The 72,089-nt window shown below is 44.7% G+C and overlaps 1 protein-coding gene across 1 annotated transcript; it reads left to right on the top strand.

The window, feature by feature from the left end:
- Window positions 1-16,846: 16,846 nt before the first annotated feature.
- KPNA6 (karyopherin subunit alpha 6) lies at window positions 16,847-51,431 on the top strand. Its single transcript, XM_069757016.1, has 14 exons — window positions 16,847-16,949; window positions 24,607-24,740; window positions 32,890-32,985; window positions 33,146-33,245; window positions 33,421-33,515; window positions 33,595-33,726; window positions 33,831-33,919; window positions 34,036-34,135; window positions 34,254-34,417; window positions 35,076-35,154; window positions 44,311-44,436; window positions 44,874-45,001; window positions 45,102-45,280; window positions 50,160-51,431. Exons 1-14 carry the CDS (start codon window positions 16,946-16,948, stop codon window positions 50,345-50,347), a joined length of 1,614 nt encoding a protein of 537 aa, XP_069613117.1. The 5' UTR covers window positions 16,847-16,945; the 3' UTR covers window positions 50,348-51,431.
- The last annotated feature ends 20,658 nt before the right edge of the window (window positions 51,432-72,089 follow it).

Genomic DNA, 72,089 nt, shown 5'->3' with positions numbered 1-72,089 from the left:
AAAATACCATTACAAAGCAGCAATCAGTTATTTGAAGCTGCTGGTGCCTCTGGAGTCCCTCAAACCTCAAGGTGTAGGATCCTTCAAAGGCTTGCTGTGGTGCATAAAACTAATATTCAGCCACCCTTAAACAGTGTTCACAAGCAGAAATGGTTAAAGTGGGCATAAAAGGAGATAAACTCATGGCGTGGCCACCATCTTCCCCTGACCTCAACCCTATAGAAAACCTTTGGAGTATCATCCAGAACAAGATCTAGGAGGGTGGGAGGCAGTTCACATCAAAACTGCAGCTCTGGGAGGCTATTCTGACTTCACGCAAAGAAATACAAGCAGAAACTCTCCAAAAACTCACAAGTTCAATGGATGCAAGAATCGGGAAGGTGATATCAAAAAAGGAGTCCTATGCTAACATGTAACTTGGCCTGTTAGGAGGTTTTGGAGTTAAATAGCTTTTTTGTTCAGTGAATGTGACCTCCTAATGCTGCAAATTCCACAAATGAGCATTTTCAGTTCTTTAAAACATATCAAATGTTTAGAAATTCTACTGTGCCTAATAATTTGGAACAGTGCATTTTGAGTTTTTATTTATTTTGGAGATTATACTGATATCATTGGGAGGTCTCTTCAATAAAATTTGATGTATAATCTAATGGGTGATGACTTTTATTAGACTGACTGTCATTTGCACCGACCATTTAGGAAAATCTGAGAAAAATATCATTTGCATAATAATTTGGAACACAGTGTACTACGTGACTGGGCAATATACTACGTGGGCTGTGCAATATACTATGTGGACATGCATATTCTAGAACACCCGATGCGTTAGAATTGGGCCACCATCTAGTATATATATATGTGTACATACAGTTATATGAAAAAGTTTGGGCACCCCTATTAATCTTAAGCTTAATGTTTTATAAAAAAAAAAAAATTTTTTCAACAGCTATTTCAGTTTCATATATCTAATAACTGTTGGACACAGTAATGTTTCTGCCTTGAAATGAGGTTTATTGTACTAACAGAAAATGTGCAATCTGCATTCAAACAAAATTTGCATAGCAAAGTGCCTAGCCAACAGCCTATCACAAGGCCATATTGTTAGATCAGGCGGGCTGCCTCGCACTCTGTAAGTGCATCACAGAGTGACAAGTCCCTAGTTTACAAGGTCACCATTGAAGGACCTAGCTGCACCCTGTAAAAACGGAAATGTGCAGAAAAACCTAATATATACATGAGGTATTTGTATATATTTTGGTCAAAATATGCAAGCTCGCAAGCCACGTCAAGGGTCCTTACTCTCTTGTAAGTCCTTACACTAAAGTAAAATGAAAAGAATAGCCAATCTATGAGTGAAAAGTGTTGTTCCCGTTTGTAATTTTATATACATAAATTTAAACAAAGGGGTTGTCTACTACTAGGACAACCCCTTCTAGAGCTAAATGTTTGGCTCAGATTATATGAAGAAAAAAAACGCTTATACCTGCCTCCTGTGCGGGGGTCGTTTTAGCGGCATCAACACTCGCGTTCCCGGGGCTCTAGTGTTGTTGTTATGACATGTGCTCCCAAACTGCGCTGGTGTTACTGTCCCCATCTTCGTATGAATTAAATATGACGAGGAAGTCAGTGCTGCGACTACTCTCTCACTTCCTCTTCATGTTCAATTTGGACAAAGGCGTAGACAGTGATGCCAGCGCTGATTGGGGGTTGGGCTCACATGTCATAACAACCGCTCCGGAGCATCAGGACTGCGAGTGCCGACGCCACAAGAACTGCATCGGCACAGGATGCGAGTATAGAATGAATATATATATATACTAGATGGTGGCCCGATTCTAATGCATCGGGTATTCTAGAATATGTATTTATGTATGTATATAGCAGCCACATAGTATATAGCACAGGCCACATAGTATATAGGAACCATGTAGTATATAGCAGACAAATACTACGTGGCCTGTGCTATATACTATGTGGCTGCTATATACATACATATTGTAGAATACCCAATGCGTTAATACAGGCCACACAATATATAACAGTGGCCACGCAGTATATAACACAGCCACGTACTATATAACACAGCCCACGCAGTATATAACACAGGCGACATAGTATATAACAGTGGCCACGTAATATATAGCACAGCCCATGCAGTATATAGCACAGCCCACGGAGTATATAGCACAGCCCACGCGGCATATAGCACAGCCCACGGAGTATATCACACAGCCCACATAGTATATAACACTGCCTATGTAGTATATAGCAGCCACGTGGTATCTAACACAGCGGGGAGTAAGGAGCGGCCATTTTCTACCGGACGGTGCCCGTTGCTGATTGGTCGCGGCAAAACAGCCACGACCAATCAGTGACTTGGATTTCCATGACAGACAGAGGCCACGACCAATGAATATCCATGACAGACAGAAAGAGAAACAGACAGACAGAAAGACGGAAGTGACCCTTAGACAATTATATAGTAGATATAAAATCGGGGCTAAGCATGAGGTATCAGAAGGGGTTGTCCAAGTAATGGACAACGTTTTAAAATCTCAACTGTTTTTTACTCATTTACATATTGCTTGTATGCTGGTGAAACATAGGGGTTTACACATGAAATGACTGTCTCCATTGTTCTTTGGTCTTCATGGCTCAACTGTGTAGTACAAAAATACAGCCACAAGACACAATAAAGATGGACTGATAAATCAATGTACAGGTTTTCACCTTCCTGACCAGGCCAAATTTTACAATTCGGACCAGTGTCAATTGATGTGGCAATAACTCTGGAACGATTCAACGGATCTTACTGATTCTGAGAATATTTTTTTGGGACATATTGTACTTCATGATAGTGGTAAAAAAAAATTGCTATTGCATTTAATTGTGGAAAAAAATGTAAATTTGGTGAAATTTCTCAATTTTCAAACTTTAAATTTTTTGGCCCTTAAACCTGAGAGCTATATCACACAATAGTTAATAAATGATATTTCCCACATGTCTTCTTTACATCAGCATAATTTTTGAAACATCATTTTTTTTTGTTAGGAAGTTGTGTGTTAAATTTGATCAGCGATTTCTCATTTTTCCAACAAAATTTGTGAAAACTTTTTTAGGGTCCACATCAGATTTTGAAGTGATACCCAAATGTGACACCATTCTAAAAAAAACTGCATCTCTCAAAACAACATTCAAGAAGTTTCAATATTCAAAGAAAAAATGCGCCACTCACCACATCGACTGTGATTTTTCAAAGTCCTTTATTTTCATTGAAGCGATCACACGCGAAACGGCCGTAGTCCACTTCTCTCTCCGCATGCCTCCTTGAATTACACGTCCTATTCATTACACTGGTCTACAAAAAAAAAAAAACTGGACTTTAAGATGAGTTTTAGACTAATTTGAGGGTGCTGAATTCAAATCTGATCTTATAATTTCTCCATCACATCACGTTTTTGCGCTATAGGTATATAGCCCATTTTCATGAATTCCATGATAAATATAAGTAGTGTATGAAAAGTGCCGGTTTATACGATTCACTAAGGTAAATTTAGTTTTCATTTAGTCTCCCAATAAATGTGAGAATATCTTTGTTTGAACATGCATAATACCCATTTGTTATGATAACACCCTTGTTTTCTGTGCTACTGGGACAGAAGAGCTACAGCAGAGCATTGGGTGAAAACTGAATGGCCTCAGCGACAAAGTTTTGCATCTGGCGATAAGAATGTCATCCATGATCCTCTAGTGGATAGGAAGGACATTGTCTTTCCTCCCTTATACATAAAACTTGGATTGATGAAGCAGTTCGTCAAAGCTCTCAATCACAGTGGAGAATGCTTTAACTATACATGTTCAACTTTTCCTGGTCTTAGTGAAGAGAAGAAAAAGGCTGGAAAATATTCCTGGTGGACCTCAAATAAGAACACTTATGAGAGACCCAAATTTTATTACATCGATGAATGAGACAGAAGAAAGAGCTTGGAATGCATTTTGTAACGTGGTGCAGAATTTTCTAGGGAATAAGAAAGCAGACAACTATGAAGAGATTGTGGAAGAGCTACTAATGAGTCTGCGAAATCTTGGATGTAGAATGAGTATCAAGATTCACTATTTACACAGCCATTTGGACTTTTTTCCAGAGAACCTTGGGGATGTGAGCGAGGAACAAGGGGAGCGTTTTCATCAGGACATTAAAACAATGGGAGAACGGTATCAAGGCCGGTAGGACTCACATATGATGGCTGACTATTGCTGGAGCTTGATGAGAGACAACCCAGAAGCTGTACATCACAGATCAGCCAAGAAAAGAAAGTTCAAATAACCGCCATTTGCCATTCATCTGTGTGCCATATATATGTTTTTATATTTTGTAGTTTAATTCTGTAAGTATATTTGATTTGCTGTACATAGACTTTGTAATCTTTGTTATTCCTTGATTAAAAATATACAAAATGTAGTACCGAAAATCATGTGTTATTATCATAAAACATTAGGAGTAATTTTCATCAAAAATTGAAAATATCTTGAAATCCTGATGTGATAGCCAAAAACGGAGTTCATATTCGTAATCAGCAGCAAAAATTGACTTAAAATGTTTTAAAACCTTTTGCCAGAAAAAATTGCGTTGACCAATGTTATCGAAGTCACAAAAGGTGAAATAAAGGACTTTGTGATTTTTCAATGTGGCGAGTGCTGCATTTTTTCTTTAAATATGGAGTCTACATGTGGATGATTCCATGCAGAGCATCGCAAACCGGTTGAACATTCTGTTGCACACCAGTAAATAAGGGAACATTCATCTCCAAGTGTGATACAAGTGCCACACAAACTATTTTCTTTAGTATGGACATTTCATTCAAGAAGTTTATTAACTATTCCGGTGCTTCACAGGAGTTAATGCGAAAGAATGTACATTTTACTTTTTTTCACATAAATTTTGCTTTAGGCTCAATTTTTTTTTTTTTTTGGGGGGGGGTTCACAAAAGATAACAGGCGCCATCTTGGAGGAGGGATTTTTTCTCTAGGAAGATGACGCCGTCTGCATAGTAGCAGTTATCGGATCAACGATAGCTGCTACGGCGTAGGTGCTGCCGGCACCAATTTCAAACAGATTTTTTAGACTATCAGAAGAACAGCAAACAAACTATACACCCAGTACATATGCGATCAGGCTGCAGCGCAGGCGCCACCACTGGTGCCTGCCTCAGGAAGGGTTGTTTCCCCCCCACCCCCATGATATATAGAATATTCATTATGTAAACTAGGGATCAGTGACCTGTCAGCAGTCTTCACTAGCTAAGCAGAGCACCACATGAAGCCCCCACGAGCATATCATTAACTCAAAACTGAAAATAAAGATTAAACAACAACCACAAGACGGATTTAATCATCCAAGGTATCATTGTAATCAGTATAACGGTGCCGACCTGACACTGTCTGTAGGTTACTGTGCACAATCCTGCTGACAGGTTTTGTATGGGAAAAACAGGGATAATTTGATAAGTATGTTGAGGTGATAGGCCAGTCTAATGAAATTCATTTTTAGGGCATTATTAGAACTGTGGGTAGTGGGGATTAATCAAAGTGTCCTGAGTAATGTATTCCAAAGAATTGGCACAACTTGCGAGAAGTCTTGGAGACGCGATTAGGAGGTTCTGATTACTGAGGATGTGAATCTTAGATCTTTAGCAGAACGGAGGGCACGGGTAGGGTGGTAGACGAGGAGTTGTAGGGTGGTGCTGAAGTGTGGAGCGCTTTGTGGGTGAGACTTCTAAGTTTATACAGGGTAAAGTGTTATGAAAGGCAATTCAGTACTACAATGGACATAGCGGTCAGAGCACATACAGTGATCTGACAATAACCCAAAATCATAGAACGAGCTCTGAGACGTGGGAACTCTGCAGACCGCAATCCCTAATCCTCTCCAAACAACACTAGAGGCAGCCGTGGATTGCGCCTAACTCTGCCTATGCAACTCGGCACAGCCTGAGAAACTAACTAGCCTGAAGATAGAAAATAAGCCTACCTTGCCTCAGAGAAATACCCCAAAGGAAAAGGCAGCCCCCCACATATAATGACTGTGAGTTAAGATGAAAAGACAAACGTAGAGATGAAATAGATTCAGCAAAGTGAGGCCCGACTTTCTTAACAGATCGAGGATAGAAAAGGTAACTTTGCGGTCTACACAAAACCCTAAAGAAAACCACGCAAAGGGGGCAAAAAGACCCTCCGTACCGAACTAACGGCACGGAGGTACACCCTTTGCGTCCCAGAGCTTCCAGCAACAAATTAGACAAGCTGGACAGAAAAAATAGCAAACAAATAGCAAAGAAGAACTTAGCTATGCAGAGCAGCAGGCCACAGGAATGATCCAGGGAAAAGCAAGTCCAACACTGGAACATTGACAGGAAGCCAGGATCAAAGCATTAGGTGGAGTTAAGTAGAGAAGCACCTAACGACCTCACCAGATCACCTGAGGGAGGAAACTCAGAAGCCGCAGTACCACTTCCCTCCACCAACAGAAGCTCACAGAGAGAATCAGCCGAAGTACCACTTGTGACCACAGGAGGGAGCTCTGCCACAGAATTCACAACAGTATAGGCATTGGTGTAACGGTTGGAAAGGAATATGATACTGGCAGCTGCATTCAGGATGGATTGGGGAGTGGAGACTTTAGTAAGAGGAAGACCGATTAGTAGAGAGTTGCAGTAGTCCAGGCAAGGATGAATAAGAGCAACAGTAAGAGGTTTTATGGAGTAATAGGTAAGAACAGGTCTCATTCTAGAAATGTTTATGAGGTGTAGATGACATGAGCGGGCGAGGGATCGGATGTGGAGAGTAAAGTAAAGAACAAGTATGACCCCAAGACAGAGGGCGTATTGTTGGGGAGTAATTGTGGAGCCACACACGGAAATTGCATTGTCAGGCATAGGTACATTAGTAGAGGGAGGAATTCCAAGGAGTTCAGTTTCAGATAGATGGAGGACATGATACTAGCGGAAAGACGATCACTGGTGATTTGTAATAATGCAGGACTGATGTAAGGAGACGAGGTATATAACTGGGTGTCATCAGCATAGTGATGGTACTTGTAACCAAATCTACTGATTGTCCAATAGGGGCAGTGTACAAGGAGAAAAGTAGGAGGTCTAGGACTTTGATGAACCCCAAATGTAAGGGGAAGAGGAGAAGAAGAGGAGCCAGTGTTAGGTTGAACAATTTAATAAAATGTTCACTTAAGTTGCCTACTCCTGGCCTAATGGATATTGATCAGGTGCGCACCAAAGAAATAAACATATAACAACACACAGTCATATGTAAACTCTCCATGATCAATCTATGGCTCAGCTGCAAGGGAAAAGAGACTTTATTCAGTCAGAACACATGGTTACATATCCCCTGTAAGGGGGCTCGGTTAGCTCTAAAATGGGAGTGATCGGATGCATTCCATTGGTTAGTGGGTTGGGCAATGAGCAAGTCCATGGGAGGATCCATGAGGTCATCAGGGTGGGTTGGTCCATGAGGTCATCAAGGTGGGCGTCACTGTGGGTGGATCCATGAGGTCATCAGGGTGGGCGTCATCTTGGATACCAGCCAGGCAGCCACATGGCTCTCTGATACAGGAAATGGCAGCCATCTTTAGTGTCTTACTTTCATCTAAAAAACTTATGTAAGATCAAACAATACACGTTATGGGTCATTTCTCTCAATCTCTTATGGCTTGGGGTTAATTAAGTATTTGATCTTATGGCTCTCCTCAACAGTCCCCCCTAAATACTTTATTAACCCTTTTTTTATCTTGATCCCACCGTGGTTCCCTAACCCACCAGTGTTAAGTGTCACTATGACATCAGAGGCTTCATGACAATACAGATGCTATAGACACCAGAGAATGTGTGACCAATCATGGATATATCAGGAGGTATCTCGGAGCGCGCTACCAGCGTCCTCGGGACTTTTCTACCTGCTGGATCTATTACTCTCCAATCTCCATGGTTACATAAAATACATATGTCACTCACCCTGATGTAACACATCCTATATCTGACCGTCTCGCCCGGGAGGGGGGAATTGGAGTTTTCACCAGTTTGAGACAAGTTTTCCCTTGTGGAAAACCTCCCTTTGTAGCTGGACTTTGACAAGCAGGTCAGATCCTACTCTGTCCCTAACTGTCTAACAAGTTTATAATGTGAGAGATGGATTAAATGGCGCTATAACAATTAATAATAATAATAATAATATGAATCCAGAAGACGCTCAGCAATCCTGACTGAAGTAGGAGTAGTCAGGAGCACTTGGTAGGAACCCTCAAATCTCGACTCCAGGGATGTCTTTCTGATGAACTTCTTTACCAGCATGTAGTCACCAGGTTGGAAATCATGGGTACCTTCACTGGAATCTGGATCTGGAATGGATGATAAAACTTGTACATGTGTTACTGACAGTTCTTTTAGTAAGGACAATTACATAATTTACAAGAGTATCACTTCCTAAAGCTAGTTGTTGTGGAAAATATTGACCCAACCTTGGAGGCTCCCCCAAAAAGAATCTCGTGTGGTGTGAGTTTGGTGGGACCCCTTGGGAGTGTTTCTGACTGAGTATAAGGCAATGGGCAAAATGTCTGTCCAAGTCTGACCTCCTAACTGGCTTTCAGTATTTTATTTTTCAAGGTGCCATTCAGTGTTTCTACTTTCGCACTGCTCTGTGGGTGATATGGAGTATGTAAACCCAAATCAGCTCCCACCAATGTCCATAGTTCCTTAGTCAGTGCTGCAGTGAACGCAGGTCCTTGGTCACTCTCAATTACCTCTGGGACCCCATATCTGCATACTACTTCAGTCATCAGTCTCTTAACAGCCACTCTGGCAGTCATGTTTATTACTGGATAGGCTTCGGGCCATCCTGAGAACATGTCAGTCACTACCAGTACATACTCGTACTTCCCTACTTTTGGCATTTGATTGTGATCAATCTGAATCCTCCGAAAGGGATAGAGTGGTTTAGCCAATGTTTCTGAGTAACTTTCTGGGGCGGTGCTGGATTGCATGTTGCACACACAAGGCAGGAATTGCAGTATTTTTGGGTGACAGTAGAGATCCCAAGTGCCATGTAAGTCTTCCAAATCAGGTCAATCATCTGATTCCGGCCTCTGGGCGATACCGTGCGCCCATTCTGTCTCCGAGGAATACAGATTACGGGGTAGACAGAACTTTTTGTTCACCCTCCAGACTCCATCTTCATCCTTTTTTAGCTCCTCCTTCTTGTCATGGCTTCTTTTCATCATCCAATGTCTTGATGTAGATGGATAATCCTCATAAGAGAGCCTTTAGTCCCTTCTTCAGTGTTTTGTGACACGTACACCGCTGCTTTCTCTTTCCCAAATGGATCAGCAGCATAGGTTTTTACTGTTTTGTCAGCAAAGAAGTTCCTCCTTGCTTCTGGAGAATCCAATCTTCCGTGAGCTTTGATCTTGATCACTGCAACCTCCGAACGTAGATCAAGAGCGGCCACAAGTTAGTTAGGTATCCTCTGGCTGCCCAGATACTGCCGAAGTCATGAGCCACTCCGAAAGCATATCTTGAATCCGTGTAGAGGTTGACCACCTTCTCCGTTGCTTCCTGACAAGCCAACGTCAAAGCTTTAAGTTCCGCTTCTTGTGCAGACATGTGCGGTGGTAGTGATCCAGCTGAGATGACCTGGTCATGTGTAACCACGGCATATCCCGTATGGAACCTTCCCGTTTCATCTGCAAATCTGGAACCATCAGTGAGGAACGTCAGGTCAGCATGTGGGAATGGGTCTTCAGACACGTTTTTCTTGGAGGCTACTTCTTTCTGTATTTGTTCAAGACAGTCATGATCCTCCTTTGAGTGTGTAGAGGCATCTTCTCCGAGAGCATGAGCATCATCATCCACATCCCCCCTGGAAAGAGGAAGCAGCATGGACAGTTTGAAGATGCTGCAGTGGACAAGAGTGACATTATCCGGAACCAACAGCGAATATTGTAGTCTCATATGACGCTGCACCAACAGATGTTTAGGGTTGCAGGAATAGCAATTATGTCGTGTGGAGCCATTAAGAGAACTGGATGTCCTCAGATGATAACAGAATTTGGGATTCCAAAAGCTGGTGCAGACTGTATGGCCTGTTTAAGAGCGTAGAAAGCTTCCACGGATTTGGTACATAGTGGAAACGCTGATGTCTTGAGGTCTTCGTACAATGGCTGCATCAGCTTTGAGGCATCTGGAATCCTTTGGCGACAATAAGTGATAGGTCAGCCAGCTCATCCGAGGCCCATGTCTTGGGTTCTTGGCAGAACTCAACACCAGAGTCCCATGTCTTGTCACTGGCAAGTGAGTCATCATTGAACACGATATCCATAACAGGCCAATATGCATCGACTGCTTTAAGATTTGCCAGGGAAATTAGATCTTGCCACGTAGCTGGGTAAGTACTTTGGATTTGAAGCATGCTTCTGTAGAAAGGCATCGGCTGTTTTTCTGGATCTGGAGCTTGGTACAACAGAGTAGCAGCTTGCTGGGGTGTAAACTTGACGTAGAGGGTGGGCTCCTCAGACATGAGCATTGGCACTGTTGGTGGTGACACCTGAGGCGGGAGTAGAGATGGCACCGGAATTGTCAAGGTCTCAATTTGCTCACTAATATTCGCATACTCTAAAATGCGAGTTATTGCTGCATGAAGTTGTTGAGCACTAACGTCTGGATGAATAGGGTCAAAAGTAGGGGTCACAGCGTGTATGATCATTCTACATGGAAGATTGCCAGCTTTAGTCACCACTATGTCCCCAACAGCTATCTGACCATGTGACTCAACAATGATTTGACTGTCAGCTTGAATAGTCGCCCCTCCTGCTTACACTATAGCTCTAGCTACACCTCCATTATGCTCTAACCGAGAATTGGCAGCTTTAACAATAGCGTCTGTTTCCATTGTCGTTATGTCACCCTTTCCCACCACTAACAAGGGTCCCTCAGGAAGTTCTTTTTGAAAACAGGTTGTCAACATTCCCTCCCCTTTGTGCTTCCTGTGCTATTGACATCCCCCTCCCAGATTGAGCCCCCCCCTTGATACAGTTGCCACCGTCCCATACAGGTGTGCACTTGGCTGCAAGAGAGCCTGTGAGGTACCGGGTATAGGGTTAGGTAGACTGTGTGAGAGTGCTATTGTAGTGGAAGCGTTGGGAGGAGAGGCCATTGCTTGGAGCATCTTGTGTGGGTTGTTGTGAACAGGTAATTCAGAACCACAATGGACATTGAAGTTCAGAGCACACAAAGTGACCTGACAATTACCAAAAACATAGGACGAGCTCTGAGACGTGGGAACTCCGCTGACCGCAATCCCCAATCCTATCACACAACACCAGAGGTAGCCGTGGATTGCGCCTAATGCTCCCTATGCAACTCGGCACAGCCTGAGAAACTAACCAGCCCTGAAGATAGAAAAATAAGCCTACCTTGCCTCAGAGAAACTCCCCAAAGGAAAAGGCAGCCCCCCACATATAATGACTGTGAGTAAAGATGAAAACACAAACACAGAGATGAAATAGATTTAGCAAAGTGAGGCCCGACTTACTGAATAGACCGAGGATAGGAAAGATAGCTTTGCGGTCAACACAAAAACCTACAAACAACCACGCAGAGGGGCAAAAAGACCCTCCGCACCGACTAACGGTACGGAGGTGCTCCCTCTGCGTCTGAGCTTCCAGCAAGCAAGAAAAACCAACAAAGCAAGCTGGACAGAAAAAATAGCAAACAAAAATAACACAAGCAAAACTTAGCTTACGCAGGACAGACTGGCCACAGGAACGATCCAGGAGGAAGCAAGACCAATACTAGAGCATTGACTGGAGGCCAGGATAAAAGCACTAGGTGGAGTTAAATAGAGCAGCACCTAACGACTTAACCTCATCACCTGAGGAAGGAAACTCAGAAGCTGCAGTACCACTCTCATCCACCAAAGGAAGCTCATAGACAGAACCAGCCGAAGTACCACTCACGACCACAGGAGGGAGCTTGGCCACAGAATTCACAACAGTGGGTGTGCGGCTAAATTGGCAGTGGAAGTGACAGTAGAAAGTGTTGGTGCCGAGGACGATCCAGGCGGGAGCATTGCTAGATAGGGGAAAGGTTCGGTGCCCCATTGGAAACCACTGAGACAGGATACATGGGTAAAGCTTGTTCACTTCCCAAAGGAAAATAGTATTGGCCGTTAGTGGTCATTACTGGGTAACAAGGATTTGGTGATGTGGTGTATAGCCTTAGTCTAAGATGTTCACCACCAGGAGCAGCACATTTGCCATCCAGAAAATGGCTACCGTCAGAATTACATGTTATCCACAAAATGGCCACCATTAGAATTAACACATTTGCCATCCACAGAATGGCCGCCGCCAGCATGAACACATTTGCCATCCATAAAATGGCTGCTACCAGCATTAACAAATTTACCATCCACAAAATGGATGCTACCAGCATTAACAAATTTACCATCCACAAAATGGATGCTACCAGCATTAGCAAATTTACCATCCATAAAATGGCTGCTACCAGCATTAACAAATTTACCATCTACAAAATGGCTACTACCAGCATTAACAAATTTACCATCCATAAAATGGATGCTACCAGCATTAGCAAATTTACCATCCATAAAATGGCTGCTACCAGGGTTAGCACATGGCTCTGGGCCACCATTATAAGGTGGTGGCCGCTCACGGGATATATTTTTGTAATACACATAATTCAAAACTCTGCCCTTTTTATTCCTTTCCTCTTCTACCCAATTTTCTCTATACAGACTTTCAGAGACTCTCTCCCATGCCCTAGCAGTAGACAAAAATCCATTATCTTTTAGGATACCCTTTCTTTCTTTCAAGACAATCTTCCACTCCAGGGGCTGTAACCTCCCCCCTTCTGGCATTCCACACAACTTCATAAGCTTTTTACATTGTTTAACATGACTCTTCCCTTCACGAGTCATTACTAATGTGCACGGGTCTAACTTGCCATCTGAATTTGGCTTAGTGCCAATACGGCAGAACTGCATTAATTTCTCCATCTTTCTATAGATATCTATATCCCTATCAAGATAACAAGCACCAAACAAACAATAAGACGGGGGAGATGACTCAACCCTGAGATTCTAAAGGGAACTGAGTCTGCAGTACTCAGTTCCTATTCTTCCTTGTCACGTGGTCCCTGTCTGACTTCCGTATTCTGTACTTTACAAACCAATTATTCCCTACTTAGTCAAATTGCTCCCTAACTTACCAGTCCCCGTGCAGAGTCAACTCACTCGATGCCACGGGGCAAAAAAAAACTATAAATTTATTTATTTGGCTCGAACTGAGTCATCTCACTCCAAGTTTTAATGAGCCGCTACACAATTTATTAGGAGCCGAACTGAGTCATCTCACTCCAAGTTTTACCGGGCCCCCCTAGGCCGAGTCAATCACTCAAGGTCCTAGTCTCTCTTATACAGAACTGAAAATCTTATCACAGGCGACAACCATGTACTGTACCACAGACAAAATAATTTTTTTTTTTTTTTTCTTACACTTGCTTGCTTTTCTTTTCTAAAAACTTGCTTTTCCTGTTCTAACACTTGCTTTTCCTTCACTAAAAAAAAACAACTTGCTTTTCCTGTTCTAACTACCAGTCATCTCCCCTCCTCACAACACATAACAGGCAGTAGGCAACTAAAACATGTGACGGTTCTTGCAATTAAATGACCAGCAGCGGAGAGACCCTTCTGCCGTCTTACAGATACCACGAAGACCGGACACGGTCAGGCAATCTGCACAGGATACCCCGAAGGACACAGGTAAAGACTACAGATTATAAAAATCAGCAGACTTACCGTGTTCTGATAAGGAGGTGATCAGTCTCCACGTTCGGGGTATTCAGCGCGTTCTGCCATTCCAGTCGCCGGTCCTCAGGGTTCAGGGCTCTTCCTCTGCTGGCCCCACGTTGGGCGCCAAATTGTTAGGTTGAACAATTTAATAAAATGTTCACTTAAGTTGCCTACTCCTGGCCTAATGGATATTGATCAGGTGCGCACCAAAGAAATAAACATATAACAACACACAGTCATATGTAAACTCTCCATGATCAATCTATGGCTCAGCTGCAAGGGAAAAGAGACTTTATTCAGTCAGAACACATGGTTACATATCCCCTGTAAGGGGGCTCGGTTAGCTCTAAAATGGGAGTGATCGGATGCATTCCATTGGTTAGTGGGTTGGGCAATGAGCAAGTCCATGGGAGGATCCATGAGGTCATCAGGGTGGGTTGGTCCATGAGGTCATCAAGGTGGGCGTCACTGTGGGTGGATCCATGAGGTCATCAGGGTGGGCGTCATCTTGGATACCAGCCAGGCAGCCACATGGCTCTCTGATACAGGAAATGGCAGCCATCTTTAGTGTCTTACTTTCATCTAAAAAACTTATGTAAGATCAAACAATACACGTTATGGGTCATTTCTCTCAATCTCTTATGGCTTGGGGTTAATTAAGTATTTGATCTTATGGCTCTCCTCAACACCAGCATAAGAGACAATGAAGGAGCGGTCAGAGAGGTAGAAGGAGAACCAGGAGAGAACGGTGTCCTTGAGGCCGATGGAGCGGAGCATAGTGAGGAGGAGCTGATGATCCACAGTGTCGAATGCTGCAGAGAGATCCAAGAGAATTAGCATGGAGTAGTGACTATTAGATTTAGCTGTTAGTAGGTCATTAGAGACTTTAGTGAGGGCAGTGTCCGTAAAGTGTGAAGAGCAGAAACTGGATTGTAGAGGGTCGAGAAGAGAGTTATCTGAGAGATAGCGGGTAAGACAGGAGTGGACCAGGCGTTATAGGAGTTTATAGATGAAGGTAAGATTAGAGACAGGTCTATAGTTAACACAAGCAGTTCTGGTTGAAGAATTTTTTTTTTAAGTAATGGATGTATACTGACATGTTTAAAAGAAGAGGGAAAGATACCAGATGAGAGAGATTAAATATTTTAGTTAGGTGAGTGGTGACAGCCAGGGAAATGGACTGGAGGAGATGTGAAGGAATAGGGTCACTGGTGCAAGTGGTAGGAAGATGCAAGGAGTTGGATGACTTCTTCCCTTACTGGTTCAAAGACAGAGAGTGAGCAAGATGCAGTGGGGGAGGAGGGAGGACCGGGCATGGTATGAGGGGGTTAGGAGAAAATTTCCTGTTGGATATGGTAATTTTTTTATTTGAAATAATTGCCCTGATCGTCAGTGCTGAGTGAAATAATTGGCCAGCTTGACAGTGCTGAGATCTGTGGTTGGGGCCTTCACTCTCGCATTGAGGAGGGAATGAAAACTGTCAAAGAGATGCTTAGGATTGTTGGATAGCGAGGTGATGAGGGTGTTGAAATAGGTTTGTTTGGAGAGGTGAAGGGCAGTGGTGTATGTTTTAAGCATAAACTTACAGTGGATGAAATCTTCAGCCAGACTGGATTTTCTCCACAGACATTCGGCGCACCTGGAGCACCGCTGGAGGAAACGTGTTTGCAGCATGTGCCAGGGTTGTCGCTGTCTGCCGATATAATCTGAGCACATTATAATATCGGGCAAAAGAGCCGGATTCCAGGGATGTATCACTTACTAGGCTGCTTGGTGTAGTTTTGATAGAATTCTTGTTTGCTGTAAATGTAGGAGAGCTAAGACTTCTGGACTCTATATAACCCCATCCACAACTCTGATTGGCAGCTTCCTGTGTACATTGTCAGCAATCTGCCAATCAGTGGTGGCGCGGGGTTACACAGATTAACCTGACTGGTCTGTGCGTGAGATGTAGTCACTGGGCTCATGCACACCGCTAATGTTCTCTTACAACTGCCAGCTGTAGTTTTCATGGATAGCACTTGTACCTTTTGATATTCTATGGGAATGTGCAAATGTCCTTTTTTTTTCTTTGGACCGAGTGGTCTGTGGGAAAAAAGTGTAGACATGTATGATTTTGACCTGAGTATTGGATCACAATCAGCAATACAAGTCTGTGGATCATTTAATAATATCATATTGCACTCGGATGACATCTGAGTGCAGACCGATGTTCACAGACTGATAAACTGAGAAGGTGGTAAAACCTTTATTTCTTTTCTCTTCACATCTGAGAAAAACTGATGTCACTCTGATCAGAACAAACAGAACGTTTTTCTTGGATGTGGAGGAATTGCTTGTGCGAACCTACCCATATAGTGATCATCTCCGGCAGATAAAACACTGATTGTATTGAAACTACAGCACGCAGCTTAATAAGTGACACATCCCTGTAATCAGGCTCTGGTGCCCTATATTAGATTAGCAAATATGCCTGGAGGGCACAGTGCTGCCGCATCCAGCAGAGCCGTGAGACCTCAAGCGTCAGGGCGCAGAGGACGCTGCATGATGCATTTTTTTTCTGCGCCAAAAATCATGCAAAAATGAACGAATGTCACAAAAAGCTGCGTTTTGCATGCGTTGTGCGCACCGCACAACGCAAATGTGAACTTAGCCTTAGCATGATTCTGGCGATGAGCCCTGATGCTATCTGCCGGATGATCACATGTAGAAAGTGACAGTGAAGATGGCAGTTTCCGGGTTGTACACTGTGATGGCGCCCTCTACTGGCTGACTGACGATGAATACAGCACAGAATGAGAGGTCTTCCGTCTTCCTTGCGAAAGGGTTAATAGCTAGGCTCTTTACGTGTGTAACAGCGCTAGACTGAATAAGTCCTAAATAGAACCCTATCGCTTTAAGCGGTGGAACGCACGTACCAGCCCTCGTGACACGCACGTACAAGGAATTTCTTGACGTTCACTTACGCAAAATCGCCCTGCGCCTTAGATTGTCATTCAGAGGCTTCCGTTAGTCAGACATATTGTCCCAGAGGAGCCGGGAGAGGCCCTGACAGACCGGGGGCAGCATGGGTGAGATTTGGGGGGTGAGAGTGAAGGGGGGATCCAAGGATCACGGTCATATGCGGGTACTTGGCGCGGTACTGCCCTTCCTACGTGCCTGTCCCCGGAGGGGCCCAGTCTCACCACCCTGGTGCCTCACTCGCCGCTGTGGGGAGTTGTACTCGGTCTCGCACACAAGTTTAGTCCATGTGCTGAGCCCTGGGGTCCTCCCTGTAAGAATGGCGCGGAGTTCTGTCACCAGCGTTCTGTGTGTATGTCCTAGTGAGACTCGCCCCCCATATACCCCACGGAAAGCCTGGACTAATGCTTTTCTCCAAAACCAGCGCCCCCCCTGCACTCAGGTTGTGCCTGCTACTGCAGCTCCCCTCCAGCACAGACTGTGGCACATCTGCACTACCACAAGCAGCCGGTGCATTGGTGGGGCGCTGTTCTTGGTCGATCCCTTGAAAGTGTCTGTAAATGTCTTCTAGAGTGGTTTTCCACTACTATAAAGCTGCTGGTCTGCAGCCCCTAAACAGTGTGATGGGGGGCAGAACTATACCACTCGGTCCACCACAATACATGGCTTACATCCAACGCTGACCGTTGGAGGCGCCGGACCCCCACCGTTATGATCCTGATATCCGATCATCAGCTCACCAATATCGTAGCAGTGCTACCCCATTATTACACGTATATAGCTACATTGTCTTGTGCACCGCATGGCGTCACAAATGTAGCTAGGAGAGACGGTGCGTGACCAGTAGACAACGTCTGGGCACTAAATGCTGCCTGCGAGAAAGCGACCAACTGCACAGCTACATTGTACTGATGGCGTATAGTAGTGTACAGGGCTCCGCACAGTATGAATTTCTGGGCGGTTGGTATGACCCAGCATCGTGCTGATTTCCTATGGCCTGCAAGCTTCAGATTTCACCTTCTTTCTCACTAAGGTGGTGTGACTGCGGCCACGGGACCTCTGAGCCAGTGAGCGGACTAGCTAGCATCAGTGTACACGCTGTTGTGACAACCTGGCTGCATGAACAACAGATGTCTCAGGGTAGATTATTATTATTATTATTATACATTTTTATAGCGCCATTTATTCCATGGCGCTTTACATGTGAATACGGGGCAAATATAGACAAATACATTAAACATGAGCAGATAACAAGGCACACGAGTACATAAGGAGGGAGGACCCTGCCCGCGAGGGCTCACAGTCTGCAGGGGATGGGTGAGGATACACTAGGAGAGGGAAGAGCTGGCTGTGCGGCTGTTCAGTAGGTTGAGGATCACTGCAGGCTGTAGGCTTGTCGGAAGAGATGAGTCTTCAGGTTCTTTTTGAAGGTTTCTATGGTAGGCGCAAGTCTGATGTGTTGGGGTAGAGAGTTCCAGAGTATGGGGGAAGCACGGGAGAAGTCTTGGATGCGGTTATGGGAAGAAGAGATGAGAGGGGAGTAGAGAAGGAGGTCTTGGGAGGATCGGAGGTTGCGTGTAGGTAGGTACCGGGAGACCATGTCACAGATGTATGGAGGAGACAGGTTGTGGATGGCTTTGTATGTCAGTGTGAGGGTTTTGAACTGGAGTCTCTGGGCGATAGGAAGCCAGTGAAGGGCTTGACACAGGGGAGAGGCTGGGGAATAGCGGGGGGACAGGTGGATTAGTCGGGCAGCAGAGTGTAGGATGGGTTGGAGTGGTGCCAGAGTGCTAGAGGGGAGTCCAGAGAGTAGGAGGTTGCAGTAGTCGAGGCGGGAGATGATAAGGGCATGCACTAGCGTTTTTGCAGTGTTGCGGTCAAGGAAAGCACGGATCCGGGAAATATTTTTGAGTTTGAGACGACAGGATGCCCCTCTTAGCTGTAGAATGGGGGTCTGTTGAAAGCCATATCAGCTGGCATCAGCCGCCTCCAGGCCTTTTAAAATGAGAGGTTGTGTTTGTTCCCAATTGAACCCTTAGCATTAAGTTAAAATTATACGGTGGGAAAACGATTAAATTATTTGATTTCTTTCAATCTGACATGCTGAGAAGCAGAAAATGAACAATTGTTTAAAGGGAACCTGTAATCTGAACCAGAGCCTGGCCCCACAATTGCAGCCACGTGTGTTTTTTTTTCTCTGAAATCCAGTGCTGCCCCTTGCCGACTTCTCCCAGAGCTGCTGCTTGTGATTGACAGGTCTCTCCCACAAAGATCTTTAAAGTATATTTTGCCAGATTCATGCTGCCCGTGGTTTGGGAGCATGAATTAGGTGACTGGTTCCCTTTAAATTAAACCTGACATTTGATTCATGCTGCCTGAACATCAGGCAGCATGTATCAGGCGCTGGCTCTATTATTTCTGCCAGGTATATTTTACCCTGACTATTTGATTTGATTAAAAAAACAACATTTAAAAGCCACTTGGGGACCATGTCGCTCAGGCGACTACACCAATGACGCCCCATAGAAGCTTAAGTGAAAAAATGCCGCATTTAGCAGTGTCTTTAGCCGCCATACAGTGGGCATGAGTTTTCATTAAATCACATCTATTTTGGATAGTTAGAATGCAGCAGATCTATGGCTAAATAAAACCGCAACAGAAAAAATGCAGCATTTCTGCGCTGTTCTATCCCTTGATTGGCGCGCTCCCTCGATGTGATCACGGGATGCCGATGTGTTGCCATGACAGCCAATGCTGTGGCATTGCTGTATATAGCAGAAGTGATCAGATCACTGCAGATTCAAGTTCCCTTAGGGGACTAACATGCTGTGAAAAGTTAAAAAAAAAAAAGTTTTAAACAATATGAAAAAAATAAAAGTTCAAATCACCCTCCTTTTTTCTTCGTTAAAAATTAAGAATAAAAAAATACACACATTTGGTATCACTGCGTTTGTAGGAGTGCTGCCTATCAAAATATAAAATAAATTAAACCGGTAAACAGCGTAATGAGATAAAACAAAACTCCAGAATTGGCAGTTTCTCAGCCTCTGCCACAACCGAAACAAATGTAATAACAGGCGATCAAAACATCGTATCGACCTCAAAATTAGATCAGTAAAAACATTGTCTCGGAAAAATTGAAACGTTATGGCTTTTGGAATGTGGCGACACAAGCTAGTTTTGTTTTTCCAAATTTCTGAATTTGTTTCGCCACTTAAACAAAACCAAAATTGTGCATGTTTGATATCTGCGTAATTGTACTGACCCGGAGAATCATATTGCCTGGTCAGTATTACCGTAAAATTTACGCTGTAAATAAAAACCCCAAAAATCTACTGTAGAATAGCAAGTTTGCCTCACTTTTAATTTTTTTTCCTCACTTTCCAGTACAGAATATAATAAAATGAGTGCTGTCAATTGAAAGTACAACTCGTCCCGGAAAAAACAAGCCATGACATGGCCATATTTATGGAAAAGTGAAAACGTTATGGCTCTTGGAATAAAGGGGAGAAGAAAACGAAAAATAAAAAAGGAACATGTAGTCTCTTGTTAAAATGAGTCAATAGTAAAGAAATAGTTAAAAGAGTTTCCCCTTTATAAGAAAATTCCTATACTTACCGTAGTTTGTTTCAAGAAGACAAACTGCTTTATTCATCAGATTTATTAGTGGGTCTCCACTGCTGTTCCAAGGGTCTAAGGTTCGGAGGTCTTCACTGCAGCGCTGTTGTCATATTGGCAGTGCGGCAGCCAATCGGTACCCTCTGTGGCTCTGAGTGGGCATTGGTTTACTCGTTTTGTTTTTCTCTGTCGACATTACACTTACCAGGGCTGTGGAGTCGGTAACCCAAGACTCAGACTCCAACTTCTCAAATTCCATGACCCCGACTCCACCAAAATGGGCTGCAACTCCAACTCCACAGCCCTGCCGGGGCTGTGGAGTCGGTAAGCCAAACCTCCAACTCCTCAATTTCCATGACTCTGACTCCACGACTACAATTCCGACTCTACAGCCCTGAGACTTACATAGCGCTTAGACCAGTGGTCCCCAACCTTTCTGACCTAGACAGCCACATTCCGCTCTGAGAGGGCGTCGCGAGCCACATATTGCTTCCTCACAGTAGTGGCAACCAGAGCCCCCATTATGGGTATAATGATAACCAAAGCTTTTCCACAGATACTACCCCGAAGCAGTATAACAAGATCCAGCGGTCCCCACAATACTCCCATTCAGTATTCTCCCATCAAGCACTCTCAACATACTGTCACATTTAGCTTCAGGCACCTTATCTGACAGGTGGTATCATCCTGTCTCCAGCATCCCATACTTAAATTATCTCTAAAACCCCTATAACCAGTATATGTGCATCAGATCAGCTCTTCTGTTCAGGGCTACACATAAAATTAATCATTTTTAGATTTTCTCCTCATACCTGTTTGCTATAACTGCAGCTAATGCACCAAGCTGGCAGAGAGCTGCGAGCCACAATTCATGGGACCGCAAGCCACATGTGGCTCCCGAGCTACAGGTTGGGGACCCCTGGCTTAGACATTGGTAACTCTTAAGGTACCGTCACATTTAGCAACGCTGCAGCGATCTAGACAACGATGCCGATCGCTGCAGCGTCGCTGGAGAGCTGTCACACAGACAGCTCTCCAGTGACCAACGATGCCGAAGTCCCCGGGTAACCAGGGTAAACATCGGGTTACTAAGCGCAGGGCCGCGCTTAGTAACCCGATGTTTACCCTGGTTACCAGTGTAAATGTAAAAAAAACAGTACATACTTACATTCCGGTGTCTGTCGCGCCCCCCGGCGTTCTGCTTCCCTGCACTGTGAGCGCCGGCCGTAAAGCAGAGCGGTGACGTCACCGCTGTGCTTTACGGCCAGCTGGCGCTGACACAGTGCAGGGAAGCTGACGCCGGGGGACGCGACAGACACTGGAATGTAAGTATGTAGTGTTTTTTTTTTTTTTTACATTTACACTGGTTACCAGTGAAGACATCGCTGAATCGGCATCACACACGCCGATTCAGCGATGTCTGCGGGAGATCCAGCGACGAAATAAAGTTCTGGCCTTTCTGCTCCGACCAACGATGGCACAGCAGGATCCAGATCGCTGCTGCGTGTCAAACAACGATATCGCTATCCAGGACTCTGCAACGTCACGGATCGCTAGCGATACCGTTGTTAAGTTGTTCAATGTGAAGGTACCTTAAAGGGAACCTGTCACCCCGTTTTTTCAAGAAGAGCTAAAAATAGCGTTAAATAGGGGCAGAGCTGGGCTTTACATTAGTGTATTTTGGAGCCTTTATTCCCCACCTATGCTGCCGAAATACCTTTGTAAAGTCGCCGTTTTGGGCTGTCACTCACGCTGGTCAGGTCATATGGGCGTGGTGACAGCGCTGTTTCTCCCCCAGATCTCCGTTGGTGGCGTAGTGGTGTGCGCATGTCCAAGTGGCGAATCCACTGCGCAGCTTCAAGGACAATAGCGCGATCTGAGCTATTCAGCCGTTTATCGGTGGGCACAGCCATCTTTGTGAGGCCGCGCGTGCGCAGATGGTTCTTCTCGGCTTCCCGGGGCTTCAGGAAAATGGCCGCGGGATGCCGCGCGTGCGCAGATGGAGATCGCGGCGGCCATTTTCCTGCAGCCGAGATGCGAACTTGGCTTCAGGAAAATGGCCGTCGAGATCGCCATCTGCGCACGCGCGGCATCTCGCGGCCATTTTCCTGAAGCCCCGGGAAGCCGAGAAGAACCATCTGCGCACGCGCTGCCTCACAAAGATGGCCGCGCCCACCGATAAACGGCTGAATAGCGCAGATCGCGCTATTTTCCTTGAAGCTGCGCAGTGGATTCGCCACTTGGACGTGCACACACCACTACGCCACCAACGGAGATCTGGGGGAGAAACAGCGCTGTCACCACGCCCATATGACCTGACCAGCGTGAGTGACAGCCCAAAACGGCGACTTTACAAAGGTGTTTCGGCAGCATAGGTGGGGAATAAAGGCTCCAAAATATACTAATGTAAAGCCCAGCTCTGCCCCTATTTAACGCTATTTTTAGCTCTTCTTGAAAAAAACGGGGTGACAGGTGTCCTTTAAGAAGATGATTGAGAGACCTGGCAGTTACAGGGAGGCTGTTCTGTATATAGGAACAGGCAAGCATCATTAAAAATGGATCCCTTGTATTACCGATACATACAGAAGCAGAAGGACCTCTTTGAGTATCATGGGTTCCATTACGTGTCCGTTTTTAGAAGAAAAAGCACAATATGCTGAATTTAATCTTCCATTCTAAAAACTGACAAGTAACAGAATCGGGAAGGACCCCACATATTAATCATTGGGACCCCAGTACTTCCATTTGTATCAGTTGTACAAAGAATCTGATTTTCAAATTACCGTAATTTTGTTGGTCTCTTTCTCAAAACTGAGAAGACAAACTAAATTTTGAAACACTAGCCTTAAATAAAAATAAATATGAATATGCAGCTAAAACTGGAATTGCCACAACTGTAAAGCATGATTGATCTTGCACAGGGAACAATGTTTATAGACTTTTCACCAGTTTTAGAATGTTAAATTGGCCACATTATGGAATCCTGACTGTTGAGCTGAACAAAGTGTTTTTCTTATCTCCATTACCAAGATATTGGCTTGTCAAGTTTAGATTCTAATTTTTTTCTAAGACCAAGGCGGCATTAAGAGATTCTTCTCTGGGGCAGTTACATTGGGAAAAGTATAACTCTACCCAGTTATAAACTGGGGGCATCTGTACGATGTGTGGTAAGATTCATGTCTAACCAGAGCTAACTACCAGGAGAGCAGAGCTGTGTGTCATTACCTACACCTCTGCAGGGCTCTCATTGCAGTCAGTGTGTGAGGAAGGGGAGTAGAGGAGAGCGACAAGAGATGTAGGGACACACAGCTCTGCTCTCTTCTCCCGGCACAGTAATTACGGTCAGTGAGGTCGATGAGGAGAGCAGAGCCGTGTGTTTTTACATGTCTTTCCATATTGCACAGAGAAAGCAGACCTTCTCTGGGGATGTGTTCTTATACCTACTGCTTATGATTGGTAAACATCATAAAGGGGAATAAGAACATCACCCCAGTGAAGAGTCTTTGTAACACCCCCTTGGTCTTGGCTTGCATAGTTTACATTGTAATTTTCACTAATATCTCACAGATGAGAAAATAAAACCTGTTCAGAGATAGTCTTTAAAAAAAAAAAAAAAACAACTAGTAAATGTTACCAGGATTTCTGTATTATAATTTATTGACATCTGTCAGAATGATAGGCTTATACAGGAACACTCTATGGGGGAGAAAGCGCCAATAGGGTCTTATCCGATGACAATACAAAATTCACACTTTAGTTTGCACTCACCTAGTTTTCGTAGTGTTAGCGCATATATGACTCGTCAGAGTCCACAGCTGCCGCGGATCCACAGGCCAGTAAACTGACAGATTCAGAACATCATCATGGAGAAAAAAATGTGGCTATTACCTGCGCTGCTGTGCCAATAACGATCCAAGCATTGGATGATGAGAAGATAGTATTTTTATTATCTATTCTCAACGCGTTTCGAAGTCCGTATGACTTCTTCCTCAGGAGAAGCATAGATCTACTGTATGTTTTGTGGCTTGTAAGCTCACTACTGTTGTGGACTGTTGGTATCTGTGACAAAGGAGATTGTCATAAACAGTATAATTTTTTTTTAAGCTTAATTGTGCAGTGGTGAACAATAAGGCTTTTTTTTCCTTCTAGACTCCCTAGCGAGCCCTGGGAAGGACAACAGTCGCATGAAGAGCTACAAGAACAAGGCTCTAAACCCTGAGGAGATGCGCAGGCGGCGTGAAGAAGAAGGAATCCAGCTCAGAAAACAGAAGCGTGAAGAACAGGCTAGAATTTTTATCCTTAATTTCATTGTTCTAAGCGGTGTAATATAATTGACTGTTTTCGTACCTTCCATAGAAGGTACAGTATGTATGGCATTGGCAACTACAATTCTGTTGTGAAGGCATGGGAGTTCTTCATTCTAGACATTGGTGGTTGCAAACTAAACTCTGGGCCCAAAGCAAAAGAAAAAAAGTGGTTAGCACTCACCAAACCCGATGCTATAAAAAGTCTTTATTTTGACATGGACATGGACAGGGAGAACATGATGTCTGAAGGATGACAGCTGTTTCGCGCTACATGCGCTTCCACAGATCTGCATCGGGTTTGGTGAGTGCTAACCACTTTTTTTCTTTTGCTTTTGAATTATATATCTTTTTGGTTGAGCACCCCTTATGCCCATGCATTGAGTAGGAGGTATAGGGGCTGGTACAGCATATTGTAGCACGCCGATAGGTGATCGCGTATGACAGCAGTGCGGGTATACTTTGTTTCTTCTTTTTTTCGATTTGATAAACTCTGGGCCCGCTAGCACCTATAATCTACATGATGGATAGGATCTATGAAGTCCACGTCTTAAAGGGCACCTGTCACCCCCAAAATCGACTATGAGCTAAGCCCACTAGCATCAGGGGCTTATCTACAGCATTCTGTAATGCTGTAGATAAGCCCCCGATGTATCCTGAAGGATGATAAAAAGAGGTTAGATTGTACTCACCCAGGGGTGTTCCCGCTGCGGTCCGGTCCGATGGGTGTCGCAGTCCGGGGCCTCCCATCTTCTTACGATGACGTCCTCTTCTTGTCTTCACGCTCCGGCGCAGGTGTACTTTGTCCTGTTGAGGGCAGAGCAAAGTACTGTAGTGCGCAGGAGCTGGGAAAGGCCAGAGAGGCCCGGCGCCTGCACACTGCAGTACTTTGCTCTGCCCTCAACAGGGAGATAAAGTACGCCTGCGCCGGAGCCGCAGTGTGAAGACAAGAAAAAGGACTTCATCCTATGAAGATGGGAGGCCCCGGACCGCGACACCCACCGCAGCGGGACCGCCCCTGGGTGAGTATAATCTAACCTCTTTCTCCTTCGCCTCATTGGGGTACACAAACCGTGGGTGTATGCTGCTGCTGCCACTAAGGAGGCTGACACTAAGTGATACAAAGAAAGTTCGCTCCTCCCCTGCAGTATACACCCTCCTGCTGGCTCTCAGCTAACCAGTTCTTGCTTGGTGTCCGTAGGAGGCACACGGACGGGCCTGCTATTAAGACCCAAAACTCTTTATTATTTTATTTTTTACATTTCTGATTTTACCTCTTACAACGAACGAAGGGGCGACGGATCCTTCCCCAAACCATCAACAAGCGAGCATGGAGAGTGTCACCTCTCCGTATCCTCTCCTGCGACTTGCCACGCCTGGGCTGATTTTTAAGGGCGACAGGTCCCTTCAAGGGCACCAATCTCCCCACACCCTGAACGGACAAGCACATGGAGTGTCACCTCCACGTACCCTCTTCCCCAGCCAGGCCTAATGCCGGATCCCACCCTAAAGGATTAATCCTTTGGCACCTCGTGGCATCCGAGCAGCCCCCACTGTACCACCACTGTTGAAAGCGGATGGTACAAGGAGGCAGACGGTCCCTCTCCACCTCCCTACTAAAGGGATGATGGATTGAGGGCTTCTCTTTATCACCACACCGTCCAAACAGCAGCGACAGCAGAGGATCTCTGACCTGCCGAATAGAGCTGTGTACTCTGCCTTCCAGCGGCTTCTTGGGTAAGTGCCTGGACTGGAGCGTCTGGAGGACTCTGCGCAGCCGCCTTTTTTTTTACAGCCGGGGGTCGCCTTCGTTTTTTCCTGCTCGGCACCGGCCGGCACCAAAAATTTAGCCCCCGGCTTCGGGTTTGTGTAGGCCGCAAACCCAGAGACTCCTCCCACTCTAGGCCGCACTTTTTGGCTCTGCCCCCCCTTCCCCCCCAACCCCCCCCCCCCCCATCCAGGCACTTTTCTTTCAGGATGAGAGCACTCGCAATTCTTGGCGGCCATCTTTGTTCTCCTGCCGCCCAGGACACCAACGCCACCCGGAAGCAGCTCCTCCATAGAACCTGGCGGCTTTCAGCGCCGAAGACAGCGCTAATTAAACGTGGACTCGGGACTCAGGATACGGGTAAGGAGACACCGCTCCCTTCCCCCCGCTCCACACTACAGCATAAAGGAATGAATCCCTCCGTTAACCACGGCCAGACCAGTAGTACCTGGTCTTAAAGGCGCATGACCAGCAGTCCCTGGTCTTGAAGGCGCATGACCAGCAGTCCCTGGTCTTGAAGGCGCATGACCAGCAGTCCCTGGTCTTGAAGGCGCATGACCAGCAGTCCCTGGTCTTGAAGGCGCATGACCAGCAGTCCCTGGTCTTGAAGGCGCATGACCAGCAGTCCCTGGTCTTGAAGGCGCATGACCAGCAGTCCCTGGTCTTGAAGGCGCATGACCAGCAGTCCCTGGTCTTGAAGGCGCATGACCAGCAGTCCCTGGTCTTGAAGGCGCATGACCAGCAGTCCCCGGTCTTGAAGGCGCATGACCAGCAGTCCCTGGTCTTGAAGGCGCATGACCAGCAGTCCCTGGTCTTGAAGGCGCATGACCAGTCTGAAGCCAGTCACTCCAAATGAGCTCAGGAGTTCCCTGCCGCCGACCCCAGCTTTTCCCAGAGTACCTAGTTCCCCTTATTGGGCTTAGTCTCTGCCGCAATCGATGGCTTCTCTGACCAACAGATTGAATCCCTCCGTTAACCCTCTGTGGTTATAAGTGCTTGCAGGACCAATATAGATGGATCCTCTCCTACATGGCAGCCGTCGGCTAGCAGGGGCCGCGAGTATTTTACAAACGTACAGGCATCTAGAAACGCTCAGGCGTCTAGAAAACGGGGGAGCTTCATTTCTTGATCTCCCTCACCAATGATTTGCTGAGAACAAGCCTTTGCATATGGATTAGATGTTGCCTTGGATCTGGACTCGCCAGAGCTTCAGAACATGATGGATTAGCCTATTTAGGCCATCAACCAATCTCAGTAGATTAACGAGGTCTCCGGTTCTGCTCTAGATCACTCAGTGTCCCTCAAAACCGAGACCACACTCCCTATAGTGCATTTGCCATTCACCAGGACAGCGAGGGTCCAGATAAGCGATTCACTGGCGAGCACTACAGTTGCCCAGTGGAAAGCACTGGTGCTTCGCAGCATGGGAGGCCAGGGTTCTAGCCCCACCATGACAAATTGCAAATGGTTTTGCTCTAGAAACAGAAACCTCTTCAAGCGCGGTATCCTTTTTCAGCAATATGCAAACATGTTGAATGCCTCTCCTGGCATACCCTCCAACATAGGATGCCATGCCTGGTCTGATTTTTAAGGGTGACGAGTCCTTTAAAAGACACCGATCTCCCCATACCATTAACAGGAGCACATGGAGTGTCGCCTCCATGTATCCTCTTCTTCACCTAGGCCTAAGGGCCAGACAACCAGCCCTGTCCACCCAGGGACCTGAACTCGTGGATGTAAAGAGACACCATCCTTTTGGTGTCCGATCATCCCTACTCTGCACCGCCACTATTTAGAGGATGATACAAGTTTGGCGGACTATCCCTCCCCACTTCCCTGTTAAGAGGACAGTGGATCGAGGGTTCATCCTTTTAACTCTGCACCGTCCGAAGACTGCAGCAATAGCAAGAGATGGTTTTTGGGTTGTTTTTTTTCTCCTCACCTACTGGATGCAGCCGCTATTTTGCCACCTAGCAGCTTAACCGAGTAGAGCCTCCGATGGTATACCTAAGCATCTCTGCCCGACTGGTCCTCAATTAGAAAATCTGACTCATTCCGTATTGCGGCCTCTGGTCCAGTGCTCTACCTTCCCTTAGCCGCCACATGGGTCACTAGAGCAATGGTCTCCTAGTTGGGAGACCTTTACTACTTTAATTTAGATCTGTAACCTTTCCCCTGTGACAATACAGCTGGCTATTCAAATCTTTTCAGCGGGAGATTATGTAGTTCACGCCTCTTTGGATGCGGCTAGTTGCGTGGTGCTGTCAGCAGCAAATACCATTTAATACAGAAGGGCATTACGACTCCGATTAAGTGTACCCCCCGTTCAAAAAACCTCCAACATCACTCTTGCCAGAGTGATCGGTTATTCTGTGAGAAGTTGGGAGCGTTCCCCACACAGGACCTAAGGATCGCAGGTGTCATATAGACCCAACCAGCAGTGGAAGGGTTGTACAGGACAGCCTAGATCTAAGGGATCTCGTTTCCAAAAAGGGGAGCAAAAAGTAAGACTGATCCTAGACCTCAAACTTCTAATAAGCTTGACAAGGTCCTCCTTCTGTTGGAGTTCCTCCACTCGCCCATTACTTCCTTGGAAAAAGGTAGAGTTCCTAGCATCCATCAACATTTGGGATGCTTACCTTTTCATTCCTATTTTCTCACCTCTTCAAAAGTCCCTTCGCTCCCATTCGCGGACCGCATTTTCCGGTCATGACCTTGCCCTTTGGCCTTGCTACCGCACCCAAAGTGTTCGCAAGGGTCATGGCGGCTGTCATGTCCCTCTTACACTCTAGGGGCGTGGTCGTACTGCCCTATCTGGTTTACCTTCTAGCCATTCCTCCTGGACTGCGCTGAGTCCCTTATATCCCTTACGATACCCTTTCTCATCTGGGCTGGCCTGGCAGCTAAACTTAGACAAGTCTTCCTCATTTCCAGCCCAGCAGCTATCCTTTTTCAGGATGATCCTGGACACCTCCAGAGGGTCGGTAATTCTCCCTGGAGACTAGGTCATGGCCCTACAACAGGGAGCTTGTGCACTTGATCACTCATCCCCTCATTCCATTCAATTTGCTAGGAGGGTGATAGCAATGGAAGCAGATCCTTCGCTCCACTCTTTTTTTTTTTCTGCAGGTCAAACAAGTTTCCAGAGGTTAGTCTCTGAGCTCCTTCCTCATCCAGGGGAGATACTTTTTCCCGGTTCAATGGTTATTAGTGACTACCGATGCCAGTCTTCTGGACTGGGGAGCGTCACCTCTCTGCTCACGGCCGCCTGTCATCTCGGGAATCCAGTCTCCCAATCATTGTTCTGAAGATCCAAATGGTATGGCTAGTCCTGCAGCAGGTCTACTGCCTTCTGGCTGGTCACCCCATCCAAATTCAATCGAATAATGCCACAGCTGTGCCATACGTCGATCATCTATCAGTTACCCACGGTCAGGCGCCATGGCTGAGGTACCTCACATTCTCTCATGGGCCGAGATCTATCATTCGGCTATCTCGGCAGTACACATCCCAGGAGTACAACTCTGGGTGGCAGACTTCTTCCGCCATCGGGGTCTCACCTCAAGTGAGTGTGAACTTCATCCGTAAGTCTTCCATCAGATCTGCCTTCACTGGAGTACTCCAGATGTAGATCGGATGACGTCCAGACTGAATGCCATTGTACTCTAGTCTATGGTTTGGTCCCGAGATCCAAATGCCATCGCAGTGCATGCTCTGGTTCTTCCATGGTACCAGGTTCCAGAACCCCTCTTCCACTACCTCAGTTAGCCTTTCGTAAGCAGGAAGGGCCCCAGTGATCCTGGGAGATCTGCACTGACCACGGCAGGTTTTTCATCTCCGGAACCGGCATTTTTCCGTCTTATTTTATTATTATTATTATTATTATTATTATTATTATGCATTTTTATAGCGCCATTTATTCCATGGCGCTTTACATGTGAATACGGGGCAGATATAGACAAATACATTAAACATGAGCAGATAACAAGGCACACGAGTACATAAGGAGGGAGGACCCTGCCCGCGAGGGCTCACAGTCTGCAGGGGGTGGGTGAGGATACACTATGAGACTTATTGCAACAAAGACTGCAAGTAGGGTCTTCCCTATCGCATACCATTATATCTTTGGAACCTTAATGGTCCTGGGAGTCTTACAGTAGACTCCTTTTGTTGCGGACCGACTTTACTATCAAGGAAGGTCGCCCCTTTTTTCTCTATCTTGTCACCCTGATGAGTCTTCGGGGCTAGCCATTCTGTCCTTTCAGACTTCTTTCCCTTATTGCCATCAAGGCAAGGTTGTCGTTAGGCCATCCCCATCCCTTGTTACCAAGGTGGTATTGTATTCCCACTTTTATGAGGGCATCGTCCTTCCCTCGTCTCTCTCGGCACCAGTCCACAAAACGGAATGGGTTCCCCATATTCTGGACAAAGTGAGTGCTCTGAGTAGGTACGTCTCGAGGACGGCGTCCTTCCGAAGGTTGGACACTTTATTTGGGCTACCTCACGGTAAGGCTTCTTTCACACTTCTGTCTTCCAAATCTGCACAGGATCCGTCAAGACGTTGAAATGACTGATCTTGTGCAGATTGTGAAAAACGTGTGCACTGGGCCCGTCTTTCTGACGGACCCATTGAGGCTATGTGCACCTGTTGTGTATGCGTCTTCGCAGTGGTTTTCCGCTGCGAAAACGCATACACAACACAAACTAGGTTAAAAAAAAAATTAAAAATCGCAGTATTCTCACCTACTGGCGTTCCCGCGCAGCGATGCTCCCAGCAGCTAGCGTTCCTAGTAATACATTGCGAAATCTCGCGAGAAGTCGCGAGACCACGACTTCTTGCGAGATTTTGCAATGTATTACTAGGAAGTAACGCTAGATGCCAGGAGCATCGGTGACGCTGCGCGGGAACGCCGGTAGGTGAGAATATTGCGATATTTTATTTCTTTTTTGTTATTTTTAACATTATATCTTGTTACTATTGATGCTGCATAGGCAGAATCAATAGTAAAAAGAGAAAGAGAGAGAGAATTTCCATGACGGGAAATTCTTCCACGCATGCTCAGTTTGAAAAGACGGGACCGGTTGCTGGATTCCTGCTTTTCACAGTCATTGATGCATCTGATTTTCCGACGTGCAGAAAAAACGTTCCTCTGAATGTTTTCTTTATCGCCTCTCATTGGGGGACACAGGAACCATGGGGACACAGGAACCATGGGGACACAGGAACCATGCCTGTGTCCCCATGGTTCCTGTGTCCCCCAATGGAGGCTTCAAGAAACAGATTTTACGGTAAGCAACCAAAAATCCTGTTTTCTCTGCCCGACGGACCGTTTTTTTTTACGCAGGATCCAGTGCACGACGGATAAAACGGATGGCCATCCGTCACAATACAAGTCTATGAGAAAATGCAGGGTCCTGCATTCTCAAAAATCGACAGATTGTGATGGGAGCTGAAAGACGGAAATGTGATGGAGGCCTTAGAGGACAGCTTCCTGACGGTTACAGAAAGGGTTTAGCCGTTTCATCGGCCATGTCAGCTTGGTGGATTTGTTGCACCATCCAGGAGTCCTTCCGTGTTAGATGTCAGCCTGTCAGCCTATCTCCCTGTCTATCGAGGTTTCTTGGGTTCTAGGTACCAGGTGTCGGCAAAGCAAGGCCTGCAAGCTTGCGGGTTCGTCCAGTCCGCATGCATTCTTGAAGCACTATAATTCCCAGACTTTCACAGATGTGAGTCTGGGCAGGTGGACTCTGCAGGCTGCGGTGTCGCACTTGTAAGTAGCGGTTGCACAAGGCCTGATCTGATGTAATCCCCACCCAGGGACTGCACAACAAAGTACTGCAGTGCGCAGGCGCCGGAAAGGTCAGAGAGGCCCGGCGCCTGCGCACTGCAGTACTTTGCTCTGCCCTCAACAGGGCAGACAAAGTACGCCTGCGCCGGAGCCGTGGCTGAAGATCAGAAGAGGACGTCATGGAAAGAAGATGGGAGGCGCCGCAGCGGACCAGAGACACCCATCCGACCTGACCAGCAGCGGGACCGCCCCTGGCTAAGTATAATATAACATCTTTTTCTCCTCTTTCAGGTAACATCGGGGGCTTATCTACAGCATTACAGAATGCTGTAGATAAGCCCCTGATGCTGGTGGGCTTACCTCACCCGCGATTTTCGGGGTGACAGGTTCCCTTTAAGGGAGAAAAAAACAAATCTGAATGTTCAGATTCTGTCAAGTTTCTTAGTATGTACAATATGTGAAGTTCATTATTTTGGACAGAAAAAATTGTTCGGTTCTCCAACAATGTCAAGTATAATTATATTCTTATCTGACCTGAAAATGTCTTCATTTTTTTTTTCCTTCTATGCAGCTTTTTAAGCGTCGCAATGTGGAACTGGTTTCTGAAGATGCATCCATGTTTGATGGGCCTTTGATGGACTCTTATGTCAGCTCTACAACTTCTGGGGTGTGTTTAGAACTAGAGATGAAATATACTGATTATCTTGATCCTATCACATTAACCAACTTTTTTTTTTATTTTTCTATAAATCCAGAATATTTTCATACTTCCTGATTTTTGTTCTTTAGTACAATAGTGAAGTGCTTTTCCTTTTGTCTACTGTTAGGATGGAGTGATCACCCGGGAAATGGTTGGACTACTACTATCTGATGATCCTGACTTGCAGTTGGCTACAACACAGAAATTTCGAAAGCTGCTATCGAAGGGTGTGTATGCTGTCATTGAGAGACGGGTATTATCTAGTCATTATGTAAATGTTGGTATAGTATTTGCCCATCCTATCTATATAGAGCTCTATACCTATAGAATAATTCAGTGTAAAATGATGATCATGGAGGCTCACCTATTTACTTTTTTTTTCTTTTAATCGCTTTGTTTTAGAGCCAAACCCCCCAATAGATGAAGTAATCAATGCTCCTGGTGTAGTAGAGCGGTTTGTGGATTTTCTTAAAAGGAGTGATAACTATACACTACAGGTGCGTGCACTAAAGTAGAGAAAGCAGATTGTTATGTAGAGGGATGCACAGAATTCTTGATTGTTATTGTTTGTCACAGTTTGAAGCCGCCTGGGCCTTGACAAACATTGCTTCGGGCACTTCACAACAAACAAAGATTGTGATAGAAGCAGGAGCTGTGCCAATCTTTATCCAGTTGCTAAACTCGGAGTATGAAGATGTTCAGGAGCAGGTTTGAATATCCTCTTTGTTTGCCCTGTGTTTTTCTGCTTCTCATTCTGTGTTTTGCTGGTCTGTTTTCTGAGCGTAAGTGTAATATACTATGGGTTCCTGCAGGCGGTGTGGGCCTTGGGCAATATTGCCGGTGACAGCTCAGTGTGCCGTGACTATGTGCTGAGTTGTGAGATCCTTCTTCCCCTTCTTAAGTAAGTATATTATGCAGATCAGTCGAGTGTAACATTGTGTGTAACTGTTGCAGCTAATTTTTATAGTGATGCCTGTACTGCAATATTTTACAATTTTTTAATTTTTTTCCCTTCAGTCTTCTTACGAAGTCATGCCGTCTTACCATGACCAGAAATGGTGTATGGGCTTTGTCTAACCTATGCCGTGGAAAGAACCCACCTCCGGACTTTGACAAAGTTTGTATTTTTTATTTTTATTTTAAAATTTTGCTTTCTGCAAAGAACACTTTTTTTGACAATATTTCTTAAGAATAATAATGATAGAATATTAAAGCAATCGTTTTGCTTTTTTTAGGTATCGCAGTGTCTTCCTGTGTTATCACGTCTCCTGTTCACCAGTGACTCTGACTTGTTGGCAGATGCTTGCTGGGCACTGTCATACCTTTCTGATGGGCCCAATGAAAAGATCCAAGCAGTGATTGATTCAGGGGTCTGCCGTAGGCTGGTGGAACTCTTAATGTTAGTGTCAAATACTCTGTAGTTTTCTGTGGGTGAGGAGTAATTTGCTACATTTGAGAAATTGCAGATGAAACATTAATTGGCTTTTGATTACAGATTTGTAACATTTACACATTTTTTTTCATGCTGGTATTGATGAGAATGTAGCACATCTGAAAAGTTGCGTGTGCATCTCGTTACTAACCTTACTCCAGCATGGAGTAAGATTAATATGAAAGACCGCAGCACATGATGAATATGACAAGCAGGGGGTGCCACCCCAGCTCTGCTCAGTTTGTCCGAGCTAGGAGAAAATGGTAGGAGACCGCCAAAGGTCACAAAATTTTAGCGCAGCTTTATGTTCTTCCAAAATCTTGCAAATTTTCAAAACTTTTTATGACCGGACTCTGTCATAAAAGCAATTATGTAACAGGCTTAGGTTTGTAATACTGCATTTTCTAAAAATAAAAAAAACTGAACCTGTCAGCAGGATTGTGCACAGTAAACTACACCACACACTTGGGTGATGAAATCTGTCTTGTGGTTGTTGTTTAATCTTTATTTGTAGTTTTCAACTAAAGTCTTTTTTTTTTTTTTTTTTATAAAGCTTATAGCGAATCAATGACTACTTGTTTCTCTTTTTATAATTAACATTTCCTTTCTATTTTTCTACACTAAGGCACAACGATTACAAAGTGGCCTCGCCTGCCTTGAGAGCCGTAGGGAACATAGTGACAGGAGATGACATTCAGACACAGGTGAAAACTTATGTTGTCAATTGTGACCTAAGAAAATTGCACCAGATTTATTAACCCTACCTACCACATGGGAATCTTGAATTAACCCCTTAGTGACAGAGCCAATTTTTGTCCTTAATGACCAGGCCAATTTTTACAATTCTGACCACTGTCACTTTATGGTGTTATAGCTCTGGAACGCTTTAACGTATCCCAGTGATTGAGTTTGTTTTTTCGTGACATATTGTACTTCATGTTAGTGGTAAAATTTCTTCAATATAACTTGCGTTTATGAAAAAAATCTAAATTTGGCAAAAATGTAGACCATTTTGCAATTTTCAAACTTTTAATTTTTGTACCCTTAAATCAGAGAGTGCTGTCACATAAAATAGTTAATACATAACATTTCCCACATGTCAACTTTTTATCAGCACAATTTTGGAAACATAATTTTTTTTTTGTTAGGACGTTATAAGGTTTAAAAGTTGACCAGCGATTTCTCATTTGTCCAACAAAATTTTCAAAACCATTTTTTTAGGGACCACCTCAGATTTGAAGCGAGTTTGGGTGTTCAATATAAACGAAAATACCCAAAAGTGACACCATTCTAAAAACTGCACCCCTCAATGTGCGCAAAACCATGTTCCAGAAGTTTATTAACCTTCCATGTGCGTTACCAGAACTAAAGCAATGTGGAAGGAAAAATGAACATTTCTCCTACGCCTCATTGGGGGACACAGGACTATGGGTGTTATGCTGCTGCCACTAGGAGGACACTAAGTTAACACATAAAGAATAGCTCCTCTCCTGCAGTATACACCCTCCTGCTGGCTCTAAGTGAACCAGTTCTTGCTTATTGTCTGTAGGAGGCACTTGGGTCTGCTTTCAGACCCCACCGTTTTTATTTTTATTCTATTTTTTCCCTTAACGGAGCGAATGGGGGACGACGGACCCTTTCTAGGTTCCGATCTCCCCCGAACCATCAACAGGCAAGTACGTGGAGCGTTCCTCCCGTATCCTTTCATGCAACATTGGATACCAGCCCTGAGCTCACCTTACGGGTGACAGTTCCTTCGCGTTCCGATCTCCCCCTCCGTAGCAGGCGACCATATGTAGTAGCCCTCCATCTACCTCTCCTGGAGCCAGGTGCATAGCCGGACATTAATATGTATGGCGTCTGACTGATACCGAACCTAGTGAGCCTGGTCCCCCTGAGTGGGCTACCTCTCTTACCCGGTCTATGGCATCCCTGGCAAAAGCGTTAGAATCGTTCCGAGACCCCTCCTCTAACCAGGGCACTCTTAAGGATGACTCTTCCGATCCTCAAAACCCCTGGTACTCTAGGGGTCGTACATTGCCAAGGAGCTCTCGCTCTTCCAGGAAAAGGACTCATGCCATATTCCCAGACCATCACCGGGTTTCGGGTTCTTAGAGCTCCATTTCTCGCTCCCCTTCCATTGGGGCTAGTAGAGAGCCTGTGTCAGAGGACGATTCTAACTCGTCCCTAGATCAGGAATTTCATCACGATCAGGAGACTCTCGACTCTGAGTCAGTGAATAAGGCTTTGAAACTTGAGGAGCAACCTTTATCTAAAACTGAACATGCCGTGACCTTTAAGAGGACCAAGCGAGCTCACAGAGTGTTTGCCACTCATCCCGAATTTAAGGAAATCGTTGAATCTCACAGGATCCGTCCTGATAAACGATTCACAGGGCAGAAGCCCATGGAATCAAAATATCCCTTTGCCCAGGATCTAAGAAAAGATTGGTCTCAATCTCCCCCAGTAGATCCTCCGGTATCACGCCTGGCTACTAAATCTAGTTTATCCTCTTCGGAGGGCGCCTCTGTTAAAAACCCAACCGATCGTCAGATCGACAATATGGCGCGTTCAGCCTTTGAAGTCTCAGCAGCCGCACTCTTCCCATCCTTTGCTGCTAAGGCTATGACCCACTGGGCTGTGGTCTTGTCTGTAGCGGTGCGGGATACCGATCTCCCTCCTCCCCCCCCCCAATTCCCCTGGGATAGCAGACCTCGCTACTCAGATAGCCAGAGTTGGAGACTTTGTAGTTACCGCGTCCCTGGACGCTGCTAACTGTGCTTCGCAAGCAGCAGCTAACGCCATCACTATCCGGAGGTCATTATGGCTCAGGGACTGGCGTCCAATTCGGCTTCCAAAAGTCATTGACTTCTCTTCCATATCAGAGCGGTCGCCTTTTTGGCGAAAAGCTTGACCAATTAATTTCCGACGCCACTGCAGGAAAGACTAAATTTCTTCCACAACAGAGACTCTTTCGGCCCTTTCGGAACCAGCAACAGCAAGCTTGGTCCCGATTTTTTTCGCTTCAACTCAAATTGGTCCTCTACTTCCACATCTTCCGAACCTTGCCGGGCACAACATAGGGATAGAGGTCCTCAGACCTCTTACAAACCTTCCCCTTCTTGGAGTGGCAGGCCTAGGCAGTCAGGGTCCAGAGGGTCCAGACCGGGCAGGTCTCCCAAACAATGACTCCCTGCGGTATCCGGAGGGCACCCTCAAAGTAGGCGGCCGCCTGCTTTCCTTCAGCGACGCGTGGCTCTCGGTCGTTCACGACGAATGGGTCCGTGACCTAGTGTCCTCCGGATACAAGATAGAATAGAATTCTCCTCTCTTCCACCAAATCGCTTTTTCCTGTCTTCTCCTCCCAGGGCAAAGGCATCAGAGTTCTTCCAGGTCATAAGCTCTCTAAAAGAAGACAGGGTTATTATCCCGGTTCCTCAAAGCGAAAGGTTTCAAGGTTTTTATTCAAACCTGTTTATTGTTCCAAAGAAGGACGGCACAGTACGGCCCATACTGGACCTAAAACCGCTGAACAAATTTGTCAGGGTGTGACTGTTCCGGATGGAATCGCTTCGTTCTGTCATCACCTCCATGGAGAAAGGCGAGTTCCTGGCGTCCATAGACATCCAGGACGCGAACCTTCACATTCCTATTTTACCTTCTCACCAAAGGTTTCTTCGCTTCGCAGTTCAGGAAGACCACTTTCAGTTTGCTGCTCTGCCTTTCGGCCTCGCCACCACTCCCAGGGTATTCACCAAGGTCATGGCGGCCGCCGTGGCAATCCTCCATACCCGAGGAGTGGTGGTGTTACCGTATATAGACGATATCCTCATCAAAGGCCCCTCTTTCCGCACCTGCAAGGAGGCAGTGACCATCACAATAGATACTCTTTCTTGCCTGGGTTGGAAGATAAACTTCCAAAAATCTTCCCCAGTACCGCTGTTCAGCGAATTTCCTTTCTAGGAATGATACTGGACTCGTCCCAGGGGTTGGAACTTCTTCCCCCGGAAAAGATCTGTCTTACAGCGGGAAGCTCAGAAGCTCTCTCAACCTCATACTCACTCTCTGTGTTTCAGTATGAGAGTCCTCGGCAGGATGGTAGATATGGAGGCGGTCCCATTCGCTCAACTAAACCTCCGCCCCTTACAGCATGCTCTCCTGGCTGTGTGGGACAGGAACCCGTCCTCTCTCGATCGTCGTTTCCTCCTTCCCCAGCGAGTCACAGTCTCAGGTGGTGGACTTTGAAGTCCTCCCTGAATCAAGGGAAGTCTTTTCTCCCAGTACATTGGCTAGTCGTGACAACAGATGCCAGTCTTCTGGGCTGGGGAGCATTGTTCAACCATCACACTGCTCAGGGCCGCTGGTCTCTTCAGGAAGCACACCTGCCCATCAACATCCTGGAAATACAGGCAATCAGGTTGGCTCTTCTCCAATTCCATCCCTTCCTGGCGGGTCGACCCATCAGGATTCACGGCAGTGGCATACATCAACCGGCAGGGGGGAACACGCAGCAAGGCAGCCATGACCGAGGTAGGCCATATTCTCCGCTGGGCCGAGGAAAACCGCTCAATGATCTCAGCAGTTCATATCCCGGGAGTGGAAAATTGGGAAGCAGACTTCCTCAGGCGTCAAGGTCTCGACTCCAGAGAGTGTTCTCTCCATCCGTAGATCTTCCACCAGATCTGCTGTCGTTGGGGAACCCGGACGTGGATCTGATGGCCTCACAGCTAAATTCCAAGGTTCCCAACTTGATAGCTCGGTCCCATGATCCGGCAGCCATTGGGGCAGATGCACTCGTTCACTCGTGGCATCAGTTGCAGCATCCGTACATATTTCCTCCGCTTCGTTTACTGCCGAGAGTCATCAAGAAGATCAGAGCGGAGGGGATATCAGTAATCCTGATTGATCCAGATTGGCGCGCAGGGCCTAGTACGCCGAACTAGTTCAACTTGTCGCCGATGTCCCCTGGCGATTACCGAATCGAGCAGACCAGTTGGTCCAGGACCCCATTTACCACGAGAACTCCGAATCCCTGTGTTTGACGGCATGACCGTTGAGGCCTGGGTGCTAACACAGGCAGGCTTCTCTCAGAAAGTCATTTCTACCATGATCAGTGCTAGAAAGCCTACGTCTGTGCGTATATATCATCGCATTTGGAAGACCTTCTTCTCATGGTGCAAGGACCGAGGACGCACTCCTCTCGAATTTTCCATTCCTTCCATCCTCGAATTCCTTCAGTCGGGTTTGGACTTAGGTCTCGCCCTTAGTTTTCTCAAAGGGCAGATTTCAGCCTTGTCTGTCCTGTTCCAACGTAGAAATGCCAACATATTACAGGTGAAGATGTTCATTCACATCTCCCATGTGGTGCCGCCCTATAAGATGCCGTTGGAACCATGGGACCTTAATTTGGTCCTCGGACTCTTGCAGGAGGCCCCTTTTGAACCTCTGCAGGACGTTCCCCTGTCTTTTCTGTCATGGAAAGTTGCCTTCCTGGTTGCGGTCACGTCCATCCGACGAGTCTCAGAGCTGGCGGCTTTGTCTTGTCAAGTTCCTTTCCTCATTTTTCATCAGGATAAGGTGATTTTGAGAACAACCCGTCTTTTCTACCGGAAGTTGTCTCATCTTTCCACCTCAATGAGGAACTTGTCTTGCCTTCACTTTTCCCGGCACAAGTACATCGCACCAAGAAGGCTCTTCACACACTGGACTTGGTGAGAGCTCTTAGGATATATGTCTCGAGGACGGCGTCTTTCTGCAGGTCAGATGCCCTGTTCATGCTCCCGGAAGGGCCAAGGAAAGGTCTAACCGCTTCCAAAGCTACGGTAGCCAAGTGGATTTGTTCAGCTATCCAGGAGTCCTACCGAGTCGGAGGTCACTCCGTCCAAGCAGGGATTAAGGCTCACTCTACTTGGTCAGTGGGTGCGTCTTGTGCCATCCGGCATCAGGCGTCGGCAGCACAAGTCTGCAGAGCTGCGACTTGGTCCAGCCTGCATACGTTTACGAAACATTACCATGTCCACTCTCAGGCCTCGGCAGATGCGTCCATCGGCAGACGAATATTGCAGGCGGCAGTGCCGCATCTGTAACTTGTAGGTACAAGGAGCAATTGCAGTGGATTGTTTCCCACCCAGGGACTGCTTTGGACGTCCCATGGTCCTGTGTCCCCCGTTGAGGCGTAAGAGTAATAGTGATTTTTGTGTACTCACCGTCAAATCCTTTTCTCCGAGCCAATCATTGGGGGACACAGCACCCACCCTGTTAGCCTGTTGGCTTTAGTTTTTTCTGTGTTGACTTGGTTTTGGAATAGTTTATTCTTGTTAAATGTTAAGCTCCTACTGCTTTGTTACCGAATTGGTTCACTTTGAGCCAGCAGGAGGGTGTATACTGCAGAGGAGGAGCTATTCTTTGTGTTAACTTAGTGTCCTCCTAGTGACAGCAGCATAACAACCATGGTCCTGTGTCCCCCAATGATTGACTTGGAGAAAAGGATTTTACGTTGAGTACACAAAAATCCCTATTTTACTTTTTTCACAAAAAATTTACTTTGGAACCATTTTTTTTATTTTTACAATGGTAAAAAATGGACCACAAAACTAGTTGTGCGATATAATAATAATTTATTATTATTACTACTACTATTTATTAGTAATATTTTTATTATTTTTATGTATGTTTTTATTTATTTATTTTTTATATAGCGCTAACCTATTCCGCAGCGCATTCGTTTGCACACATTATCACTGTCCCCGATGGGGCTCAAAATCTAAATTCCCTGTCAGTACAGTTGTGGCCAAAAGTATTGACACCCCTGCAATTCTGTCAGATAATACTCAGTTTCTTCCTGAAAATGATTGCAAACACAAATTCTTTGTTATTATCTTCATTTAATTTGTCTTAAATGAAAAAACACAAAAAGAATTGTCCTAAAGCCAAATTGGATATAATTCCACACCAAACATAAAAATGGGGTGGACAAAAGTATTGGCACTGTTTGAAAAATCATGTGGTGCTTCTCTAATTTGTGTAATTAACAGCACCTGTAACTTACCTGTGGCACCTAACAGGTGTTGGCAATAACTAAATCACACTTGCAGTCAGTTGACATGGATTAAAGTTTACTCGACCTCTGTCCTGTGTCCTTGTGTGTACCACATTGAGCATGGAGAAAAGAAAGAAGACCAAAGAACTGTCTGAGGACTTGAGAAACCAAATTGTGAGGAAGCATGAGCAATCTCAAGGCTACAAGTCCATCTCCAAAGACCTGAATGTTCCTGTGTCTACCGTGCGCAGTGTCATCAAGAAGCTTAAAGCCCATGGCACTGTGGCTAACCTCCCTAGATGTGGACGGAAAAGAAAAATTGACAAGAGATTTCAACGCAAGATTGTGCGGATGTTGGATAAAGAACCTCGACTAACATCCAAACAAGTTCAAGCTGCCCTGCAGTCCGAGGGTACAACAGTGTCAACCCGTACTATCCGTCGGCGTCTGAATGAAAATGGACTGTATGGTAGGAGACCCAGGAAGACCCCACTTCTTACCCCGAGACATAAAAAAGCCAGGCTGGAGTTTGCCAAAACTTACCTGAAAAAGCCTAAAACGTTTTGGAAGAATGTTTTCTGGTCAGATGAGACAAAAGTAGAGCTTTTTGGGTAAAGGCATCAACATAGAGTTTACAGAAGAAAAAAGAGGCATAAAAAGAAAAGAACACGGTCCCCACAGTCAAACATGGCAGAGGTTCCCTGATGTTTTGGGGTTGCTTTGCTGCCTCTGGCACTGGACTGCTTGACCGTGTGCATGGCATTATGAAGTCTGAAGACTACCAACAAATTTTGCAGCATAATGTAGGGCCCAGTGTGAGAAAGCTGGGTCTCCCTCAGAGGTCATGGGTCTTCCAGCAGGACAATGACCCAAAACACACTTCAAAAAGCACTAGAAAATGGTTTGAGAGAGCGCACTGGAGACTTCTAAGGTGGCCAGCAATGAGTCCAGACCTGAATCCCATAGAACACCTGTGGAGAGATCTAAAAATGGCAGTTTGGAGAAGGCACCCTTCAAATATCAGGGACCTGGAGCAGTTTGCCAAAGAAGAATGGTCTAAAATTCCAGCAGAGCATTGTAAGAAACTCATTGATGGTTACCGGAAGCGGTTGGTCGCAGTTATTTTGGCTAAAGGTTGTGCAACCAAGTATTAGGCTGAGGGTGCCAATGCTTTTGTCTGGCCCATTTTTGGAGTTTTGTGTGAAATGATCAATGTTTTGCTTTTTGCTTCATTCTCATTTGTGTTTTTTCATGTAAGACAAATTAAATGAAGATAATAATACCAAAGAATTTGTGATTGCAATCATTTTCAGGAAGAAACTGAGTATTATCTGACAGAATTGCAGGGGTGTCAATACTTTTGGCCACAACTGTATGTCTTTGGAATGTGGGAGGAAACCGGAGAACCCGGAGGAAACCCACGCAAACACGGGGAGAACATACAAACTCCTTGCAGATGTTGTCTTTGGTGGAAGCCCCGCTGCAAGGCTGCAGTGCTAACCACTGAGCCACCGTGCTGTCTCCAATACCCTGTATGTGGGGAAAGCAACTGTATGGGCGCATGGCAGGACTCAGAAGGGAGGGAGCACTGTTTGACTTTTTGAACGCAAAATTGGCTGGAATCAATGGTGGCGCCATGTCACGTTTGGAGACCCCCTGATGTACCTAAACAATGGAACCCCCCCAATTCTAACTCCAACCCTATCCCCAACACACCCCCAACCCTAATCCCAACCCTAACCATAATCCTAACCCCAACACACCCCTAATCCTAACCACAACCCTAAACCCGACACACCCTTAACCGTAATCCCAACCTTAACCATAATTTTAACCATAACCCTAACTTTAGCCCAACCTTAACCCTTATTATTTTTACCTAACTAAGGGGTGATAAAGGGGGGTTTCTTCCCGGAAGAAGATGCCGGGGGACATCACGGGGGTGAATCGGGAGGGTCCAGGGACATTGGAGGTACCGAGGGGAGAGATCGGGGGGAACCCAATTTCTCCTCTGATATGCGATCACATCAGAGGAGAGAGAAATTAAATGGGAAATCTAACTTTTTTTTTTTTTTTTTTTACTGTCGCCATTATTCCATTAATAACGGCGATCGCAACACTGGGGTTGGTAAAAAAAAACAACAAAAAAAAACGACCCAAATCATGTTCTCTGGGCTCTCCGCTACCCCCTGTAGCTGAGACCCCAGAGAAATTACAACTATGGGGGGCGATATACTCTTATTTCTCAGCGTCGTTAAAAAGTGGCGTTGAGGCATAAGTACCCTTAACTGTCGCCTTTAAAAGGCGTACCAGCGGTCGTTAAGGGATTAAGATAGCACATACAATTACACATACAAAACACAAATAACAGAAGGGGCATGCATTGAAGAAGGGGGAAATCAGATCACAAATTCAAATGGATCACTCCATATCATGCTTGGTTTTTCCACCCTGGATACAAGGGTGTGGTATCTTTCTTCCTCCACTGCCTTTTAATGACTCTTGGGTTAGTTCTCTGCCCTGTTCCCTGTTGCTTAATCACAGTGCTGCTTTTTTTAGGAAAAGTCATGTTCAGTACAAGTATGTCTGCCCTTGACACAAAGCATACAACACATTTTTTTGTTTTTTTCATCTTTCTTCTCCATGTGGCCTAACACAGCCTTAATAACCACCTTGGCCCTCAATTTGTCTCAGTAGAGTTTTCTGCCCAGCCTCTTTCTCTGAAGCAGTCATGTCCCTAACTCCTGTTTGTGGCTACCATGTCCAATCTGAAAGTTGTGTGCTTTATAGTAAAACCTTGAGCAATATTTTTTTTCTGCAGGTTATCTTAAACTGCTCTGCTCTTCCTTGTCTCTTACATCTTCTGAGTAGCCCAAAGGAATCTATCCGAAAAGAGGCCTGTTGGACCATCTCTAATATCACTGCTGGCAATAGAGCTCAAATACAGGTAATGTAAGTAGGACCCAATGTAAGGGTCCTTAGTGGACCTTCACTTTTTAGATGTAACAGTGCTACTTAGTAGACGGAGGCCTAAGTCTTAGTGTTTCTGGTATGAAGCTGCGATAACCAACCAATATTTTCTTGGGTCATTCATGCTTCATCAATAACTTACAGATGGACATGACCTTTAAACTTGTTTTGTCTGTGGGAATAAAAAACCTGGCAAGATGGAAGTGACCATCCCAAATCCTTCCCATGCAGTTCTCCATTAATGTTGCAGCCCTAGTCCGCAATTAAGTGCTGTTTCGACTTTTGTTTCCCTTCAACTTTTTGTAGCAAAATGTGAAGATCTGGTAGCATTTAGTCGCTATTTAATTAGCAGAACCCTTCTGTGGCTTTATGTCCTCTGATTTCATATGAATTTGTGTCCATTTTTGTCCCCAGGCGGTTGCCGATGCCAATATATTTCCAGTATTGATTGAGATTTTGCAAAAAGCAGAATTTCGCACACGAAAAGAAGCTGCCTGGGCCATCACAAATGCCACATCTGGGGGTACTTCAGAGCAAATCAGGTAAGAGCAACTGAATATACATATTGAAAACGTGTGTAAAAAGCACCAGCATTAAATCTCCTCTACACATGGATAATTTAATTATGTTCATTTATTTTAGATACTTGGTGGACTTGGGTTGTATCAAGCCACTTTGTGATCTCCTGACAGTCATGGATTCAAAAATAGTGCAAGTAGCTCTGAATGGACTAGAAAATATCCTCCGTCTTGGGGATCAAGAGGCAAAACAAGGCGGTGGTGGCATAAACCCTTACTGTGGACTGATAGAAGAGGCATATGGTAAGGCTAAAAGTGTGGCTTTTCTAATATGTAGCCAAGTTACTATTTTAACATGCAGTCATATACTGTAGATTCTACAGTGTAGGAAACTTGGCTATCAATGACACACACTTTAAATTACTGCTATTGCATATTGGGAAGTGTGGCTTTCTGTATATAGCACCACTAGGTATCCTTTGGCATTAAGAAGAACATTTTAGTCATTTATTATTACTATTATTATTTATATAGCACCATTGATTCCATGGTCCTGTACATGAGAAGGGGTTACATACAAATTACAGATATCACTTACAGTAAGCAAACTAACAATGACAGACTGATACAGAGGAGCGAGGACCCTGCCCTTGCGGGCTTACATTCTACAGGATTATGGGGAAGGAGACAGTAGGTTGAGGGTTGCAGCAGCTCTGGTGTTGGTGAGGTGGTAGCTCCGGTAGTGGTGAGGAGGCAGCGGGGTCAGTGCAGGCTGTAGGCTTTCCTGAAGAGGTGGGTTTTCATGTTCCGTCTTAAGGATCCGAATGTGGTTGATAGTCGGACGTGTTGGGGCAAAGCATTCCAGAGGATGGGGGATATTCGGGAGAAGTCTTGGAGGCGGTTGGGTGAGGAGTGGATCATTGTGGAGGAGAGAAGGAGGTCTTGGGAGGACAGGAGATTAGTTCAGAGATATATGGAGGAGACAGGTTATGAATGTCTTTGTAGGTCAGTATTAGTCATTTGAACTGGATACGCTGAGGGAATGGGAGCCAGTGAAGAGATTTGCAGAGGGGGGGAAAGCAGAGGAGTAGCGAGGAAAGAGAGAGGAATTAGTCGGGCAGCAGAGTTAAGGATGGGCTGGAGAGGTGCAAGGATGTTAGCAGGGAGGCCACAGAAAAGAATGTTGCAGTAGTCGAGGCAGGAGATGATGAGGGCACGCACAAGCATTTTAGTAGATTGAGGAAAGGACGGATTCTGGAGATATTTTTGAGCTGGTGGCGACAAGAGGTGGAAAGAGCTTGGATGTGCTGTTTGAAGGACAGGGCAGAGTCAAGAGTTACTCCGAGGCAGAGGACTTCCGATACGGGGGAAAGCGTGATGTCGTTAATTGCGATAGATGGGTCAGGTAAGGAAGATCTATGAGATCGAGGAAAGATAATTAGTTCAGATTTGTGCACATTGAGTTTGAGGAAGCGAGAGGAGAAGGAGGATATGGCTGATAGACACTCCAGGATTCTGGACAGCAGGGAGGTGGCATCTGGGCCAGAAAGGTAGATCTGAGTGTCATCAGCATAAAGGTGGTGCTGGAATCCATGAGACTTTATGAATTGTCCCAGGCCAAGTGTATAGATTGAGAAGAGTAGGGGTCCTAGAACAGAGCCTTGGGGGACTCCCAACAGAGAAAGGGTGGGATGAGGAGGTAGTGTGGGAGACATTTAATGTGCGGTTGGAAAGGTATGAGGAGATCCAGGATAGGGCGAGGTCTTTGATGCCAAAGGAGGAGAGGATCTGTAGTAGGAGGCAGTGGTCAACTATGCTAAAAGCAGAGGACAGGTCTAGAAGGAGTAGTATAGAGTATTTTTAATTTTTTTTAATTTTTTTATATAGCGCTAACATATTCCGCAGCGCTTTACACACATTATCATCGCTGTCCCCGATGGGGCTCACAATCTAAATTCCCTATCAGTATGTCTGGAATGTGGGAGGAAACCGGAGTACCTGGAGGAAACCCACGCAAACACGGAGAGAACATACAAACTCTTTGCAGATGTTGTCCTTGGTGGGGTTTGAACCCAGGACTCTAGTGCTGCAAGGCTGCTGTGCTAACCACTGCGCCACCGTGCCGCCCCTATTGTCCGTTGGCTTTGGCTGTAAGTAGTTAGTTATTTTGGTCAGGGCTGTCTCAGTGGAATGATAGGGATGGAAACCAGATTTTAGATTGTCGAAGAGCAAGTTAGATGAGAGGTGGGAGGAAGTTCAGCGTGGACGTGCTGCTCCAGGAGTTTGGAAGCGAATGGGAGCAGTGATATTGGGCAATAGCTGGACATAGCAGTTGGGTCGAGGGTCGGCTTTTTAAGTATAGGCGTGATTGTGGCATATTTGAAAGCAGAAGGGAAGGTGCCAGAAGTTAGTGATAGGTTGAAGAGGTGGGTTAGGGATGGGATAAGAATGGTGGTGAGGTTGGGGAGGAGATGGGATGGGGTCGAGCGCACAGGTGGTGAGGTGCGATTTGGAAAGGAGACAATTAAGCTCCCCTTCAGTGATGTTGGATAGGGAGGTTATGGGGTTTGGGCATTGGTCTGGTATACAAAGGGGCTGTGTTAGATGAACAATGAAGACTTGCCTTGTTTGGTGGATCTTATTTTTAAAGTGTGTAGCAAAGTCCTCAGCAGAGATGAGGGAGGTCGGAGGGGACAGTGGGGGGCGGAGGAGGGAGTTAAAGGTTTTGAATAACTATTTGGGGTTGTAGGATATTGGTTGCCATTGTGCATCTGGAGGCTTATGTAGGACATACTTTCAGAAAAATAATTTGAAAGGAATCTGCATACGATAAATACATATTTGTTCCCAATAGTTTTAATCATAAGGTGAAATTTGCAGCACTAGTCGCCGTTCTAATGACCGCGGCTCAGTTTCCATGTAGATTTTTTTACTGTGAGTGTATGAGATCTGGAAAATGTATTGAAACATACACTGTTTTTTTTAGACTTTAGAATGCATCTAAGTTTAGGCTATAGAAAATAGGGTAAAAAAGGTCATTAATTAAAACTCCCATAGCAGTGAAGGAGATAATGTCGCTAATTTAGGTAATCTAGGATAGAAGGAATTATTTTATTCTTTGATGTGCCTGTTAGGACGGCCTGGTACTATATCTAAAATATAACCGTAGATGTGTCCTTCTGTCCGAAGCCTCGACGCCGGCGCAGTGTGGCACTGGGGTCATCGCATGCGCATACCGCACTAAGCTACAATTTTGTTAAAGAGTGTCTTGAATAAAATGGTGTCGTGACTGGGCGCATGGCAGTGACGTCATGCACCCCTGTCACTTGGACGCTGAAGGCAGAAGACAATAATGTGCTGAAGGGGGAGTAGAGGAAAGGTGAGTAGGAGTGTTTATTTTTCTATGTATTGAACAGCAGCAGCGCAGGCAGGATGGGGGGGAGCATATACCAGCATGGGGTAGCATACTGCTTTTTATTTGCAGTCTGGTACCCCTGATCCTGTCTGTGGCTTCTCTCTGTTGCCCCAGCCTGCTCTCTGCTGCTCCCGTCTACTCTCTGTAGGAGTTGTTTTTTCTAAACTAAAATTTCAGTATTCAGGTTAAATTTACGTGTTGGCACTTTGCAATAAATAAGTGGGTTTTGGGTTGCAGTTTGGGTACTCGGTCTCTTAAAGGTTCCCCATCACTGTAGTAGTACATTCCTTTTATTAAAATGTAGCCGGAGTCAGCATGTGTGCTCTGGTGCCATTTTAATGAAGACGCTGTGTATGCGAATTCTCAGACAGTGTTTTTAAAAAAAAAATAACAAAATTATAAGTGTACCAATAAAAATGCCCGCCACCCGAATAGCTAGTTACTCTATATAAGGGTAAGATAGTGAAGAGTCTCAATTACCGTATATACTCGAGTATAAGTTGAGATTTTCAGCCCATTTTTTTAGGCTGAAAGTGCCCCTCTCGGCTTACACTCGAGTCATTCCCAGGGGGACGGAGGGGGAGCGGCGGCTGTCACATCATACTCACCTGCTCCCGACACAGGAACAAGCTGCCGGCCCTGGACGATGGAGAAGCAGGGACCTCGCCGGGAGGGTGAGTATAACGGGGGAGAGTGAGCATTGTGCGATATTCACCTGACCCCGTTCCACCGACTGTGACGTTCAGGTCAGAGGGCGCGATGACATGGTTAATGCGCGCCCTCTGCCTGAACAGTCAGAGAGCCAGAAGACGGAGCTGCGCACGGCGGTGGAACGGGGACAGGTGAATATCGCAAGTGCCGGGGGCCTGAGCGACGAGAGGTATGTCATTTATTTTTATTTTTTTCATCGCAGCACCATATAGGGCATAATCTATGGAGCATCTTATGGGGCATCAACCTTTGTACAGCATTATATGGAGCATCTTATGGGGCCATCAACTTTTGTGCAGCATTATATGGGGCATAATGTTCTATGGAGCATCTTAAGGGGCCATCATTAACTTTTTGTGCAGCATTATATGGGGCATATTTTAATAAAGAGCATCTTATAGGGCACATCATGAACTTTATGGAGCATTATATGGGGCGTATTTTAATATGGAGCATCTTATGGGACCATCATGAACTGTATGGAGCATTATATGGGGTGTATTTTAATATGGAGCATCTTATGGGGCATCATGTACTGTATGGAGCATTATATGGGGCTCCTGATTCAATATGGATATTCAAAAACCCTTAACCTACTGATGTTTCAATCAATTTTACTTTTATTGGTTTCTATTTTTATTTTTGAAATTTACATTGTACGTTTTTTTGTGCGTCGCGTCTGCCAAAAGACGGATCCGTTGCACGACGGATGCGACGTGTGCCCATCCGTCGCTAATACAAGACTATGGGCAAAAAACGCATCCTGCGGGCACATTTGCAGGATCCATTTTTTGCCCATAACAACGGATTGCGACGGATCCCAGAAGACGGAAGTGTGAAAGTAGCCTAAGTCATCCATCTACACCTGCACTTTTCATTTATTTAATGTACGGTAATTTCTAAAGAAAGCTATTTGAATATTGACTATATTTGTGTTTATCCAGTTGCAAGCTTGCACCGCTCCTTTAGTAAAAGATCATGTCACGTAATAACAAAGCTGCATACAAATGATGATTTTATTTACCTTTTTACATGCATTTTGCTTTCCCATTCTAGGTTTGGATAAAATTGAGTTCCTGCAGAGCCACGAGAATCAGGAGATCTACCAGAAAGCTTTTGAATTGATTGAACATTACTTTGGCGTGGAGGAGGAGGACCCCCAGCTTGTTCCGTCAGTGGATGAGTCTCAGCAACAGTATATTTTTCAACCAACAGAAGCCCCGATGGAGGGATTTCAGCTGTGAACCAGAATCCTTAAGACAGTTGGAGATTCCCATCTTTACTATTTGGCTAAGGTTGTGGAGAGGGATGGCTGGGAAGTTGAGCTATTTACGGTTTATTAGAAAAGTTTCTGCCACACCTCTTAACGCTTTGCTCATGCAGAGAAAGCTGTGGTTTAACCCCATACTCAACCTTATGCTGCTTTTTGCGAGGTCTGTATGCAAAGCACATACTCTCCTCTGCCTCTGAACTTTCTCTGCTTCATAAGGTTAAAATATATATTTTTCTTTTTGTTTTCAACTTTGAAATGGACTTGTACGCATTAGGGTTGAATGCGTGAGAGTATCTGTTCTTTTTGTGCAGCGGAAAAGGAGCAGAGTCAATTGTACATCTATTTTTTGTTTCCTGTTTAATGAAAAATATATAGTGCTATTTAAAGTTATAAAAAAAGAATAAATAAGTGAAATGGCTAAAGGCACTGGATAGTGGTGATAAGGCTGAAGCAGTCATTTACACTACCTTCATAGGTTTCTCGGCGGTAACTGTGATATTTTTATTCCTTGCTCCTGTGGACATTTTTATCGGGAGCTACTTGCCCAATTTCAGACATTTATTCTTGTTGACTTGAAGATGGGCACTTGGTAATGGCAACACAAGCTCATGAGTGCCTTATAGCATTACCTGCTTCTCTGAAATGTCCTGATTTATGCTCATGGAAGCCATGTTGCATTTCAATTGGGTATGGAGGCTACAAGTTTGCAGCCTGGACCAATATTCTTGTAAAAGCAGAATAGTGACTTGCTGTGTAAGTATTTTCAAGAATATTGTGGAAGATAAAAATGTTGCTCCCCAAAGAGTGCATCGGAAACATGTATACTCTACATACAGATGGCAAATGCTACCTTGTGGCATCTTGAATAATCTACTAGTTCCACTACGTGATGAAATGATTTTGCAATTCTGCATTTGGTTTGCATTTTCACACCGGTATCACAAATATCCTTTTTTTAGGTCATTATCTTTGATTTGTGACTGAGGCCTGTATTGGTGTGAAATGCAGAATGAGATCTATCTACTTGAATTAAACTAATACTGAGTTGGCTTTTAGTTCCTTTTTCTTGTTATTGCAAATCTTTTCTTTCACCAGGTTACCGGGCATCGGATGTCTATGGTTCCTAAGAGCTATTCCTTGTATACAGGACATTTTACTTATGTAAACTGCATTTCCATTTCTTCAATGTTTCCATTTTTAGGGCATGGATCAAATTGCAAATGACTTGTAAAATCTCAAGTATTTCAATCATGTTGGAATTCTTGCCATAGTTGTATCTTTTTTTTTTTTTTCCTCCTAAAAGGGACACAATAACCCACAATTTAGGGCTGGTTTCACACATCTGCTTTCATCGTCCAATTACATACATAGTTCTTTAGTTAGGAGACCCACGACCGGTCCGACCATAGAGGTCCATATTCGGGTCACAAAACATGCTTGTGTGAAACCAGCCTTACTTTGACTAAAGGTGCTGACAGGTAGCTTAGTTTTAGAGCTAAAAGAAGGTTCCAAGCAGGTGACTCCATCTACTAATTTGCTTATGGTCACATCCAGTGCCGTTTTTGACATTGGAGGACTTCTGACATCCGTTGAAAACATTGAATGCCCTTTTTTTTACATTTTTTTCAGTAAATTGACACATACACAATACCAAAAGTAACTTCAGTTTACAGAGTCGCCTTCAGAAGAAAATATGATCTTTATTTTCATCGTTTTAATTTTTGGTACTATATAATTTTATGTATTGTCAGTATTTACCTTCATGTAATTTTGTGATTTAAAGTTTGCAAAGTATAAATATAAGAAATCTAAAATATTCTATTCAAAATCCTTGTGCATGGGGGCGTGGCTATGTAGCCGAAGAAGACGGAAGCATCTTAAGAGAGCTCCGTATATCCTGAGATATATCTGCCACAAATACTGATTGGGACCGAGTGGTGCCAACCCGAATCGGAGTCCTACATACCAGAGAGCCCTCTGGATCTTTGGGGGACCGCTACAGACATCCGTGGAGTCGGGAGCCGCAGGAACCGGAGCGGACAGGAGATCCCCGCAGGTGACGGCGGCCATTTTCAGAGCACGCGCCAGGAAGCACAGGACGCGGCGCTGCCCTTTGCTGGAGCTGAGCCCCCTATCATCCCGGAGGCAACGGCGGCTGACCGCGCTGGTGAGAGCAGCGGGGCACCTGCACGTGGGAGCAGAGAGGGAGCATGGAACACGGCGCTGCTCGCTGCTGAATCCCTTTCATCTTGGAAGCAGCGGCGGTGAATGGTGCTGGAGAGTGAGACGGGGAGCTTGCACGCAGGAGCGGTGAGGACTGGCAGGTGTCGGTACGTGCCTGGGGCAGCGGCCATTAATATAGCGCACACCCTGGCAGATAGGGAGTTGCGCTTTTAATTACATCAGCGGTGCTGGGCAGTGAGAGTGTGCCTGAAGAAGTAGGGGTGGTGCAGTGTGGGCCCTGAAAAAGTGGGACCTGCGCCCCCCTGTCGGGTGGACATTGTCCCTACTAGTGCCATAACACTACAGGGATTAACCCCTTTCTAGCTGCTTCCCCGGTGGTAACTGTGAAACTACACAGCCTGCGTGTTACAGTGACTATCTCTGAACTTCCCCATAATTGCCTCTGAGGTCGCTTTGCATAATCTTCTTGTGAACACTCATCATGCAGCACCCTAGAGGAGCTGCAGCCGCTGAAAAATTAAAAAAATATGCCAAGGATGATCCTCCTGATAATGTGCGCAGTCTTAGAAATAACCCCGCACAATCTCAGCGCAAAGGTCGCCCCTCTGATGGTAATGAGGAGAGAGGAGAGGATGAACTGACTCTTAAACAGGCATCAGAACAGTTGATGCAAGCTATATCTCTCACTAGATCATCTCTCACGGAGAAAATAGAAAATGTGCATACTGAGGTGGGGCGCCTGCGACATGACATGCAGGCTATGAGAGGGCGCATCTCAGAGGTTGAAACGAGGGTGTCTCATATAGAGGACACTATCACCCCTATGGAAGCTAAACTGAATAAAGCTGCTGGATCCGTGAATGCCTGGAAGCAAAAGGCAGACGACTTGGAAAATAGGCTGCGCCGCAATAATATCCGAATTATAGGTCTCCCGGAGCGGTCAGAGGGCCAGCAGCCTGAGCAATTTCTGGAGGAATGGCTTAAGTCTTCATTGGGAGATGGATTCTCCTCAACATTTTCAGTGGAGAGGGCCCATAGGGTCCCGACGAGACCTCTCCCTCCTGGAGCCCCTCCGCGACCTTTTCTGGCGCGTCTCCTTAATTGTAGAGACAGAGACACCATCCTTCGCTTGGCGCGACAGAAGGGCCTCATTAAATTCGATAATGCTACCATATCGATCTTTCCAGATTTTTCCATGGAGCTTCAAAAGCAGCGGGCACGATTTATAGATGTCAAGAAACAACTTAGAGAGAAGAACATTGTCTACTCTATGCTTTATCCGGCCCGGCTCCGTATTATTTATAAGGGCTCCTCCTTATTTTTCACAGACCCAGCGGAGGCGATCGAGTGGCTGCGGTCCCGTGTGGGATCGAATGCGGAGGACTCCTGACCTGGGTTCCCTGACTAATGGCAGTATAGATAGAGCTCTCTGTCTGGGTGCAGGAAATGTCAACAATACCGGACACTGAATCCAGTGAGGGTATCCCTTTTTCAATTTGACTGTGGGAGTATGGAAATATACTCCTCTATTGTTCAAGTTTTGTTCAATTTGGTTTTATGTATTAGATTTAGTTGTTTACTAAGTATAGTTGCCGCTAATGCTGACTCTTTGCTCTGTGCAATGCCGCTGAACTACACCCGAATAGTAATGATATGCATTAATTTTCCCTTTGAGATTAAACATGGGGGCTGAAATTATATGTATGACCTGGAACATACGAGGTATAAAGACCCCACGAAAGAAAATTAAGGTGTTTTCGCAGATAAAAAAATACCACCCTCATGTTGTGGCACTAATAGAGACACATTTAACAAGGGACACAGTTCGATGTATGCAGAAATCGTGGGTACAATGGTCCTTGCACACATTCCACACTAGCTACTCTAGAGGGGTTTCTCTGCTGATACACAAGGAGGTCAGATGGGAGGCCAGGGAGGCGAGACGTGATCCAGAAGGCCGTTTCGTTTTTGTGCATGCATTTATTAATTCACGAGAGTATGTGTTGTTGTGCATCTATAATCCTCCTCCTGCTAATGTGTCAATCCTCCGTATGGCTCTAGGCTTCTCCTTAAAATATCCAGAAGCCAAGGTTATTTGTATGGGGGACTTTAACTTAGTTATGAATCAATCCATGGATAGATTGAGACTGGATGACGTAACACCAGGGGACACTTTACCTCAACAACCCTCTCAATTAGCATTGTTTATGAACGGGAGCGGGTGGTTAGATTTATGGAGAATAAATCATCCGGAAGTTAGAGGGTACACCTGCCACTCGTCAACTAGACAATCTCTATCTAGAATAGACTATATATTTGGGTCGAGTGAGTTGGCGTTACGGGTGGATAGCATTGAACATGGTAATCGGGGGATCTCGGACCATAGTCCAATTATTCTAAAACTTAAATATGAGCAATCCGATAATAGTAATAGGTTCTGGAAATTGAATCCCTTTTGGTTGAAATTGATAGACTCTAGTGATAGGACGGTTGATCAGTTAAACGTTTTTACTCTAACACATTCGGAACTCCAAAACTCTGGTTTATTTTGGGATACCCTGAAGGCATACCTGAGAGGATGCTTGTCTTCAACTATTTCCTATATCAAGAGGGTAACGGCGAGGGAGGACGAGGAGATAGAGCAAAGATTAAAAGACTCAGAGGCCACTTATATAGCTAATCAGTCCAGCAGTAATAGAATTGAATGGCTTACTTCCCAGAGACTATATAACCAGCATGCAGATGCTAAGTCAAAACGCAAACTATTTTTTACTCGGCAGTCCTATTTTGAGCTGGGCAATCAAGCCAGCACACTCCTGGCCTTCTTGGTGCGGCAACATAACACCTCCAACACAATATTGCAGATCCGGGCGTCTGATGACTCGTTGGTATCCTCTACTGATAAAATACTTCAGAGCTTTTACGATTACTACATTTTGTTATACAAGTCTAAAAGTGGTCTTGATGTTGATGAATGCTTGGATTATCTATCAGATATAACATTCCCTTTGCTAAGCCCATCTCAACGAGCCCTTATGGAGGCTGAATTCACCCTGGAAGAGGTAGAACATGCAATAGCGGATATGGCTACTGGGAAGGCCCCGGGACCTGATGGGTTCCCCATTGAATTTTACAGGAAATACCGTGATAAATTGGCACCTATATTGCTAAAGGTACTTAGGGGAATATGGGAGGGTGAATCTGTACCGGAAACATTTTATGATGCTAATATTGTCGTGCTCAGGAAGGAAGGGAAGGATCCTCTAGATTGTGGATCATATAGGCCAATTTCTTTGGTGAATGTTGACTATAAAATTTTTACGAAAATTCTAGCTACTAGACTGAATACGATCATATTGGATCTCATACACCCAGATCAAACTGGTTTTATGCCCGGGAAAAATACCTCTATTAATATCAGGCGGGTGCAATCAGTTATTCAATATAGTTCACTAGAACCGGACAATAAGTGGGCATTGGCTTCGCTGGACGCAGCCAAGGCTTTTGATTCCCTCGAGTGGTCTTTTCTAATTGCATGTCTACGGAAATATGGGTTTGGGAATAAATTTCTGAGAGGGATAGGTACATTATATGCGAAGCCTGGGGCGCGAATGGTGGTAAACGGCTCTGTGTCTGCACCATTTTCTCTGCATAGGGGAACTCGCCAGGGATGCCCTCTCTCCCCAGCTTTATTTGCCTTGGCAATAGAAGCCTTGGCAATACGGATGAGGTCCTCTGTAGATATTAAAGGGATACATATTGCTGATCGGGTGGACACTATAGGTCTTTATGCTGATGATATGGTGGTGTTTATGGACCAGACAGAAGATACATTACCAAAAGTAATAACGATGATTGATAAATTTAGTAAATTTTCTGGCCTATGTATAAATTGGGACAAGTCTGCTCTGATGCCTCTCTCTCATACCCCAATGCCAAGCCTTGAAACCCTCTCGCTGCTGCCCATTGTCTCCAATTTTAAGTACCTCGGGATACATATGACTCAGCGCAGTCACCTAGATTTACATCTCAATATATATCCACTAATTGACGTGGTTAAATCTAAATATGCTACCTGGGACAAGCTCCCGCTATCTGTAGCTGGTCGTATCAACCTGATCAAAATGATTTTACTCCCAAAATTGAGCTACTGTTTTCAACATAGTGCCGTTTTAATACCTAAATCTTTCTTTGCAACCCTAAACTCCCTTACTACATCCTTCATATGGGGGAAGGCTAGACCTAAACTTAAATTATCCACCCTGCAGAGACCCAAACAGGGGGGCGGGGCGGCTTTGCCGGACTTCTATCTGTATTACCTTGCTGGGCAGGCCAAAATGATAAGTGAGTGGATGCCCGGGAAATCTCTTCCCAACTCTGAAAGCCATATATTACATTCAGCTAAAGTTGATTGCCCGATGGGTTTTTTAGAGATGGAGAAAATTGCTGTCCCTCGTTTGCTTCCTTTGCTCCGCCTGGCACGATCAATATGGAGACAAATTAAAAAAGTGACACAATATGTCGATATAGCAGCAGAAATGCCGTTATGGAACAATAGTTACTTTCCGGGATTATTGGGTCACCCGTCTACCGAATTTTGGATATCACATGGCGTTCTCACGGTGAGCAATATACATAGCCAGGGGGTTTTTGTTTCTTTTGAACAATTACAAAATACTCATAATATACCGAAGTCTCAATTTTTCCGCTACCTGCAACTAAGATCTGCCTTCCAATCACATATACGAAACACGGGTGCGGGTAGAGCTATTTCAACTCTGCCGTTAATAGGAATTCTTAACTCACAGGGCCCCCAGGGACTCATTTCCTCTCTATACACCTACCTGATATCCATAGGTGAAGAATCTGCCATAGATTCAATTAAGGGAAAGTGGGGGAGACTTCTTCCGGATACACTGGGAGAAGAATGGGATGAAATCTTGGAATCTCCAACTAAGGTCTCCCCATCAATCAATAATAAGATGATCCAACTGTATATAATCTATCAATCTTATTTGACCCCGACTCGTCTTTTTAAAATGGGCCGTCTTCATTCATCAGACTGCTTGAGGTGTCACTCTGGTGACGCAGATTTTATCCATATGATATGGAAGTGTCCTGTTATTTTTCAATATTGGAGAGAAGTGACGGTACTATTGACATCTTTGGTGTCGATCCCTGTTCCACTTGAGCCACTGGTATGTTTGTTTGGAGTATGGGAGGCGGAGGCTTGGGATCACCACACGGGAATATTTCTGAGGGAATCACTGTTTATGGCACGAAAGGTGTTGGCGCTGCGTTGGATGGGAGGTTCTGGTCCATCTCTTAGAGCATGGGTTGACTTAGTAAACTCAATTATTCCGTATGAGCGGACGCTATATCAGAATAGGGGTTGTCCAACTAAATTTGAGAAGATATGGGGAAGATGGAATTCATCCTGTCATACTATATAAGTTAAAAGGACTCAATATACGCATAAGAAAAGGGTGTATGATTCTCTAGACACTATTTACCAACAGAGCGGGTTTTATTTAGAACTCTTTTTCGTAAGCGGCATTACGTTAGTATTAGAGGCTTTATTAGAAGTTAATGTAGTTACAGTTAAGGTTTAAAATAAGGCATTAATGATTAACATGCACAATTTATTATCCTTATAATATCTTATACATGGCTATGTATGGTGATTTCCTGTAATCAATGGATAATGATAAATACAAACAAAATGTGTATGATCTTTCCTGAATTCAATAAACGAATTTAAAAAAAAAAAAATCCTTGTGCATGTCTTCAGCTTGTTATAGTCAGTTCAAGCACCGTGGTTCCTGGCATGCTTAGGTTTTTACATTGCCAGAATTTGGTGACTAATTTAGCTACCCCTAATGATTGGCGTGCTGAGTGGTCCTCGAGAACGTTCCTCTTCAATTTTCATGTGCCTTAGATATAAATACTGAAGAAAATGGTGCAAACCGAAATCCTAGTTTGGTTATTTCACTTTTTGGGAATATTTCTCAAAGGTGTAAAACTAATAAAAGTAGTCAAATTGTAAAATGTAGGCAATCTAAGGGCAATTTGCCACATGTAATGTTGTATATTAATTATTCTGTAGCATTTTTTTCACATTCACTGTGAAGGTTTATACTATAAAAAAAAAATTCTGTTTACATAGGCATAGATAAAACCCTACTTCCTGAACGAAAATGTTAAGCATAAGCTTACTCCAATAGACAGTAGCACAACATAGGCTCCCATTTTGTTTAAGAAGTATGAGTTGTATGATGATTTTATCCTTTAGGCTTTATTCATAAGTTGTGATGGTCCCTTGCATTCATATAACTGCATCTCATCTTGTATGTGCCATAAAATATATATGTATTACATACAGTACTGTGCAAAAGTTTTAGGTAAGTGTGAAAAACTGCTGCAAGCTAAGAATCTGCAGGAGTCCTCATTAAGGGGCAAAAAAATAATACGCCACAGCAGACGACCGTGCTTTCTCTCGAGAGATAGACACAGTGCTTCTGTCCTTTGTGATCCCTGCAGCTACTGTGTAAAGTAAAGCAGAGCTGAGTGGCATTACAAACAGCTCCAGCTTTCATCTCAGAGCAGACAGTGTGGGGAAAGTGGAGAACAGAGCTTGACAGTGCTGTGAGAGGAGAGCTGCATCTTCAATAGGGCTTTGTAACGACACTCAGTTTACAATTGGCATTATTTGCTCCCTGCAGCCACGTTTCCAGCAAGGCATAGATTAACCCTATATCTGCACCTGCAATTAAATTGCATTTTCTAAGATGTCAGGTTCCCTATAAGCTAAATTCTCTAGTTTGTAGTGGAATTACATTTCAATAGTTGACTCAAAGACCTCACAACACTTCACATTGGTCATTTAAAAAAAATTGTATGTGTGTGTGTATAATATATACGGTATATTAATATTATAGTGTAGCAAAGACAGGTAAGCAAGATTTAAGTCCTACCTCTACCGGACAGGTTCTGATTAGATGCAACTGGCTAGCGCTGCATATAACCATGCTCCGTGTTCACCTTACTCAGTTAGCTGGGTAAGGGTATGTGCACACGTTGCGGATTTTGCTGCGGATCCGCAGCGGATTGCCAGCCGTTTTCCATGAGTTTACAGTACCATGTAAACCTATGGAAAACAAAATCCGCAGTGCACATGCTGCAGAAAAAACTGCGCAGAAATGTAGCGTTTATTACGCAGCATGTCAATTCATTGTGCGGATTCCGCAGCGGTTTACACCTGCTCCATAATAGGAATCCGCAGGTGTAAAACCGCAGGTGGAATCCGCAGAAAAATTGCGGTAATTCCGCAGGAAATCCGTAGGGCGGTTTACCTGCGGATTTACCAAAATCAGTCCGGAAAAATCCGCAGAGTAATCCGCAGCGTGTGCACATAGCCTTAAGCTGACCAGAGTGGATTGTATTGGAGCTTGGAGAGTGGGACTGCACAGGCCATGTGCACAAAAACTGCAAGTATTAATGGTTACTATGGACAATTGCTGTTTTGTTTGACTGAAAAGGGACTAGCTCAGCCGTGTATCAGTAGCCAGGGTTTATTTTGTTTAGTTAGCATCTGTATAAGGCTAGTAACATAGTAACATAGTTAGTAAGGCCGAAAAAAGACATTTGTCCATCCAGTTCAGCCTATATTCCATCATAATAAATACCCAGATCTACGTCCGTCTACAGAACCTAATAATTGTATGATACAATATTGTTCTGCTCCAGGAAGACATCCAGGCCTCTCGAACCCCTCGACTGAGTTCGCCATCACCACCTCCTCAGGCAAGCAATTCCAGATTCTCACTGCCCTAACAGTAAAGAATCCTCTTCTATGTTGGTGGAAAAACCTTCTCTCCTCCAGACGCAAAGAATGCCCCCTTGTGCCCGTCACCTTCCTTGGTATAAACAGATCCTCAGCGAGATATTTGTATTGTCCCCTTATATACTTATACATGGTTATTAGATCGCCCCTCAGTCGTCTTTTTTCTAGACTAAATAATCCTAATTTCGCTAATCTATCTGGGTATTGTAGTTCTCCCATCCCCTTTATTAATTTTGTTGCCCTCCTTTGTACTCTCTCTAGTTCCATTATATCCTTCCTGAGCACCGGTGCCCAAAACTGGACACAGTACTCCATGTGCGGTCTAACTAGGGATTTGTACAGAGGCAGTATAATGCTCTCATCATGTGTATCCAGACCTCTTTTAATGCACCCCATGATCCTGTTTGCCTTGGCAGCTGCTGCCTGGCACTGGCTGCTCCAGGTAAGTTTATCATTAACTAGGATCCCCAAGTCCTTCTCCCTGTCAGATTTACCCAGTGGTTTCCCGTTCAGTGTGTAATGGTGATATTGATTCCCTCTTCCCATGTGTATAACCTTACATTTATCATTGTTAAACCTCATCTGCCACCTTTCAGCCCAAGTTTCCAACTTATCCAGATCCATCTGTAGCAGAATACTATCTTCTCTTGTATTAACTGCTTTACATAGTTTTGTATCATCTGCAAATATCGATATTTTACTGTGTAAACCTTCTACCAGATCATTAATGAATATGTTGAAGAGAACAGGTCCCAATACTGACCCCTGCGGTACCCCACTGGTCACAGCGACCCAGTTAGAGACTATACCATTTATAACCACCCTCTGCTTTCTATCACTAAGCCAGTTACTAACCCATTTACACACATTTTCCCCCAGACCAAGCATTCTCATTTTGTGTACCAACCTCTTGTGCGGCACGGTATCAAACGCTTTGGAAAAATCGAGATATACCACGTCCAATGACTCACCGTGGTCCAGTCTATAGCTTACCTCTTCATAAAAACTGATTAGATTGGTTTGACAGGAGCGATTTCTCATAAACCCATGCTGATATGGAGTTAAACAGTGATTTTGTGTTTATGGTTTTGTTTTTCGGTGATGTACAATCTGTGAAAATAAACTCCACATTGTTTTGACACAAGAATCCAGTGCCTCTGTGACTGCTGCCTACTGCTGAGCATGAATCCTTTCAATTGGTATTTGAATGCGGCGCACAGTCCCAAAGAGCACAGGTGATAACAGTGTAAAGATTAAGGATATGTGCACACGTTCAGGTTTTTTTCGATAAAAACGCTATAAAAACTCATTAAAAACGCATACATTATGCAGCCTATCATTTAGAATGCATTCTGCATGTTTTGTGCACATGATGCGTTTTTTTCCGCGAAAAAAAAAAAACGCATCGCTGTAAAAAAAACGCAGCATGTTCATTAATTTTGCGGATTTTCTGCGTTTTTCCCGCTAATCTATGCATTTGGGAAAAACGCATGAAAAAACGCATGCGGATTTCTGGCAGAAATGTCTGGTTTTTGTCAGGAAAATTTCTGCAAGAAATCCTGACGTGTGCACATACCCTAAATGTCTTAAGTAAAGGCAGCTAGAGCATTGATAAGTCTGAAAGCATGGATGAGTTTAAGCAATTGATTAAGGTGCAGCAGCAGAAATAGTAATTTCAGCAGCAGTTGCAACCTCAAATGGCTCTCCTTACAAAAGCTATCTGGGCGAGGGAGACTGTAATTTCCTCCAGCCAAAGTGACGGTATCCGTAGGAGAACAGTACAGGAGGTCTTTCAGAAAATGGCTCTGGAGGATGACGTCAAGGCTTTCCTCACTGTTTTGAGAGAGTGGCAGACAGGGAGATACTGCTCCCAGAGCAATGGGCAGAGGCCTTGACTCCATACCGTAAAGGAAAGTTGCAGAAAGCGTGCTATGATCTTGCCCTGCAAGATGCCAAGGACTATGGCAAGCTGAACGCTGAGATTATGGCATGTTTGGGCGTAACCCTGGAAGTCATATTGCAATGGGCACAAATCTGGCATTACTAAAGAGACAAGGTGCCTCGATCCTAGATGTTCGACCTCTTACACCTGGTGCAAAAATGGCTGCAAAAGGTACATCTCGTACCATTGTCTGTTGGAGGTGTCGTGCCCTGAGTCATAGCCCATTGTCCGCAGGTATCAGGACCAATGGACTGTTCCGTAGGCCGGCGATACTCCATCCTCTACCCTACCTGCAGAGCTGTTTATTATCTTGGCGAGGGGCTTCAGGAGTGCCAGGTAACGGGATATCTGGACTCGGGGAGTTTGGTGACCCGGATAGCGGCCACACTTCCACATGTTAGTCCCTGGGAAAGGGGTGGAGGTAAGGTAAATCCATGGAGATGCCAAGAACTATCCCATGGCCCAGTTCAACATACGCACAGACTGTGGTTTCATGTCCCACCAAGTGAGAGTGGTCAAGGACTTGTTAGATGCAATTATCGGTCTAGATTTTCCTTGGTTGTGGGACTCATAGGCTGAAGGTCCAGCATCCAGTATGCTGCCAGGAATTGAATATGGTAACAAGGTCCCATGTAAATGGAGACTTTTCATCCACTTTACTGGACAGAAAGGATGAGGAAGCATTCCCTGAAGCCAATAGTTCTGACCTGAAGGGGTCTGAGGACAACTTTGGGACTGCCCAGCTCAGGAACTTTACTGTAAAAAGGTACTCTGGAAAATGTAATTGGATGAAATGGTGTTTCCCAAGAGGCGGGGGCTGATAATCATTTTCCAGACCTTTTATGATCTGTTGTGTCTTGGGACCTGTAAGACAGCAGCTCCTCAAGGTCAAAGAGAAAAAATCCAGGAGGTATAATCAATTAGCTCGAGTGAGACAATTTAAGCTTGGGTATTGGGTACTTGTGTTAGTGCCCACAGTGGAGAGCAAGTTCTTTACCCAAGTGCGGGTTTCCTATAGGGTGGTGGAAAAGGTGTGAGCGGTCAACTATAAAGTGTAATGACCAGCGAAAAGGAAGCCCTTTCCCATATATTATGCCAACATACTAAAACCCTGGAAGGGCAGGGACCTGCTCGAAACAACTTTAGGTAAAGAGGGGCCCACTTGCCGTCTTGGTTGCTATGTAAATGCCACGGCGTCCTGGGTAACCGGGCTGCAAATCCTCTTCTGTGTTTATGCATCCTCCGCCCCGGCTCCAGCTATCGAGTCTGAATGTGCTGCCGACATCCAGTTTGATGGCACTATTGGCACCTTGTAGACCACAGCGCATGGGATACCTTCTCAAATCTGGCTCCCTCCTCGGAATTTAAGTGCCGTCAAGCACCTTACCCCCACTGGTAGCTTATCACTGTATGAGTCACAGACTGTACGTCTTATGTAATGTTTGTATAACTACATGACTGTCACAACATCATGTTTCTATTATAGATAATACATAAGACGTAGTCAGCACTACAGCAACTTGCAGGAAACCCTGGTCCTGTCTGTGTGAAATGGCGGAGGTGCAGAGCACAGTCTGTTAATCCAGAGGACAGATACTGTAATGTGTTCCATTCTCCTGGCACTGACCACCACTGTGTGGAGTACTTACTGCCATGGCTCCTATCTACATATGACACAACAGAGAAAAGTGTATGCAGAAAAATTGGGATCACCACAATGGGTATATGGATATAAAAAAAAATCAACTTTATTTGGGAACAAGAAACACAAGCATTAAAAGCACTTAAAACCCAAACTTGGGGTGATGGGTCCACATAAATGTCAGGTATAATACCATCAAAGACAGCATAACACTAAACAGCCACTAAATAGCAGAATGCATGTACATAGATAGATCCTTCATTATATTAAATGATGATACAAATGATCCTAATATACACAGGTCCTAAAGACAGAGACAAATACGCTCACACAAATAAGAGCACATGAATACATACTCCATAAGTCGCAACACATGCTGACACGGGAGAAGGAAGATAGTGAATATTCCTCCAAATAAGGTCCCCCGTGGCAAATAGGATCTCACCTAACCTCTCAGAAAGGATCAAGCCTGTGGTTAAAGTGTATCACACACATAGAATCTGCATGGAGTCTGCTGGGCTGTATGAGTGCTAAGACCCACGCGTATCGACGCTAAAGCAGCGTCTTCCTCAAGGTCAGCAACCTTGCGGACCTTGAGGAAGACGCTGCTTTAGCGTCGATACGCGTGGGTCTTAGCACTCATACAGCCCAGCAGACTCCATGCAGATTCTATGTGTGTGATACACTTTAACCACAGGCTTGATCCTTTCTGAGAGGTTAGGTGAGATCCTATTTGCCACGGGGGACCTTATTTGGAGGAATATTCACTATCTTCCTTCTCCCGTGTCAGCATGTGTTGCGACTTATGGAGTATGTATTCATGTGCTCTTATTTGTGTGAGCGTATTTGTCTCTGTCTTTAGGACCTGTGTATATTAGGATCATTTGTATCATCATTTAATATAATGAAGGATCTATCTATGTACATGCATTCTGCTATTTAGTGGCTGTTTAGTGTTATGCTGTCTTTGATGGTATTATACCTGACATTTATGTGGACCCATCACCCCAAGTTTGGGTTTTAAGTGTTTTTAATGCTTGTGTTTCTTGTTCCCAAATAAAGTTGATTTTTTTTTTATATCCATATACCCATTGTGGTGATCCCAATTTTTCTGCATACACTTTTCTCTGTTGTGTCAAATGTATATATGGTATGCAGTTGGTGATCCCATTTTGTTTATTATAATTGGATGGTGCCCGCTCAGCTAAATACTGTTACTATGGCTCCTATCTACATGCATTTTGGAACAAAACAAAATCCTCTAAACTGCATGCTCGCAAACGCCAGAAGCCTGACAAACAAGATGGAAGAACTAGAAGCAGAAATATCTACAGGTAACTTTGACATAGTGGGAATAACCGAGACATGGTTAGATGAAAGCTATGACTGGGCAGTTAACTTACAGGGTTACAGTCTGTTTAGAAAGGATCGTAAAAATCGGAGAGGAGGAGGGGTTTGTCTCTATGTAAAGTCTTGTCTAAAGTCCACTTTAAGGGAGGATATTAGCGAAGGAAATGAGGATGTCGAGTCCATATGGGTCGAAATTCATGGAGGGAAAAATGGTAACAAAATTCTCATTGGGGTCTGTTACAAACCCCCAAATATAACAGAAACCATGGAAAGTCTACTTCTAAAGCAGATAGATGAAGCTGCAACCCATAATGAGGTCCTGGTTATGGGGGACTTTAACTACCCGGATATTAACTGGGAAACAGAAACCTGTGAAACCCATAAAGGCAACAGGTTTCTGCTAATAACCAAGAAAAATTATCTTTCACAATTGGTGCAGAATCCAACCAGAGGAGCAGCACTTTTAGACCTAATACTATCTAATAGACCTGACAGAATAACAAATCTGCAGGTGGTCGAGCATCTAGGAAATAGCGACCACAATATTGTACAGTTTCACCTGTCTTTCACTAGGGGGACTTGTCAGGGAGTCACAAAAACACTGAACTTTAGGAAGGCAAAGTTTGACCAGCTTAGAGATGCCCTTAATCTGGTAGACTGGGACAATATCCTCAGAAATAAGAATACAGATAATAAATGGGAAATGTTTAAGAACACCCTAAATAGGCAGTGTAAGCGGTTTATACCTTGTGGGAATAAAAGGACTAGAAATAGGAAAAACCCAATGTGGCTAAACAAAGAAGTAAGACAGGCAATTAACAGTAAAAAGAAAGCATTTGCACTACTAAAGCAGGATGGCACCATTGAAGCTCTAAAAAACTATAGGGAGAAAAATACTTTATCTAAAAAACGAATTAAAGCTGCCAAAAAGGAAACAGAGAAGCACATTGCTAAGGAGAGTAAAACTAATCCCAAACTGTTCTTCAGCTATATCAATAGTAAAAGAATAAAAACTGAAAATGTAGGCCCCTTAAAAAATAGTGAGGAAAGAATGGTTGTAGATGACGAGGAAAAAGCTAACATATTAAACACCTTCTTCTCCACGGTATTCACGGTGGACAATGAAATGCTAGGTGAAATCCCAAGAAACAATGAAAACCCTATATTAAGGGTCACCAATCTAACCCAAGAAGAGGTGCGAAACCGGCTAAATAAGATCAAAATAGATAAATCTCCGGGTCCGGATGGCATACACCCACGAGTACTAAGAGAACTAAGTAATGTAATAGATAAACCATTATTTCTTATTTTTAGGGACTCTATAGCGACAGGGTCTGTTCCGCAGGATTGGCGCATAGCAAATGTGGTGCCAATATTCAAAAAGGGCTCTAAAAGTGAACCTGGAAATTATAGGCCAGTAAGTCTAACCTCTATTATTGGTAAAATATTTGAAGGGTTTCTGAGGGATGTTATTCTGGATTTTCTCAATGAGAATAACTGTTTAACTCCATATCAGCATGGGTTTATGAGAAATCGCTCCTGTCAAACCAATCTAATCAGTTTTTATGAAGAGGTAAGCTATAGGCTGGACCACGGTGAGTCATTGGACGTGGTATATCTCGATTTTTCCAAAGCGTTTGATACCGTGCCGCACAAGAGGTTGGTACACAAAATGAGAATGCTTGGTCTGGGGGAAAATGTGTGTAAATGGGTTAGTAACTGGCTTAGTGATAGAAAGCAGAGGGTGGTTATAAATGGTATAGTCTCTAACTGGGTCGCTGTGACCAGTGGGGTACCGCAGGGGTCAGTATTGGGACCTGTTCTCTTCAACATATTCATTAATGATCTGGTAGAAGGTTTACACAGTAAAATATCGATATTTGCAGATGATACAAAACTATGTAAAGCAGTTAATACAAGAGAAGATAGTATTCTGCTACAGATGGATCTGGATAAGTTGGAAACTTGGGCTGAAAGGTGGCAGATGAGGTTTAACAATGATAAATGTAAGGTTATACACATGGGAAGAAGGAATCAATATCACCATTACACACTGAATGGGAAACCACTGGGTAAATCTGACAGGGAGAAGGACTTGGGGATCCTAGTTAATGATAAACTTACCTGGAGCAGCCAGTGCCAGGCAGCAGCTGCCAAGGCAAACAGGATCATGGGGTGCATTAAAAGAGGTCTGGATACACATGATGAGAGCATTATACTGCCTCTGTACAAATCCCTAGTTAGACGGCACATGGAGTACTGTGTCCAGTTTTGGTCACCGGTGCTCAGGAAGGATATAATGGAACTAGAGAGAGTACAAAGGAAGGCAACAAAATTAATAAAGGGGATGGGAGAACTACAATACCCAGATAGATTAGCGAAATTAGGATTATTTAGTCTAGAAAAAAGACGACTGAGGGGCGATCTAATAACCATGTATAAGTATATAAGGGGACAATACAAATATCTCGCTGAGGATCTGTTTATACCAAGGAAGGTGACGGGCACAAGGGGGCATTCTTTGCGTCTGGAGGAGAGAAGGTTTTTCCACCAACATAGAAGAGGATTCTTTACTGTTAGGGCAGTGAGAATCTGGAATTGCTTGCCTGAGGAGGTGGTGATGGCGAACTCAGTCGAGGGTTTCAAGAGAGGCCTGGATGTCTTCCTGGAGCAGAACAATGTTGTATCATACAATTAGGTTCTGTAGAAGGACGTAGATCTGGGGATTTATTATGATGGAATATAGGCTGAACTGGATGGACAAATGTCTTTTTTCAGCCTTACTAACTATGTTACTATGTTACATTGCAACATCTTACAGGAAGCCCTGTCTGTGAAATGGCAGATGTGGAAGGAGCGGGGTTGTTGGTGACAGTCTGTTGATCCAGAGGATGAATATAATGTAATGTGGCCCCTTCTGGCACTGACCAGTTGGGTGACCATCTCCACTATGTGGGGTGAGTTACAGCCAAGATTCCTGCTATGATGTGGGGGTTAGCTGCCTCTCCAGCAACACTGGTGTCCCTGTGACGTGTAATGGGCGGCACGGTGGCTCAGTGGTTAGCACTGCAACCTTGCAGTTCTGGAGTCCTTGGTTCAAACCCCACCAAGGAAAACATCTGCAAAAGAGTTTGTATGTTCTCTCCGTGTTTGGGTGGGTTTCCTCCGGGTTCTCCGGTTTCCTCCCACATTCCAAAGACATACTGATAGGGAATTTAGATTGTGAGCCCCATCGGGGACAGCGATGATATGTGCAAACTGTAAAGCGCTGCGGAATATGTTAGCGCTATATAAAAATAAAGATTATTATTATAATGGCAGTGCCTGGCTGTCCTGTATAATACCATGACTCGTCCTGTAATAACACTTCCTCCCTGTCCTGTGTGTTCCTTGTTCTGTCCTGTAAGAACTTGTCCTTTGTGATTTACACACTGCTGTGTAATGCAATTATCTGTGTTGTACATTCAATCTGTCCTGTGTGATACGCTCATTCCTGTAATGACAGTGCCTGCCCTTGCTGTAGCACTATGGTACTGACAATCTGACCTGTATAATACACAGTCCTATAATAACAGTGCCCAGGCTGTGTATTATCATATCCATTTATGCTGTGATAATATCTGTGCTGTAGAGAAGCATCCCATACTGTGTCTTTTGTGCTATAGTTAAGAAGCGGTTGGGTCAGTAGCTCCATTTTTGTGCCCCAGCTGTTTGTTGTGGACGGCTAAAATTATGACAAGATCTGTAAATGCTGTGGAATATGACATTATATAAGTATAATAAATATTCTGCACCTGTCCCTAATGCTGTTGTACTAGCTGCAGTCTCTAGTGTTCTGCATTAGTAATTCTGTGAAATGGTGGCCAGGGCCAGCATTGATGCATTTAAAAAATGGTCATAATTGTTGTTTTCTGTCCCCGTGACCACTGGAGTAAATCACTGGCCTTTCATGTCATGCTATACAAGCAAGAATTTATTTTACTCACTTATATAGCGCTATTAATTTCACGACGCTTTACACACGTTATCGGCACAGTCCCCCTTGTGGCTCACAATCTAGATTCCCTATCAGGAGTGTGGCAGGAAACCCGAGAACCCAGAGGAAACCCATGAAAACATGGGCAGAACATACAAACTCCTTGCAGAATCACAGCTGATACTTTTTGTACCTGGCTCAAATACATCTAAAAATCTGATGATGAAGGAATCTTTGCAGGTTCAACATGGAATAGATGGTCCGAGTCACCGCTTTTTGTAAGGGGTACACTGCTGAGGGCAGTTTCTACTGGTAGAGTACATTTATCAATATCCTGTTTATCTCTAATGCTACAGGTACTGACACCTGTGGACCCTCAGTCACCGCATCTACGTGGCACCTACTCAAGGAGTCACGGAGTGCAGAAAAACACCACTATCGGTTTGTTTTCCAGAACCCACTTATGGACTGGTGCAGGTGAGTTACCAATTATTAGTAAATATTACAATGCCAAGTGTGAACTCAGCCCAAACCATGTTACCATTACAAAAATATGTGCTCCTATGCATATTATCTGGGCAAGGAACTTCAGTAGAAGTGATTTAAGGCTATGTTCACACGTTCCTGATTTCCCTCCTTTTTTTTCAGGACTAAAAACCGCAGCTCTTGGCAGAAAACGCAGGTCCTTTTTTTGGTGCGTTTTTGATGCGTTTTTTTGTGCTTTTTTTATGCAGTTTTCTATGCAGAGTCTGTCTGTTTTCTAGGAAGTTTTTTAGGGTTAAAATGGCTGAAAATACCCTAACCCTAACCCTACCCCTAACCCTATTCTAACCTTAGTGGAAAAAAAAAAAAATTCTTAATTTTTTTATTGTCCCTACCTATGGGGGTGACAAAGGGGGGGGGGGGGGGGGGTCATTTACTATTTTTTTTATTTTGATCACTGAGATATAACCTATCTCAGTGATCAAAATGCACTTTGGAACGAATCTGCCGGCCGGCAGATTCGGCGGGCGCACTGCGCATGCGCCCGCCATTTTGCAAGATGGCGGCGCCCAGGGAGAAGACGGCCGGACGGACACCGGGAGGTCGGGTAAGTATATAAGGGGGGGAGATGAGGGCACGGGGGGTGGCATCGGAGCATGGGGGGGTGGGATTGGGGCACGGGGGGGCAGCCACACTGCAGCAGTTCTGCACCACAAACCGCAGAAAACCCGCAGATATTTTTTTCATCTGCGGGTTTGACCTCACAATGGAGGTCAATGGGTGCAGAACCGCTGCAGTTCCGCAAAAAGAAGTGACATGGTACTTCTTTTTTACCGCGGCTATTTTCGCGATTTTCTGCAATGTGGGCACAGCAGTTCCTGTTTTCCATAGGGTACATTGTAATGTACCCTGCATGGAAAACAGCTGCGGACCCGCAGCAGCAAAATCGCGGCGATTCCGCATGAAAAAAAGGATGGTGTGAACATGGCCTAAAAATAAAGGGATTTAAAGGGGAAAATTAAGAATGCCCGTGAGATGTTCCAATTTAAATTAGAAAGTAACTTGTCACACAACAATTCCATGGAGGTGTGGTCGGGCATGAAACAGCTAACTGGGTTTAAGGCAAAGCCAGAGCGTGGGGAAGTGGATCTGCCCGTGGCTAATGAAATGAACGAGTTTTTCAATAGATTCACCACCACAAACACAGTGTCATCAAAAATGGGGGATGGAGCCGGGAAACGATAGGCAGCATTGACATTGGGGGATAAAGTGGCTGCTTTCAGTCTCCCAAAGGGACGTGAGAAAATAGTTTAGTAGACTTGTTATTAACAAAGCAGCTGGGCCCGATGGCCTCAGTCCTCGTGTCCTCAGAGCGTGTGCAAACCAACTGTGTACTGTCTTCCAGGACCTGTTAAACTGGCGCCTTCAATCACAGGGTGTACCAGAACTGTGGAAGACCACCTGCCTGGTGCCGGTTCCTAAGACCACTTTTCCAACTTCCCTACAAGACTATCGTCCAGTGGCCTTAACATCACATGCTATGAAGTCCTTGGAGAGAATAATACTCGCCTCCTTGTGTCTGAGGGTGAGGGCTTTTACTGACCCCCTGCAGTTTGTGTACCAGCAGAGATTGGGGGTGGATGATGCTGTAGTGTCTCTGCTACATACAGTACATTCACTCCTGGACAATGATGGATCTGTAGTCTGCACCATGTTTTTTTGACTTCTCAAGTGCTTTCAATACCTTACAGCCGCCCTTACTACGTATTAAGCTGACTGATATGGCGGTAGATGAGGGGATGGTGAACTCGATAAATGACTACCTGAAGGACAGGCTGCAGTTTGTAAGGATGGGGAGGTGGTATCTGGCAGTATATTATTTATTATTATAGCGCCATTTATTCCATGGTGCTTTACATGTGAGGAGGGGTATACATAATAAAAACAGGTACAATAATCTTGAACAATACAAGTCACGACTGGTACAGGAGGAGAGAGGACCCTGCCCACGAGGGCTCACAATCTACAAGAGCAGTGTTGGAGCCCCTCAAAGTACAGTGCTGTCGCCTTTCCTCTTCACATTGTATACAGCTGACTTTCAGTATAAATCAGATTTTTGTCACCTCCAAAAATTCTCAGATGACTCAGTGATTGTAGGGGGCATTGTGGAGGGCCGATGGAGGAGGAATATAGAAGGGTAGTTTCTGACTTTGTGGATTGGTGCCGGACTAACGGTCTAGAATTAAAAGTAAAGAAAACCAAGGAGTTGGTGGTAAGTTATAGAAAGAAAAAG

The sequence above is a fragment of the Ranitomeya imitator genome, chromosome 3, assembly GCF_032444005.1.
Source record: "Ranitomeya imitator isolate aRanImi1 chromosome 3, aRanImi1.pri, whole genome shotgun sequence".
In the NCBI taxonomy this organism is placed as follows: domain Eukaryota; kingdom Metazoa; phylum Chordata; class Amphibia; order Anura; family Dendrobatidae; genus Ranitomeya; species Ranitomeya imitator.
This window is presented reverse-complemented; position numbering and strand designations above follow the sequence as displayed.

Bases quoted from the DNA above. Each gene is read 5' to 3' on its own strand.
- KPNA6 (XM_069757016.1), top strand. The intron at 33,246-33,420 runs GTGTGTATGCTG...GCTTTGTTTTAG, and splicing joins TCGAAAGCTGCTATCGAAGG to AGCCAAACCCCCCAATAGAT. The intron at 33,727-33,830 runs GTTTGAATATCC...GGGTTCCTGCAG, and splicing joins ATGAAGATGTTCAGGAGCAG to GCGGTGTGGGCCTTGGGCAA.